We start from the raw sequence: 72,089 nt of genomic DNA, 5'->3' as shown, positions 1-72,089 counted from the left end.
GGTGTGTCTTGGCCTGTAGACTCCTGAGTGTTTTATGTTGTCTACAGTTATTTTAAATGGAATTTTTCTATTTCTTACTTAGTTTTTGTTGGTAATATATAGAAATTTAAAAGGTTTGTATGGCCTTATTTTCTTTCTATCTATCTATCTATCTATCTATCTATCTATCTATCTATCTATCTATCTATCTATCTATCTTAAAAACGCGGACAGATGGTGAATGTCAAAGCAGCAAAATTTATTGCAGGAGAATCTTAAGGAAGTTTTCCAGAAGCGGGCTGCACTCTCCTTCAGGGAGGAGTGAGCACTGAGTACAGAAACGAGAGAAGCTTTATGCTGTTAATTCAGCGCAAGCCCTTCCCATCAGAAAGCTGGTTAGCCAACTTTTTTCCAGATCATAATCTTCTTCATACATCCCTTGTATGTTGTTACTTGATGTGTCTAAATGTGTTATCCATCCCTGGTCATGTGTCTGATGATCTATAAATGAGGCTGTAATTTTATGCAGGGTGTGTCAGTTAATATTATATCAGTTAATTAAGCAGGCACAGTAGCAATTTTGAGCTGTCAGGTCACTGACCCCAACTGGTTTGAGCCGGATTGGCCCTAACCCTAAACTTGCAGTTTTCTTGAAACCACCACCTTACTTCTTAGTGGCTAAGCCCACCTGCAGTGCAACTGTTTCTTTTGCTTTGAAACATCTTGGTTGTTTTGTACTCCCAGGACTATTTTGTTTTTGTGGAAACTTAACCCTTGCCTAACTCTCACAATTCCCTCTTCTCCTCTTAATAAGGATTATGTTTCCACACTTTTCCTCCAGTATTTTCCTCAAATCTTTTTAACATTAGTTCACGTTCTTCATCACTAGGATGATTTTCACTAGATCTTTCTACCATAATTTTAACATTACCTTCCCCTGAGATGTGAACCTGTCCTAATTTGCTACAGCATCCTGTACCAGGCAAGTCACAAGTTGAATCATACAGGGTAAACAGACAGGGAGGAGGATAAGCCCTCCCAGGGCCAGAAGGAGGACCCCTAACAATTGTTTTCCACCAGGCCCCTCCAAACCAGAATAACCATGAAGTATTAAACGAGGAGCTCCAGGTTTGCACAGGGACATGCGTTAATTTCCTTATACCTTGAGTAATTTCTTTAACCGCTTTCCCATTATCGTCAATTTTCATACAATTTGATAAGTTTAACTTCCCACATACTCCTCCCTCTTCTGCTAACACGTCATCCAATACCAACCTATGCTGCATAACTGCTTCCCTTGTTTGTGTGGCCTGATCCAGTAACAGGTCTAAAGCCTGAGATATTTGGTTAGTTATAATTTCAACCACTGCTTGCAGTCTGATCAACCTGTTCAGTATATAAAGGGGAATCCTATAACCCCAGCTTCCATTCTGAACCCAAGTGTCTGGGCCATAAGTTTGGATTATTTTTTCTGGAGGCCATGTATTTTCCCATCCATTTTTGTCCCCTGTGCTTTGTTAAGGAAATATCTCTGTTTCTCTTTCCTCATCTTAAATCGTCATATAGCTGTACTCCTAAGTGTCTTCCCTCCTTCCCAGGGAGAAAAAAGAACTTTGTCCTCACTAATCCTATATAACAAATTCCAGTCCAATTTTTAGGTGTGTGTAGACCACGAGCCCACATCCAATAATATATCCCTTCAAGGCAGAATTACTTTCTTGAAACAACCTCATCCTTTAGGCCGATGGATAGTAGTCTAGATCCTCTGGCCCTAGCAGCCCTCTCACCATAAATGTAGAGTTATATCGCCACAACTGCTGCTTCCCTTTCCAAGTACAATTATATAGGTCTCCAGTTTTATTATTTACACTCCAAAACTCATTAAACAATTCTTGGGTTTCATTTCTTTCCCATTTCCATATAAGCTTCTTAACCTCTGTATCCCCAGTAGCCTCTATACAGTGTTTTAGGTCTGTCTTCATACATTCTGTGTCTCATCCATTAGCTCTAGTCTTAAGACTGCAACCATGAGCAGTATGTGATTCAGTGGACTCAGTGTGGGTACAATTGACCCGTGTTCTGTTTTTGCACTTTACTCCAGTCTGGTTCCAACTCCCCTGACCCTGGTACAATCCCTTTACCTTAATATAATGAGTCCAACCTCGCTCTGCAGTTCCTATGGCAGTCTCAGTGGTAAGCTGAGATGTGGTTTTCTCTCTTTTGCAGTCCTTGATTAATACCCAATCACTTGGTTTGAAAGAATATAGCAAGAACTCCAGAGGTGGAGTTGAGCAAGGATTCCCTTTGGCCAGAGTTCTGAAAGGGAAGCAGACACTGCCAGTATATAGCTCTAATTTGAGAATCAAATCACTCCCTGGAATCTGTCTGGTTATTCCTACATCAAATAGTTTTCTCCTTTTACTTCAGAGGTCTTAAGACTATCCCCACTCAGTTCTGACCCCTGGGGTTTAAGGCTGAGTGAGGACCTTTCTGCCCCCAAATCTACAAAGAATAGCATAGTCCTCATCTTCCTTAAATGTCCCACTCGGGACAGTTTCTCTTAAAATGACCTGGTTTCCCACATCCATAATGCATATTTTCTCCCTGCCACTTCCTTACTTGCCCTCTACTTTTGTTCTTCTTCTTCCCTTGACTGTATTTTGGTCCCGATTTCATTTCTCTTCTATCTCCTTCTGATTTCACAACTTCTTTCATTGTCTGTACTATAATCCTAGTCTGCCTGTGTTTCTCGTCCTCCCTTCTCACAGGACGAGCTTCCCTTAATAATTCCTCCAGGGGCTTAATACTCCACTGCTCCAATTTTTGGAGTTTCTTGTTTATATCTCGCCAGGAGTTGGTCACAAACTGCGCTTTAAACATCCCCTTGGCAAGGGGATCCTGTGGGTCTAGGCCAGAATATTTTCTAAAACTTTTCCTCATTCTTTCTAAAAACTCAGATTCATCCTTCTTCTGATGAACTTCAAATACTTATTCAAATTTTGAGACTTTGGGACGGCCTCCTTAATGCCTGTTAAGATCAGTTCTCAAAGGTCCTGCATGTTGGTTCTGTGAGCCTGATTATTATTATCCTACCCCGGGTGTGGATTAGGAAATTTTACTTTGGCTGTGATCACTCCTTGGGCAGGAGGATGTCTCCTTTCCCGTCCTAGCAGTGCTGCTCTTCTAATCATACCACTTTCCTCCCCAGTAAATAAAATGTTTAGGATTGACATTAACTCATTCCAGGTATAAATGTTTGGACCCAGAAACTGGTCTAGTTGTTCAGGTAATCCCACCGGGTCTTTGATCAAGGATTTCATTTCTTTCTTAAAGATCCTTACTTCAGCGGTGCTCAGGGGTGTATTTACAAATCTGATTCGCCCCCCCCCCCAAGTCTCACTCTTCCCTGATTTAAATGGTAAATTCTGAACATCCTGTTTGCATTGTTCTAACTCTTTTCTTAATCTAGAATATAATTTCTCTTCCACTTCTCTGATTGGCAGAGAGGTAGAAGGATCTGGTAGTGAAGCAGGGAGAGAGTGGCAAAGATCTCTGAGTTGGTTACATTAGGGAGGGGGTTTCTTTCAAAAACTGCCTTAAACAAAAGAGGTTCCTAACTTTAACCCCACAACTGAATAAATACACAATCTTGTTCCACCAACTTGTTTATCTTTCTCTAATTATATTCACTGTGGAAGAAAGAGACATCTCAGAAATTGAATCTTTTACATATGATAAATTCAAACACTGATTTTACTCTTACTTGGACCATGGGATGACTACAAATTCAGATCAAAACAGCAAAATCTCACATACTTACATTGTGCTCATATCTCTTACTGACCACTTGCTCTGATCATAGAAATCTACTATAAAAAGAAAAGGCAGAGACATGTGACATATCAAATATGACAAATAGAACATCCTTAGCTCTGTTTGAATTCAGGTAAGAGTCACAGTTCTCCAGTCATGTAGTATCAATTCCACATCATAGCCAGACTCAGGAATAGTCAGGTGGGAAACATTCTTTCTCAAAGGAACATAATGGGGAAACTGAGCCAGGAGGATCCCATCCTAGATTGAGGCTAAGATTGTCCTCACAGCTTTTTCCCAAATGAAGTTTATGTCTAGTCAGATGTATGTAAAAAGATAGTTTATCTTTTTTTGTTTTTTTAAGCAAAGATGAAATATTTCTCAGGAGCAACATGTGGAGAAAAAAAATCACTAATTCACAGAGGTTTTCATAACTAGCTGGTCAATTCAGCACAATTTATCTGTCATAGTTTGTTCAGCCCCAAGAGAGTTTAATAATCTTTGCAGTGTTGCTATAGAAAACTGATTTGAAAAAAAAATTAAACCTTAAAGTGAGAGTCAATAATATATTATAATGATGAAAAAACAAAACAAATGACCATTGAAAGACTGTTTTAAGGCTGTAGATATTAAGATTTAAAATGCTGTGAAGATGAATATTTTTGATATTTACACAGTTTGTTATTGAATATGATCTAGTCACAATTTTTCCTTGAATTACATTTGTATCTCAGTTAAAATAATGTTAAAGTTATATGAAAAAATTAGGTTTAAATTGAAATTTTGTGGATCAGCTTGTTTAATGTGAATTAGAGTAGCAGACTATTTAAAGGAAACCTGTAGTAAATTATTCTACAAATTGTAAAATCCTTATACATAACAAATATGTCACCCCAATATTTATCCATTATGTTTAAAAAAGATTATTCTTGTAAAGAATCAGCCATTAACTTTAATTACTATTCTGTTATAGTCTGATGAGGTTAGTTATTAATTCTGACCTTTTTTTAAAGGAATTGACAACAAACTACCTAATATAGAATTGAAATTGTAAAATGGAAAATAAAAGCCTGATTGCGAAAAGACAATCACAGGGAAGTCATGCTACTGACATAAAAATTTAATATTAGTCAATTTTAGTAATTATGGGGAACAGCAACAATTAAGAATATAACACATGAGATATAAGATCTCTGAACAGTAGGCCAAGTATGCCTTTTTCTGGAAATAAGAATTGCTTTGTTACAAGCATCAAATGTTCAAATTTAACATTGAGGTGTTAAAAAAATGTAACTACTATTTGTTCCTGGGGAAAAAAAATACATACCTACGGGTGTGTATGTGTATATGTATATATATGTATGTGTATATGTATGTGTGTGTGTGTACACACACACACACACACACACACACACACGAGATTTGGTTAGAGTAGACAGTTTCTTGGTAAGAACACTGGAAATGTCCTGAGAAAGACTTATGCTAGAGATAGAGAGATAGGAAGACAGGAAGATAGGGAGAGAGAGAGAGAGAATTTGTTAAATGCTTTATTACATGCCTGTCCCTATGCCAAACACTGGCAATACAAATGCAAGCATTTTTAAAGCAAAAGCCATGTTTTAAGCCCTGTTTGGCACTAAGGATAAAAAGAGAAAAACAAATTAGAAAAATGAAACAAAATGTACATATATAATGTATATTTCTGCTCCTTGACTTTGTTTATTTAGATTTTAAAGGACTAATAATTATAGAAAAGGTGGTCCAGGGCAAATAAAACAATACTTTTCCTTCACAGCAACACAGATTATATATCTTTCTCAAAGTCACAAAGGGAACTAGTGCTGGGTGTAGGAATGAACCATATTCCGTGTTCTTCAGACCTCCACATGGGCTTTATTTACTGAGCAAAGCTGTCCAACATATTGGACATGTTACAAAACAGAATACAATGTAAAGCAACAAAGGTGGAACCCTTGAGCCCCAATTTATATAATTAGTGATTCTATTATTTCAGTTAGTAATCTTTATAGAATTGCCTTGTGGTAAGTTTGCTACTGTGGATGATGCAGAAATAACCAGACTCCAGAGTATTAAACTTATGTTGGCGTTTACTGAATTCAACAGCAATGGAGCTGACCTACATGGGCACCCTGCACTTGTGAAGAAACAAAGGGACAAAGCTTATATGTGCTTAAACCACAAAGGATGGGGAAAGCTTTCAGGAAAAAGAAGATTGGGAGGGGAATGTTGCAACAACTGACTGATTAGAGAATATAATTGAAAGACCAAGCAGATTCCTAAAATCAGGGAACCTTTGACATCTCCCAAAATAGGTGTTTATCTTACAAGATGTTCTTGTGTAGGAATCATTGTTGTGGGGATCTTGGCAAGGAGGACTTTCAGTTCTGTTTAGTTCACCAAGATGGAGGGAGTTTTGTTCAGTTTATGATCCCTACTGCCCTCATTTTGAAATAGAATTCAAACCACAGCCTTTCCAACTAAGAGTGCCTAAGGACCTCCTGTTAGCAAAATGATGAGGTTTTTTTTTTTTACTGTTTCATTTGATTGAAAATTTTGCTTGTTAAAATTTCATTTGATTCTATTTACATTCCTGATCCTCTAAAATGTAATTAATGAACCAACCATAATTAAACATGTACAGTGAAATACAGAAAATTTTCAAATAAAATAGACATTGTGTTTTAAGTATACTGTTTATGAACTGGTGATCAGATGCTATGGTATATTTAATTCACCAGAGCAGTCCTTTTCCAGGAGTCTCATTTAGAACCTTTTCCCCTTTCTGCTTTTCTATTATTTTGAGTCTCTCTTTATCCACTGGCCCTTTTCCCATCATTTATGCACGTGTTTATGTACCATCTTGACCCACTGATGAAAGTAAATAAATAAATGATCCCATAATGGTGCCACCCCCTTTATTCTGTATTCTTTCCTCTGTCATTCACAACCATATTCCTAGAAAGAGTTGAACATAGCAGTGGCATAAAACTCAAATTAAAATAGGTAACATTAAACTTACATATTGACTGAGAAACCATATTAATATTATCTGTGGACACAACACTATCACTTGTTGCAGATGATATGATGATATACTTACAGAAGCCTAGAGAATCAACTAAAATGACTTTAAATTATTAACAACTTTAGCAAACTTGCAGGATATAAAATAAACCCACAGAAATCATCAGCATTTTTATATATTACCAACAAAGCCCAACAAGAGATAGAAGGAGAAACTCAATTTAAAATGATTTGTAGACAAAATAAAACACTTGAAATCTACCTGCCAAGACAAACCCAGAAACTATAGGAACACAAATACAAAACTCTTTTCACACAAATAAAGTCAGATATAAACAGTGGAAAAATACTATTTGCTCATGGGTAGGCTGAACCAATATAATAAAAATGACAGTTCTACCGAAATTAGATCTATTTATTCTCAAAATTTTATTTTGTAGAACTAGGAAAAAAATTCATCTAGAAGAGTAAAAGGACAAAGATATCAAGAGAATCAATGAAAAAAAAATGTGAGAGAAGATAGTCTGGTCATACCAGATCTCAAACTTTATTACAATTATCGAAACAATCTGATAATGACTAAGAAATAGAGTGGTGGATCAGAGGAATAGATTAGGTATAAATTACATTATAGTAAATAACCAGAGATATCTCATATATGATAAACCCAAAAATCATAGCTTTTGGAACAAAAACTCATTATTTCACAAAAACTGCTGGGAAAACAGTATGAGAGAAACTAGGCATAGACCAATATCTCACACCATATACTATGATAAGGTCAAAATGGGCACATGATTTACACATAAAGGGTAATATAAACAAATTAGGAGAGCATGAAATAGTTTATCTGTCAGATCTATGTATAAGGAAAGAATTTATGACCAAGCAAGAGATAAAGAATGTTACAAAATAGAAAATAAATATTTTTGATTATATAAAATAAAGTTTTTGCATAAACATGACTAATGAAAATAACATTAAAAAGGAAAGCAGTTAACTGGGGAAAATTTTTGTGCAACAAGTATCCTAATAGTGGTCTAATTTCTCAAATAATGGAAAACTGAGTCAAATTTATAAAAATACAAGTCATTACCCAATTGATAAATGGTCAATGGTATGAACAGGCAGTTTTCAGACCAAAAAAATCAGTTACCTGTAGTCATATAAAAATGCCGTAAATCATTATTGATTAGAGAAATGCAAATTAAAACGACTCTGAGGTACCATCCTACCCCTATCAGATTAGCTAATATGACAAAAATGGAAAATGATGGATGTTGGAGGGGATGTGGGAAGACTGGGACACTAATGCGCTGTTGGTGTAGTTGTGAACTGATCCACCATTGTGGAGAGCGATTTGGAACTATTCTCAAAATGTTGTAAGAGCGTGCATACCCTTTGACCCAGTAATACCATTGTTAGGTCCATATCCCAAAGATATTTTTTAAAAAGTTGGGGGGGTGGAGAATATATTTGTGCAGAATGTTTATAGCAGCTCTTTTTGTGGTGGTTAAGAATTGGAAATTTAAGTGATGCCCATTAACTGGGGAATGGCTAAACAAGCTGTGGTATATGAATGTAAGGAATATTATTGTGCTATAAGAAATGAGAAGCAGGACTTCAGAAAAAAAAAACTTGGAAAGACTTATATGAACTGATGCAAAGTAAAGTGAACTGAATCAGGAGAACATTGTATACAGTAACAATACTATTTTATGATGAAGAACTGTGAATGACTTAGCTATTATCAGCAATACAGTGATCTAAGACAATGCCAAAGACCTAATGATGAAGCATACTATCCACCTCCAGAGAAAGAACTGATATTATTTGCATACAGATTGAAGCATGCTATCTTTCACTTTCTTTCTTTCTTTTTGTTTTTTATTAAAGTTTTCTTGTACAAAATGAGTAAGAAGGAAATGTTTTATATGACAGCACATGTATAATCCGTATCTGATTGCTTACTGTCTCAGGGAGAGGGGAAGGGGAGAGAAGAAGAGACAGAATTTGGAACTCAAAACTTTTTAAAAATGTTAAAAGTTGTTTTCACGTATACATGGTGAAAAGTAAAATATAGAAAAACTGTTTTCTCATCTTTTTTATTTTCTTAAATATTTCACAGTTATATTTTAATGTAATTTGGGCTGTTCTCAGGAGTATTGTAAGCATCTACAACCTCTTATTCACACACATCTTTACTGCCAAAATAAGAAAAGTACTATCATTTTGGAATGAAACTGCCCTTTAATCCATCTATTATAAAGAGAAGAAGCAATGGTTCTTTAAACTAGTGATTCACCTTCTTTCATATTTCTTTACATTTTGTAATCTACATATATTTTTTTCTTGTTTGTGATACTAAGTCAGTATCAAATGTCTGGTCTGAGACTAGATTTGAACTCAGGTCCTCCTGATTCCAGGGGAAGTGCTTTATCCACTGTACCATCTAGGTGCCCCCAAAATCTGAAATAGTTTTAGGAAGAAATTTATTTGGTCATTTTGTAGAGGAGGAAAGTTTGTGAAGTTACATTACATAGAATTAAGACAAGGCAAAAAATATTCTCCAAAAGAAGGACAGTTTGAGATAGATATCACTAAGTAAGTCAATCTAATTTGGGGAGCACAAAACATAAGCTTTGGGTGGATCCACAAGAAGACCTGAGTGCACCCAGAACAAGCACTAGGTGGGATCTAAGAATTCTTTACAACTATTCCTCACAACTCCCTTGGAAGTAAGCCTGACTTCTACAGTTAGCTTTTGGGGTTAGACAATTTTCTAGCCACTTAAAGCTAGCTCCAACAATATTAGTAAAGCTTCCTAAACAATGTGATAAAATATTTCCCCATATTTGTAAGTGTTTAGGATTAAAAAAAAAATTTCACAAGTACAAGGTTGTTAGGCATAGGAACATGAATGGCTATATAGGACCCTATCTAAAAAAAAGATGGAAAGGGGCAGAATTAGTAGGTGTCTACTTCAATAAATATCAATAGTGTGATGTAACATCCAAGAAAGACTTGATATAAGAAAACCAATGCCCCCACCCCAAAAAAAAAAAACCTTTCTTACAGCAAGCACTATCCAAAGGAATCAGCTGTCTTGAGATGGAATGAGTTTTACCTCACTGGAGATCTTAAGAGGATAGATAATTGTTTGTCGTTGTTGTTTGTTCTTTATTTTCAAAGAGGGCCATTGACATCAGGAATGTGATGTCATGACTTGCAAGTCAATTGGATTTAAGTGAGGCAGGACTGTCTAAAGTCACCAGCCCCACTTTATCCTCCAGAGTTATCTGGCAAGAGATCATGATGACTGGAGATGGCCCCAGATGCAGTGAACCTTTCCCAGGTCTCAGTTTGTCTGAAGCAGGACCCATTCAGTGATTAAGACTAGGTAAGAAATGAGGCAAAGAATAGCCTCTTTTATCTAGTCAAAAACAGAAAAATCAGTCTGGGAGGGGGAGATGCTCAGGGTTTTTGGCCAAAAACAGAAACAATTGCTATTTACACTCATTCTGAGCCATCAGAACCCAAATAGTGACTAAGTGAGGCTTGGGCTGAGTCCTATTGTTGGCCAGTCAATGAGAGCCAGAGTGATTTGAGTTTAGGGCATGGTCCTTAAAAGAAATCTAGCCTGTGAACCCCAAGATATCCTGCAGTTTCAGTGATCAAAATTTATGTTCCTTTGGACAGTGCACCCACAGGCAAGGGTATGACATGTAGACAGAAGGAGAGGAGAGAGGAAGGGAAGTAAGGAAGGTGAAAAAAAAGAAGGAAGTAAGAGTACTGCCCAATTGGAACTGGCCTGTTGGGTTCCCACTGGTGCAGCTACTTCTACTGACAGATTGATGTTTGTTTTTCATTTTTGAAAAGGACCAATGGCATCAGGAAGGTGATGTCATGACTTGCAAGTGAATTAGATTTAAGTGAGGCAGGGCTGTGAAAAGTCACCAGCATTACTCTCTCCTCTGGAGCCATCTGGGTCCAATGGCAAGATATAGACCAGGATGGCTGGAGATGGCTCCTCAATTGTTAGTTATATATTGGATTTTCAAGTGTGAGCTGGTCTCTTCCAACTTTGAACTTCTCTGATTTAAAAAAAAGCACATGAGCTGAAATCTGCCTTGTTCAGTTGTTATTTCATTTATTATTATTATTTTTTAATATAAATTTATTTATTTTTAATTTTCAATATTCACTTCCACAAGTTTTTGAGTTCCAAATTTCTCACCCCTTCCTCCACCCCAAGATTGTATGCATTCTGAATACCCTTCCCCTGGTCTGCCTTCTCTTCTATCTCTCCCCTCCCTTCTCTTATCCCCTTCCCCTTCTATTTTCCTGTAAGCAGGATAGACTTCTGTACCCCATTTCCTGTATTTCTTATTTCCCAGTTGCATGTGAAAACATTTTTTTAAAAACATGTGTTTTTAAAACTTTGAGTTCCAAATTTTCTCCTTCCTCCCTCCCCACCCACCCTCATTGAAAAGGCAAGCAACTCAATATAGGTTATACATGTATAGTAATGCAAAACACTTCCATAGTAGTCATGTTGTGAAAAACTAACTCTATTTCCCTTAATCCTATCCTGCCCTCCCATTTATTCTATTCTTTCTTTTGACCCTGTCCCTCCTCAGAAGTATTTGCTTCTGATTACCCTCTTTCCCAATCTGCCCTCCTCTCTATCACCCCCCTGCTCTCTTGTCCCCTTCTCCCCCTATTTTCCTGTAGGGTAAGACAGATTTCCATACCCAATTGAATGTGTATGTTATTCTCTCCTTAAGCCAAATCCTATGAGAATAAGATTTCCCTCATTCCCTCTCACCTTCCCCTGTTTCCCCTCCACTGTGAGAGACTTTTCTGTTTTTTTTTTGTGAGATAATTTACCCCATTCTACCTCTCCCTTTCTTCTCCAGTATCATCCTCTCTCATCCCTTAATTTTATTCTCCAGATATGACCCCTTAATCTTCAACTCACCCTGTGCCCTCTATCTATCTATCTATATATACATACATACAATTTTTTTCCTTCAACTACCCTAATACTGACAAAGTTCTCATGAGTTACAAATATCATCTTTCCATGCAGGAATGTAAACAGTTCAATCTTAATAAGTCTCTTATGATTTCTCTTTCCTGTTTACCTCTTCATGTTCCACTGGAGTCCTGTATTTGAAAGTCAAATTTTCTGTTTAGCTCTGGTCTTTTCATCAGGAATGCTTGAAAGTCCTCTATTTCACTGAATGACCATTTTTTCCCCTGAAGGATTATACTCAGTTTTGCTGGGTAGGTGATTCTTGATTGTAATCCTATCTCCTTTGCCCTCCACAATATTATATTCCATGCCCTGCGGTCCTTTAATGTAGAAGCTGCTAAATCTTGTGTTATCCTGATTGTGTTTCCACAGTACTTGAATTGTTTCCTTCTGGCAGCTTGTAATATTTTCTCCTTGACCTGGGAACTCTGGAATTTGGCTACAATATTCCTAGGAGTTTTCCTTTGGGGATCTCTTTCAGGAGGAGATCTGTGGATTCTTTCAATTTCTATTTTGCCCTCTGGTTCTAATATATCAGGGCAGTTTTCCTTGATAATTTCTTGAAAGATGATGTCTAGGCTCTTTTTTTGATCATGGCTTTCAGATAGTCCAATAATTTTTAAATTCTCTCTCCTGGATCTATTTTCCAGGTCAGTTGTTTTTCCAATGAGATATTTCACATTGTTTTCTAATTTTTCATTCTTTTGGATTTGTTTTACAGTGTCTTGATTTCTCATAAAGTCACTGTCTTCCAATTGCTCTATTCTAATTTTTAAGGAAGTATTTTCTTCAGTAATCTTTTGGACTTCCTTTTCCATTTGGCCAATTTTTCTTTTTAGGGCATTTTTCTCCTCATTGGCTTTTTGGACCTCTTTTGCCATTTGGGTTAGGCTGTTTTTTAAGGTGTTATTTTCTTCAGTATTTTTTTGGGTCTCCTTTAGCAAGCTGTTGACTTGTTTTTCATGATTTTCTTGCATCACTCTCATTTCTCTTCCCAGTTTTTCCTCTACTTCCCTTACTTGCTTCTCAAAATCCCTTTTGAGCTCTTCCAAGGCCTGGGACTGATTCATATTTTTCTTGGAGGCTTTGGATGTAGGAGCTTTGATTTGTTGTCTTCTTCTGGTTGTATATTTTGATCTTCTTTTTCACCAAAGTAAGATAATATAGTCTGACTCTTTTTGTGCTGCTTGCTCATGATCCCGGCCAATTACTTGAGTTTTAAACTCTTTGTTAAGGTAAGAGTCTGCTTCCAATGTGGAGAGTGTACTGTCCCAAGCTTCAGGGGTTTGTAGCTGTTTTCAGAGATACTTGTAGGGACCTGTAAATTTTCAGTTCTTCCAAGGTGGTATGATAAGGGGCGAGGTGTTTACTCCTTTCCTGGCCTGTGACCACAAGTATTCCTTTCTGTCCTGTAACTGTGAGGAGGGGTTCCTCTCACAGCCACTACAAGCTCCACACCAGCGCTCCTCCCACCCAGCACGCACCCCAGAACTGTGACCCAGATCCACAACAGGGCAAAGCAAGAGATTCCTGCCTCAGCACTGGCAAAGAGATCCCTGCAGTCCCTCTCTGATCAGCCACTGGATTCCCCCTCAGTCTGTGGGCCGAAAGCTTGGGAAGCAGCTGCCCCCCCCCCCAGGCCAGGCTCTTGGGGAATGGAGCTGAAACCACACCTTCCTCTCTCACCACAGAAACAGACTTTTCCCACTGACCTTCTAAGTTGTCTTTGGCATTCGTGGGTTGAGGAGTCTTGAAACCTCCACAGCTGCCCGCGATTCAGTCCTCTGAGGCCTGATCCAGGTTTGCTGCGGCCTCCACGCCCGCTGCACTGCTCTGCGCTCCCAGCCTGGCGCGATACACCTTTCTGATCAATCATCCAGGTTGTCTTGGGCTGGAAATTTGTTTCACGCTGTCTTTTTGTGGGTTTTGCTGCTTCAGAGTTTGTTTAGAGCCATTTTTTATGAGTATTTGGAAGGATTTGGGGGAGAGCTCAAGCAAGTCACTGCTTTCACTCTGCCATCTTAGCTCTGCCCAGTTGTTATTTCAGTCTTAATCTTAAAGCAGTTCATTTGTTGATTTGTCATTAGGTGTTTTAGACTTCCTCAACAAGAACAAAATCCAAGATGTCCTGATGGAGTGTTTATCCCAAGGGGGGGTAAATCAATTATGAAGGCTGAAAAATGGTTGTGTGTGCATGCACATGTGTACTTTTCCCTACTTCTCCCAATCTTCTGCCCCACCTCTATCTCCGAAGCAATAAAAGAGATCTGCAGATGCAACTTCAGCAATAAGAAAACATACAGGATGACAGCTGAGAAATACTGTGCTCTCCATGTATATATAGCAACTGTGTTTCAGAACAATGATGCATATATGAGTTAAGTGAACTTACTGGTCATTACTGGCAAGGTTACAAATGTGTACCTAATGGATCTGCTGGAAAAGCTGTAATATATTATATCAGTCAAGCACCCTAGCACCTGCCTGTGGAGACATGAGCAATCTGAGTGCTCAGTGTGTGTTATGTAACTAATCTGTCTGTTATATGAGTGAGTGAATTGTAATGTGCACATGAAACCGGGAGTTTGTAGCAGGCTTATGTTACTGTGACAAATGACAAGAAAAAAAGACTTTTTTTTTCAGAGATGTCTCTTCTGAGAGAGTTATAGCTTCAGTACACATGATAAAAGCAGTACTTTTGACTTTGCTCATAAGTTAATTCCTTGACTAGTAGCCTGCAGCTACTAGTAAAATCACTATATCAACATCTACATATTTTGATATTTTATATATTTTTGTATTTTTGCATCTAGACATATACACACATGTATATCTATTTTTAAAAAAGAGAACTTTAAGACATATTCATCTTGAGAAAATTTATGCTTAAATGACTTAGCTGAATATGTGAAATGAAAGAAAAATGTATTCATGTTGATTTAAACTGATTATTAAATGTAGGCACCTAGGGGATCATCCAGTTTCCAATCCACTCATTCAGTTCCCTGTTCTTTAATTATTTTAAGGATTTTCATTAATGCTGCTTTTGATGGCACTACTTAGTAGAACCATATAATCTTGGAGTTCTCATAATCTCATCCAACCTATCCATGAATAACAGTTTTCTCTGCGATATGTCCTACAAGTGGTCATCTAACCACCATCTTGGAGACCTATAGGGAGAGGAGAATTCATTCCCCTCAGGAGCATCCCATTCTATTTTTGATAGTTTAATCATTGGGAAACTTTTCTTTATTCCAGTTTGTAACCTACCTCTGAAACTTCTATCTATTATTCCTGTTCCAATCCATATACCACTGTACTATGGGCTTTCAAATACTTGAAAACACATATGATAGCCATTCTGTCCTCCCCACAAGCAGGTCTTTTCAGACCAAGTATACTGTTCCTTCATCCTTCACCCATCTAGTGCTTCAATTTATCCATGTTTATTATGGTCTCTGGATATGTAATTATAAATTGTCAATGCTGTTCTTAAAATTCAGCATCCTGAACAAAATGTAGTCTAACCAGGGTAGAAAATAGTACACCCCTACTTCTGGTCACTATGCTTCTATTAAAACAACCTAAGATCACATTGACTTTTTTATCTGTTAAGTCACATTGTTGACTCATATTGAACTGGAAGTTGAGTACAACCCCTGGATCCTTGTCATATCAATTGATTTCTAGTTGTGTCTTGCCTAATTTGTATCTGTACAATTGATTTTCTCAACTGAAAAGTAGGTCTTTACATTTATCTATATTTGATTTTACCTTATTAGGTCCAGCACATTATTCCTGCCTTTTGAGACCCTTTGAGATGATCTGACCCAAACCTCCAAAGCTTTTTGTCACTTGTTAACTTGATGAGCATGCCCTCTGTGTCTTGTTATGAATGTTGTGAATGTTAAACAAAGATTCTTAGCTATTCTTCCAAGCTCAGTGCTCAGATCTGGTGCTATAATCACATGCCTGAGACAAGATGGTGAAGATCTGAGTCAACACATTTGGCTATGTTGGGCACCTGGTTACCAGGGCTGCATCCAACTCAGGCAGGGTAGATGGTGTTGCCATCAGTGACCCTTTCATTGTTTTCAACTATATGGTTTATATGTTCCAATATGATTTCACCCATGTTAAATTTTACTCGTGGCACTGTCATAACTGAGAATGGAAAGCTGGTGATCAGTGGAAGAACCATTACCATCTTCCAGGACAGGAGAAAGATCCCACCAATGTTAAATGGGGAGACATTGGAACCAAGTATGTTGTAGAGTCCACTGGTATCTTTACCACCATGGAAAAGGCTGGGGTTCACTTGAAGGGTAGTGACAAGTGGATTATTTATACATAAATATTTATATTGTCTCTGCCTCTTTTACTGATGACCCTATGTTTGTGATGGGAATGAACCATGAGAAGCAGGATAATTCCCTTAAGATTGTCAGTAATATTAATCCCCTCGATCATGATCATTCATGACACTTTTGGTATTATGTAAGGACTTAAGACTACAATCCATGCCATTACTGCTACCCAGAAGACAGTAGATGGCCCCTCTGGCATGCTATGGTATTATGGACATGCTACTACTCAAAACACCATCCATACTTCCACTAGTATTGCTCAGCCTATAGGCAAGGTTGTACCTATGCTGAATGGAAAGCTCATAGGCATGTCTTTCCATGTTTCCATGCTTTCCATGTTTCTGCTCTCAAAGTAACTGTTGTGGATCTGACCTGCCGCCTGCAAAAACCAGCCAAGTATGATGATATCAAGAAAGTGGTGAAGCAAGCATCAGAGGGATCCTTGAAGGGCTCTTGGACTACACAGAGGACTAGTATCCTGTGGCTAACAGTGACACCCACTCTTCTACTTTTGATGCTGGCATTGGTATTGTTCTTAATAACCATTTTGTCAAACTCATTTATTGGCATGGCAATGAATATGGTTATGGCAGCCATGTAGTAGACATCATGGTCTACATGCCCGTGAGAAATAAGGAAAACCATGAATCTTCATCCCCAACTAGAAAAGTAATTTCACCACTGGGGCACCCACATCCCTAAACCATCTCTCTATACTGAGGATCTCTTGCTCCAACGCACCTCTGTAGTAGAGGGAGAAGCATAAAGCCCTATGTTGTGTATCATTAACAAAGTCACCATATTCAGTGGGGAAAAAGAAAGAATGTTAAACAAAACTGGAACAAGCACAATTCTCTTGGGTACTCCACTACCAAAGTCCCATTGTTGAAATTGACAATATCTTTAGAATTCATTCAGTTAACTATCTCTGAGTCTAATTCTCCTTATTTCTCCACCTTATACACAAGGGTACTGAGCAATTTGTTAAATGCCTTGTTAAAATATTCTTGATGTCTACAACCTTGTCTAAAAGGAAATCAGGATTGTCTGGAATGACACATTCTTGATGAAGTGTAACCAGTGCCATGTGATCTTTAATGAAAATTTGTAGGATTTTGCTAGAAATTGAAGTAAAGCTCACTAATCTATAGTGTGGAGAACTTTGTCTCTTCCTTTTTTAATGCAGATAATTTTTCCCTTTAATTCTGAAACTCCTTTGCTTATTCTGTCAATTTTCAAAGATCAGAAATATGTCAGCAAATTTTTTTTCAATATCCTGGGATATAGAATTTTTATACCTCTGAAGTGGTTATTCTGATTACTCCAAGCAATGAACCTAACCATTGTTTAATCTTTTTCTTGTTCACAACATAGCAAACAATTGATTTTTATTTTTTTCCTGGCTTCTGGTAGTTCTTGCTGTAGTAGTTCTCTGTTCTTTCACATTATTATTTTAGTTTCTCCCTTTTTTCATGCTTTAGTTTATGGATTTCTTACATTATGTAGATAGAAAATGTTACCCCCCCTCCATCTAATCTATTCCTTTTTAGGAACCAAGTCTAAGTGATATGTAAATGGTCAAATTTACCTCCATGTTTCAATATCTCTAGTTCACTTCATTTATTACCTTTATCCTATATGTTTTCTGTATAGACCTCACAAATCATGCATTTCATTCATTCATTCATTCATTCATTCATTCATTCATTCATTCAGCAAGGCTAAGTATGTAGACAACTTACCTCAAAGCCAAGAAGACCTGGGTTCAAATTCCATCTTTGATACAAAATAACTGTGTGACTCTGAGTAGGTTAACCTCTCAGTACTCTAGACAACTCTCTTAGATTATAAATTGTAAAGAAGATGCTGACGTGCATTGGTAGAAGGAGTTTCTTCACTTGAAAGTTCCCTGAGAATGAAATCAAAGGTTTTTTTCCTATATCTATCCTGCTTTATTTATTTATTTTTATCAAAACGTGGCTCTGATCATGCCACTCCTTTAATCAACAACCTCCAGAGGCTTCCCATTGCCTAACAAATAAGTAATTTTCATGTATTGAGCATTTTAAAAAGTGTTTTCCTCACAAAAATCCAATGAAGAAGGTTGTCAAATCTTAGTATCATTTCCTAGTTGAGGAGACTGAGGCTTTGAGAGTTTAAATGTGTAGCCCATAGTCACATAGCTTGTATCTGAGATGAGATTCAGACCCAAATCTCTTAACTTGGTCTGCTCTTTTCACTGGGCCAGAATCTCAGGAAAAGCTGTCATCCTAGAATTTGGGGTCTTCCATAATCAAAGCATTCATTTCCAGTTGCACCTTGTACTACTACCCTCTATGCATGTTCTGTTCTATCCAGACATGAGCCACTCTCATGTCCTTGCTCCAGTCTTGCCACTCATATCTCTGTGACTTTGCTTAATAAATACTTATCCAATTGAATTAACTTGAATTTAGGAACATGGGAAATCAATATGTGAATTATCTTTTCCTCTCTCCAGTATTACTGATTCAAAACATTAAAAGATTTGCCAGTGTTTGGTCTCACCAATTTGGTCACACCCCTGGATGCAACCAGGATCAAAGCTAGTCAGGATCTATGGCTGAGTATCCTCTATAGACTGGGTTGAGAGTTTAGTGGCTTTGCATGTGAGGGACAGTCCTCAGCCATTCATTCTGAGAAGGAATGATCAAAGTGATGATTAAAAAAAGATCTGTTATCACAGTGTAATAAGGGGTAGAATCAGTGGCAAGAGATGGATCTGTAACCACGAGTCAGCAAGGTGTCAAAATAGTGTCAAAAGGGTAAAGCAGACAGTTTCAATACTAATAAGAGTTTCAGTCAGTCAATTAACAAACATTTGCTGTGTGCCAGGCTTTGTGGTAAGTGCTGAGGACACAAAGAAAGGCAAAACAGTTCGTTCGGTCAAGGAGCTCACACTTTAATAGGGGAGACAACATGTAAACAACTAAGTATATGGAATTGGAGGTAAGGGTAGGGATTAGCTTTGGGGGATGGAGAGGACAAGAAAGAATGGGGAATAGTCAAACAAAAGGCACAGATGGAGTATTGGGTGTAAGGAACATGTAAATAACTAGTGGTATATATATATTTATTTGTATGTAGATATACCTACATACAATGCATATTCTACATATAAAGCACACAAGATATCCAACAATATGTAATATTTAAATATTTGATATAACATATATTAAATGTGTCATAAATAATGCATTATTATAATATATGTATATTAATGTACATTACATATTATCCATATAACAGAAATATATTATATATGTTTATTGTCTTGTATTTATTGTCCAGTCATTTTCAGTTGTGCCCCACTCTCTATGACCCCATTTGGGGTTTTCTTAGCAAAGACACTGGAGTGGTTTGCCACTTTCTTCTCCAGGTCTTTTCCAGATGAGGAACTTAGGCAAACAGGGTTAAATGACATGTTCAGGGTCACATATCGAGTAAGTGTCTAAAGCCAGATTTGAAATCATGAAGATGAGTCTCTAACATTCCAAGCCCAGTGCTTTATCTACTGCACCAGCTACTTATATATGTCAATTATGTATGTATGAAATATATATATATATATATATATATATATGTATATAACATACATATATATACACATATATTCTAGTATGACATTTTATATTAAGTAGTATAAATTACTACTTAATATGTAGCAAAAGTTGTGTTGGAGTAAAACCATGAAACAGAGGAGATAGAAAGTAATCTTTCGGGGGAAGGCACTATCAGCTAGGTGGACGAGAAAGTACCCCTTGCCAAAGGTAAGATTTGAACTGACTCTTGAATGAAGCCAGAAACTGAGTGTCTGAATATATTTGAGCTTATACAAGATGCGCCTTTCCAATTTGATGTGCTCAAAGATAGTCATGCAAACATCCATTTGATATGTAGCATTTGTATTCACCTTGCATCCCTTAAATTTTGAGTGAGTGTCAGTCATAGAGAATGTTCCATCACTGCTAGCATTTCTGCATGTGGGGAACAGTTGTTGGTCTGGCAGAAGACAATCCTAAGCAACTCAATGAGAAAACAGTGTCCCCAGTACTACCCTAAGAATTTCAGAAATGAGGCCCAGAAATCCTGTAGCTAGAAGACCATGTTCAAATATATGTATGAGACTAGCAACTAACACTTGTAGGATTGGAACTGTTTCGTATGTACAACTGAAACAAACAAACAAACTTTTCTCACCTAGATTTTACAGCCGGATTTTACTGGAGGTTAGGGGACATTCTCCGTATGTTTTAGGATAAAAATGAACTTTTACTCTTCATTTTTCTTCAGCATCTGTAGAGTTATTGGAATTGCCATTTGACACTTTCTCCATTCCCCAACTTTTGCTTGATGGTCATCCATAGTTCTTTAATAAATGCCATATGGAATGTAGGAATAAAAGATGGATGAAATTGCACTGTGGCAAGAAAGATGTAGACTATGAAAATGACACATTGATTGGACCAGAGTTACAATAAATAATTCACCCAGACGCAAGCAGAAGAGGGATATATGTCTGCAGCCAACAAGCAATTTCATAACTGGGTAGAAGCCTGGAAAAATGGAGGTTGAGTGCTAAAATATACAATCCTTTCAGGTGTGTCCTATAGGTCCCTGAACGATATTCTGACCAAACAGAGCCTTCTTCAAGGTGTTGCAGACACAATGACTTATTCACTGCAAGGAATTGTAACTTTCAATTATCTACACTGTACTGTGTAATACTTCTCCCCAACACTGCTACTTCTTTGTTCTGTCAGCTCCCTTATGTGTGTACAAAGAATATACTGTCATACCTCTTAAGTAATTTATCCCACAGAAGAGTGTGATGAAGTAGACAAAAAGGAAGGGCTAAGAATAATGGCTTATATTTATAAAAGGCTCTGTGGTTAACAAAGTACTTTCCCAAAAGCAGGCCTGTCAGAGAAGAGGTTTATTATCCAGAGTTGGGTGAAGTCTCATCCAAGACCTAGGATTGAAGAGTATGTTCCCTGAGGGCTAAGGGCAGTCTCATCAATCAGTCATGTCCTTCAGAGAGTGATTTTTTTTTTTTTTTGGTGAGGCAGTTGAGGTTAAGTGACTTGCCCAGGGTCACATAGCTAGTAGGTGTCAAGCTTGACCTTTGGTAGGACTGACGTCTATGTCTTGTCCCTTTGTATGTCATTCCTCTCCTTTTAGGTTACATCATAAAATAAGAGGAGTTGGACTAGATTATTTCTAATGTCTGTTGTAGCTCAAATTTTCTTTATCATTCTGTATTCTGAAAAAGTAACATGGCAAAACACTGTCTAAAACATATATAAAGATGATATATATTTTTGTTTTAGCATAGATGGCCCCCAATTTTTTAACTGCTCATTCCAATTGCAAATCTGCTTCAAATTTGCTTTGAGAAATGAGAGACAAAAATCATCAACACATAGAGTAGAAAATAAAATTCAAATAATTGACAGGCACTGAAGTACAATTGACTGAGTGCTGGATTTAGGGGTCAGAGGACAGTTTCCAATCTCACTTCTGCTCATTATTTATGTAACTTCAACAAATTACTTCATCTTTATTGGCCTCTGCTTCCTTGCTTATTAAATGAGATGATGATCTCCAAAGTACCTTCCATCTTATTAATTTTAAAAAAAAGCTATTTTAATTGTATAGGATGCTGAGAATTCAACAAAGTATTTGAAGAAGTTGCTCATGGCATTGTTTGCTTCAGAAATTAAATTTTAATACATATTTTGTTGATGCATTTTAATATTTAAGAGTATTCCCTATTGAATCCTCACTTGTCATCAAGCATACCAATTGAGCAAAAACATTCAATACAGTGACTGATTTTGGAAATATATGCATTTTGAAAAATGTATACTACTCTACTTCTCTCCCATAAGGAAGAAGTACTACCATAAGAATTTCAGAGATGAGGCCCAGGCATCCTGTAGCTAGAAGACCATGTTCAAATATATTTATGAGACTAGCAACTTTGTACTACAGAATCTTCATTTGTTTTTCCATTACTTAGTCTGACTTCTTTTCAGTGAACTTTTTTGCAGTTACCACGTACATTGTTCTTTTGGTTATGCTAATGCTTCTCTACATCAGTTCATACCCCCTCCCCCATTCGTCTGAATACCTCATATTGATAATTTCATATAGCACAAAAATATCCCATTAAATTTATATCTTCTAGACATTTTTCCAATCAATTAACCCAGTTAATTTCTCACTTTCTTTCCACTTTTTTGCTACCACAAATTGTCCTTTGTTTGTTTTGGTACATCTTGGGCATTTATTTCTGCCTTTGACTTCTTTGTGATATAAACTCAGTTGTGACACCATTAATTCAAAGGATATAGATAGTTTAGTCACATTTCCTGCATAATTCCAAATACTTTTATTCATGACTTTTCTTCATATCTTTAACTTAGAGTTTTGTTTTGGTTTTGATAGAATTTCCATGTATTCTTCTGCCCCGACCTGCAGGGCCAGTATACGTGGGGGGTCGAGGAGGACCCTGGCTGAAGGGAATGGGTGAAAAGGAGGAGTGAGACCAAAAGGATGGTAGGCAAGGTCTAATTTTATTTTTGAGCATTACAAGCTTATATAGGGCAAAGCGGGGAGGGGCAAAAGAGGAAAATAGGCCTCCGGGACTTTCCAGGGGCGGTGTGGCAACATCTTGCGGTCAGCCCTGACAGGAACACGTTATGGTACGGTTTGTCCCGGAACAAGCTGCTTGGGGTGTGGTGTTCTCACGGGGTTAGGGGCCCACTACCAGGTGCTGGCCTCCAACATTCTTCCATTTTTTTTGGGGGGGGGACGACAGAGGTCCTTCTTATCAAGATTCGATGATTCTATAGAACCTTCATGTCTTTCTCAATACAAGACTGCTAAGCCACAGCTTGGCTCAAGTCAATTAAGGGTGGGGGCTACTGCTAGTAACATACTAGAGAAACATGGAGCACTGAGCTCCAAAAAGCAAAGGAACTTTTTTTTTACTCTAACTCTGATTCAGAAAGAAATTTCGTGTTTACTATTGACTAAAAATCCTTCCATGAAATGTGTTTATTCATCTGTAAAGTGGGAATAATAAAAAGTAATTACTTCACAAGGTAGTTGTAAGGATCAAATGAGATAGTATTTAATATTATAAAGTGCTTTGAAAACCTTAAAACACTATGTAAATGTTTATTATTATTAGACATTATTGTTAGAGTCTGAGGCTTTTAATTGCTCATCTGCAAATTAAAAGAGTAATAGTAAATATTCTCAAAGTTCCAAGGCATCTCTAAATCTAATGGTCAAAAGATAGACTCTATCCTTAACATAATTTCTAATTTTAAAATCAAGAGGCCTGGCTTTTAGAAAACGGATGTGTGCATTTGTAAGGTTCAGTCCCTATGTTTATTCACCTTCCTAGAAGATAATCTTGTAGGCTGGCCAAGTTGATCTCATTTAACAACAAAGAGTCCATTTCTGGAGCATCTAGTATTTAGAGCAAGAATGTATTTCTTTTCATCTTAATTCAGCTTCTTGGCAAAGTTAGCTTTGCTCAGGGCATACATACAAAAGGCATTTAATGTGTTCCTTCAGTTGAATCTAACTGGTGCATCATAATGCACATCTCCCTCTTGCTAATGTTCATGCAGCTGTATGAAATTGATATGACATTTTTCAGAACTATAAATGTTCTTTTTTGACAGGTAGAAATGCTCAAATAAATAGAAACCAAAGAAAGACTATACAAGCAAAATGATAAATGAAGAAAATAGTAGCTCAGCAACTGTCAAGGAAAAACAGTCATATAAAAAGCAAACCAACTAAAAAATAACCCCATAAGCAATTAATAAAAACAACATTAAAAAGTGCTTTCGATGACCGTACACACCACTATGTCGTTTCATTTTAAGTGTTATACCAACATTGTCTGTTTTGCTTACTTAGTGTTTTGTTGCTGTTTGATTTTGTTCTACCAACTCTTCTCGTTTTTGAACTTCCCTATTACTGTCAAGGGCACCACCATCTTTCTAGGCACCCAAGCTTGCACCCTCAGTGTTATCCTCGACTCCTCACTTTGACTTAGCCCACATATCCCACCCATTGCTAAATCTTACAATTTCTACCTTTACAGCATCGCACTTATATGATCCTTTCCTCTCTAGTCACACAGCCACAATCCTAGTTGACGCTCTCATCAGCCATCATGTAGAGTCTAAGTTGTAGACCACTGCAATAGCTTTCTAACTAGTCTAACCTATTATTTTTTCAGCTAGCAAAGTATTTTATTTCCTAAAGCTAGGTCTGACAATATTACCCACCCTCCTTATCTAGGATCTGCCATTTAAAGCTATTCCTATCCTGCCCCCTTCCTTCCTTTACAGTCGTCTTATACTTTAGTCTGCTCCATGCACCCCACAATTCAGCTGTGCCACCCCACTTGATGTTCCTCAGATTTGATACTCCTATTCTCTGTCCTCCATGCCCAGAATGCTCTGTCCCATCACTCTGTTTCTTGGCTTGCCTGACTTACTTCAAGACTCACCTCAAATCCAATCATTAATTTTGGGATCACTTTCAGGAGGTGATTAGCAGAAGTTTTGGCTGCTGGAGTATGCCTGCCTACCTGAAGTTGTGTTTCCTTGAGTTGTGCTGAAGCACTGGAGTGTTTGGCTGACGGAGGACAGCTGCCCACTTGGAGTTGTGCTTCTTGGAGTTGTTCTGAAGCATGATTTGGTGGCTGGAGTTTATGGTTCCCCTGCCTGTGCCAAGGCACTCGAGGGATCCAGGTATTGGTGCTTGCCGGTGGATGTCATAAATGCAAAAAACCCTCATGTTCTATACTGCTACAGTTTCACTAGAGCAAGAGGGACCTTTAATCCCCCAAGCTTTCTGGGTTAAAAGACTGCTGCAAGCCATCTTTCTGCTGGCTCAGCTATTCCAGGGTTTTTTCCATTGGCCATATTTTCTCAGTTTTTAAAGATCAATAAGGGAGAGTGAGAGAGACTTACTTACTCCACCATCTTGTCTCTCAAATAATTTAAAAAAATAAATGCAATTGAATTATTATTTGTTTTATACATGAGCAATCAAAGAACTAAACATTCTCTCTCTTGGCCTCAGAAAGATTGGTGCTAGGCTTAACAAAACAAAACAAAACATGGCAGATCCCTTGAGACTACAATAGAAGTCAGGTAGAATTATTAAAATCCAAACCTTTTGGAACCAGCCTTTTTTTTCTGTTATCCTTTCAAAAATTTAACACTAACCATCTAAATGGGAGGCTTGAGACTTAACCATCAGGGCAAATAATGAACATCAATTTTGGGTCATTCTGAAGGGGAAATGAAGAAGGGCTTTACTGTTCCAGGGAGACAATTAGTAGCATCTACCCTTAAAATTGCCTTTTCTCTTCATGGCAGCGAACCCTGGGGTCTCAATCAGGTGCTTATCCAAGTGATGCAGAAGATTTAGTCAGAGCTTTAAAAAAAGAAAAAGAAAAACTAAAATATAATGGCCTCATTTCTCAGTCTTACTGCCTGCAGCTCAGCTCTGTGCAGAAGTAGGTTGGTCCTATGAGTGAGCAGAATATGAGTCAGTCTTCTAAATTTCTCCAATAGCCTATAAATATTGCCATATACTTTCTATCAAAGATCAAAGATTCCCTTTTTAAGCAACACCACCAAATAATTGAATGGTACACTCCCATCAAAGAATTCTAAAATGAATTGCTTGTGTCTTAGCACATTCTTGAGATATTTTATTAGAGTACTGGCTAGGAATTTGTGCATGTGGAATAAGAATTGGGCAGATGTGAAAATGTGTGTAGACACTAAAGGATAGGAAGTATGCCACAGGGGATACTGAACCTTACTTCTGTAGAGGTAAGAAAGTGAGGGAAGAGGCACCAGGGATTATTGTGTGGATATAGAAGGATGGAAATGTACTTTTCACCATTAGTAAGTGTGGTCTTTGATGGGGAAGAGTTAAAATGAAGAGCAGGAGAAGCAGACCATGGGATGGTGCTGTCAACATCCTCTAAGTTTCCATTCCCTAAGTTTGAAAACTTTGTCACCTCACTCTGATTATGAACTTTTAACTGATATGTGAGACAAAGTCTGATGGAAAACTGAGCTATTCATTTCTTGTAGGTCCCTAAAACTGGCTTAACTTACATGATGTTCACAATATAAATGCAAAAAAACCCAAAACAAAACAATAAAAGAAAGCTGCTCTTCAGGTAATTCTTTTTTTATTAATTTATTTATTTTTAATTTTCAGCATTCACTTTCATATGCTTTTGAGTTTTAAATATCCTGCCCCTTTCTCTTCTCTTCCCTCCCCAGGATGGCAGGCAATCTGATATAGTAATCCATTTGCATGGTCTCAGATCTGCCAGTATTTATTCATGTGACAAAGAACAAGTCATTTCACCTCTATGCGTCTCAGTTTTCACCTCTAAAATGGATGGGTGAACTGGGCTAGGTAATATCCAAGGTCCCATCCAAATTTAAAATTATATTATCTATGGTATCTGCTGTTTTTATATTGTACCTTAAGATTAACAAAGTGCTTTTATGGGTTATCTCATTGATTCTTGCAATAAAGATAATTTATTACACCCATTTTGCTCACATTTATGTATTGTTTTAAGGTTTACAAATCACCTTTCTCACCACAACCTCTGTGAAGTAAGCAATGCAAGGATATATGTAAGAGAACACTTCCTTTCAGAATCATGGAATATTAGAATTGCAAAAGTCCTTAGAGTATAACCCTACTACCCAATTAAGGAATCCATTTTATGTATCCCAGATGGAGAGGGATTGACATCCTAGGAAAACACACACACATATGTACACATGCACACTGGATTTGGAACAGCAGCTAGGTTCAAATCCCAAGTCTGATATTGTTTATATGACTAGACAAGTCACTTAACCTTTCTAGGTGTCAATTTCTTCATCTGTAAAATGAATATATAAAATATTCATCTAACATTCTGTCAGCTAGATCTAAATAATGTCCTTTCTGATTCTAAATTGTATGGTCTTGAGATGAGCAAAGAACTGTGTCTACCATGCTTCCAATGATAATGAACTCATTATTTAGCTAAGCACTCTTTTCCCACAGTTAATCATTTGGGTTTTAGGGCATTGTCTCTTTCTCAGATTGAACTCAGGTCCACTTCTCTGTTACTGATATCAGTTCGATAGGATTGCAATATGGATTAAAGCTTTGTTGTAATGAAAGATGAATGTTTCTCTTTATCTTCTCTCAAAAATATTATGGCAGGCTCAGATTCTTAAAATCCAGCCAATAGCTCCCTAATGTTCAGACTCCTTAAGAGTCTGGCCAATATGACAGATGTTCTAACAAACCTTGTCTTTGGCTGGAAGAAGGCTTGGGTCAAATTCTTTCAGGCAAGACTTGTGTATTCTGATTTTGGGGTGCCAGCACCCCTAAGCCTTTAAACCTCAACATTTTGGAGGCATAGATGGAGTAACTGCTTAACCCCAAGTTCTTCTCCAGCCAAGACTGGAAGGTATGTAAGCCTCCCTGCTCCCTCCTTTCTTGCTCTGCAATTAGGGTAGCTCTCCAATCACCAAGTCTTGGAGGTGCTTTTTTGGGCAGACAGTTACTAGGTTACCTCACACTCAGCCTGACACTTTCAGGCTCTCAGTCCACTAAGTCAGTTCTAGGCCATGCTCCTGGATACACCTTCTGCAGCATAGAGGACAAAGACAGCCACCCTATCCAGAAGTGTATGCCCAGTTCTGTCAATTCTCTCAGCGCTAGGGAGTTGGGGTAAACTGTAGTTGCTTGTTGGTTCCCTGAGGCTTACCTACTCCCTTCCTTCAACGCCAATGAATCCTCCTTCATGGAGGTTACAGGGAAAAGTTATAACAGTTATAACATCTTAACAGGTTCTGGAGATTGATCAGTCATTAAGAAGTTTTGAAACTCCTCCTTACATCCCTGGTCACTCTTTTCTCCCACTCCCTTCCCTTGAGGCAAGAGGGTATTTGTTAACCTCTCTCACAGAAGAAGAGAGTTTCACTGTTTACTCCTTATATTTGATTTTGCCTCCCTCACCTGGGGAAAGGAAGGAGGGGAGAGGGGCAGCAGCTACAGCATGGGCCACACTGGCAATGGCCTTGGTCCCTAGGGCAACTTTTGCCTGGAAGTATCACCCAGGTTTAGCACATCCTGCTCAAGGTCAAGAATCTAGCCTCCAAACTTGGGTAAGCACTCTCTTCTTAAAGTTGTAGTTTTAACTGTTAACGATTAGATGTTGATTCTTTGTGTAATTTGGAAATGCATTTAACAAAACTGAAGTCACCTGATTGGTAATGGGTTTGTTTCAAGTTTCAAATTGGTGAACTTTTTGTATCACTTATCTCATAATTTGGTTACCTCTAAAATAATTTGGCTAATGTTGGTTACTGTTTTAATGTGTAAACTTGCCAAAAAGCTTATTTGGCTTTTAATTTGCTGAGAATTTGCAAGTATATAGAAATCTCTAATGATTGGCTTTTTATACCAGGACGAATTAAAATTTGAGATATAAATCCTGGAAAAGCCTTTCCTAAGCTATGATTAGTGAAACTTGCTGTTTGAGGTAAAGAAGCACATGGGATTATATTTTGAGTTGCCTGATGGATCATAATAATCCATTAATAATCAATAATCCACCATCTGAGAGAAATGGCATAAGCTACTCAGAGAAAGTGATACTGGTAGTGTTAGGGTCTGAGAGGTTGAGACCCCACAAAGACTGGAATACAGGAAGGGGTTGTCTGGAATGAATTCACAGACTCAAGCATTCTTTAAGTCACGTTGGCAAAAAGTTTATTATTACGCTTTTCAGGGGGCAATTCTTAGGGAACATGCAATGTTAGAAGGGTATGGTTAAAGTTTATATAGCATAAAATATAATAAAAGATGTGCCAAATATGCTAACTAGGTGATTCGGGGGGGATCAGGCAGTGGCTAAGGAGTGGTCAGTTCTTAAAAGAACATGCACTTTTTGTACCTACTGCGCAGGTTTTTTACCCTGAGTTCACTAGGAAAAGCCCACAAGCGGGGCCACATGAAGGTGCGGTTTTAGGCCTGCTACATCACTAAGTTAACTAGAGGTCAGGGGTAACTGAAAGTTGTCCAGTCTGCCACCATTCAATGTCTTGTTTGACAAGATAGATATAGGGAGCATACATATATCTTAGGTCTAAAATACAGATAATGAGGAGTCCAGGATGTAGATGATGAGGTAGGGCGGTAGTATAAATAGTCCAGTGGGTAAGAATTATCTTTATGACCAGTGCAAAGCCAGTTCAAAATAATAATTCCTTCAGGTGCTGTTTGTAAGTGCACCAGGGAAAGAGATAAAGGTCTTATTGAGGCTCACTCATGAGTAATTGCTAGGCACAGTGTCCTTGGGATGGGGAGAAAGTGCCAGAGACAGGGTTACTGAAGCTAGGGAGAAATTGGGGTCCAAGCACAAGTACCCAAACACAGGCATCCATGCACCCATGATTTGGAACTCAGCATTGGGAAGAGCTGAAAGGACAATTTTAGCCTCAGTGTAAGATGGGATCCTCCTGGCTCAGTTTACCCATTATGTTCCTTTGAAAAGGAATGTTATCCACCTGGCTATTCCTGAGTCTGGCTGTGGAGTGGATTTGATACTACATGGTTGGAAAACTGAATTATCTGAATCCAAACAGAGCTAAGGATGTTTTATCCTGCAGTCTTTTTCGGTCAGATTTTTGTCTTCCAGACTACAGGCCATTCACCTACAATTGCTAGCAAACGGTGTGTACCAGCCAATGTCACCCCATCATTCCCTGGATGCAGACTGTGCTCGGTTCCAGTCAACCTTCTCTTTGGGACCCGCCCTGAGGCAGGGATACCTCTATGCCCCTTGACAGCAGGAAGCAGTTTCACAAGCCAAGACTTCTGCCCCTTGCCCCAAAAGAATTTGTTTGAGCGGGAATGATGAGGTTAGTATCTGGACCCCAAAAAGGAAAAACCCTGGACTTTCCCACATGGCCAAATCTCTGACATTTGCCTGAGTCTATAATCCAGTCAACTGGCCTTTCATTGTGGCTACACCCAATCTCCCAATTGTGTTACCCTTAACCTAACCTAGCCCTATGGCCCCCCGGCCATTTCCCACCCTTAATCCTAGCTAGGCTCCATTTTCCTTTGGCCATGAGGTCCAGGTCCCAGGCATTCTGTTCACCCAAGCTTACTGGCCACTCCCATCCAGATCTTCCTTAGACCCCTCCTCCAATCACCCCAAACTACTTGGCCGCTCCTAGATCCCTCCCACAGTCTCTCTGTATATAAGGTCCATCTTATCTCCATTAAGGTGCTCAGATCCTTAAAAATCTAGCCAATAGCTCACTAATGTTCAGACTCCTTAAAAGTCTGGCCAATATGATGGATGTTCTAATAATTAACCTTGTCTTTGGCTGAAAAAAAATGTTACAGCAATTCTTCAGTGATAGAGAATTTTAGATTTGGTCTGCCATCATCTGTGTATCAGTTTCTGTTTCCGCACAGTGTGTTTTTAAATATGAAAGGAGAGCACAGTGGCAAAATAACATTTTAATTCATTAGAAACCCTGAATGTCAGTTACTTTTAGAGAGGCAAAGCAGTTGAACTAGGAGACAAGAAAGGCAGAAGCGGCTGCAAACCACCAGACAGAAGGCACCTATCTCTCTGTCTCTCTCATGCTAAGGCTGCCTCTATATGCAACTTATAAAAGCAGGGACAGTCCCAGCCTCTGGGCTAATATTGATTAAGGCTGCCCTTATTATGGGGCAAGAGTGATTATGATTATAGGAAAAATTAAGAGAGTTAGATGAGTAGTAGACTAAGTCAAATTATCTGGTTGACTTTCCACATGTACGTGTATTCATGTTCTCACTTGTGCTTGCCACTGGGAAAAGTTCTTTTCTTCACTAAACATATGTTACTAATCTATAAAATGGAAATAGAATATTTGCACTACTTGTCTCACTGACTGATAAAAGCACTTTTGCAAAGCATAAAGTATTAGGTCAGTTTAGAATGTTTTCATCTTTAGAATTATTTCATCTTTGTATTTACATCTGTATATTTCCTAGTCAACTACAGTTCATACCTTGACCACAAAGAGGCTCTAATGGGATTCTAGTTTCTAGGGAGGGGGCTGGCTTATAACATCTTTAGCAAAATGAATATAATATTTATTTTCTCCTCATGAAGACTTACTTGTTACCTTTGCTGGCTCTAGTTGCATATTGAGTTTCTTCATGCCTATTCACAGTAAGGAAATGGCCTTCTACTCTGCCCTTAACAAAGTTGTACTCTGTCAGATCAGTTCAAGCTAGAGGTCTCATGGAGGAAAAGCTCTCTAGAGAAATCATGCCCATTCTTATTTCCTTTTCTAAAAATAATAGCACTTTAATATCAAACATTCGTTTCCCTTTCAGAAAGAGAGAGAGGGGAAGAGAGGGAAAACTTCTGTGTTACTTAGGCATAATCAAGCAACATATTAACCATATTAAATAAACCTATTATGTTAACATACTTCCACAGCAGTCACATCCAAAAATGGATTTCTCATTCTGTATATTAGTTCATCATTTCTCTGTCATGAGGTAGATGATGTTATTCTTTGTCAGTCATTTGGAACCATGGTTGATCATTTAGCTGATCAAAGTTTTTAAGCCTTTCAAAATTATTACTTTACTAATAGTGATGTTATAGTATAAATTATTCATCAGGTTCTACTCACTTCACTTTTTATCAATTCACGGTAGTCTTGGTTTTCATGTCTCTTTGAAACCATCCTTTTCCTGATTTTTAATAGCATAGTAGTATTCCATTACTTTCATATGCCAATCTTGTTTAGCTATTTCTCAATTGATAGGCATCTCCTTATTATCCAGTTTTGCAAGCACAGAAAGAGCTACTATGAACATTTTTGCATATATGGATCCTTTTCCTCTTTGTTTTATCTCTGATGTATAGAACTAGCTGGGTCAAGGAGGAGCATGCACTATTTAGTAAGTTTTTGTACCTAATTCCATATTGTTTTCCAGAATGGTTAAACCCATTTATTATTCTACCAACAGTGCATTAACATGCCATTTTCCTGCAGTTCTTCTAACATTTGTCATTTTCTTTTTGTTATTATTATTGACAGTTTGAGGGGTGTGAGGTGATACCTCAGTGTTCCTTTAATTTGCATTTCTCCAGTAATTAATTTTTGGAGCATTTTTTCCATATCTCAGTAACCTGGATTTCTTTCCTTGAGAAAGGCATACTAGCTTCTTTACATGAGAATGCCTAAAAATAAAGAAAGGAACCCTGAGGTGCACAACGTAGTGAGTGATTCAGATTTAGTTCAAGTCCTTCGAACTGTTCTTGGACATGACTCAGTAGCCTGTGCAGCTAGAGAATGAGAATCACAGGAGTGAATCATTCCTACCAGCACAAATGGGGCTAAATACACAGGAAAGCAGCTTCAGATTTTCCTAGCTCTCAGAGAGAAATGGTTCAACAGTTATTCAGTCAGAATTCCCACTGGTTCTCACTGAAAAGCCTCTGCATGCCTAGTGAAGCTCACCCACATTTCAATTACCATAGCACATTACAAGATGGCTAATTAGGTTGGTGCCTACTGTGGGCTTTAATAGATACACCACATGTAAACATCCCTTAATTGGCATAACTGAACAACGTTATCTTGTTTAATATTTGATTATTATTATGCATGTAAGTTATTTACCCTTATGACATTAATGATTTTCTTGTGCAATATTTCTAGGTTCTTGAGCTAGAATAAATCCATATTCTGTCATAGTCCTACTCCCTAGGAGTATAAAATTGCTTTTTTCAGAGAGAGAGAGACACAGGGGTGTATGTGTGTGTGTGTGTGTGTGTGTGTGTGTGTGTGTGTGTGTGTGTGTGTGTACATGAACAAGGAACTCAGATACAGTCATTGAGAAGACTGACCCTAAAGAGAAGGGACTAGACTTTTCTCATAATCTTTGGCTCATTATCACCTCACCAGCAGTTATGGGGATTAATAGGTTGCCTTAATCCGTATATAAAGTATTAGTTATCAGTTATAGAATGGCTATCTAGTTCCTCCTTCAAAAAGGACATTTTTAAAACAAAAAAACACTGAAAAATCAAGCATTAGTAAATACTTAAAATAAGACACAGTAACCCATGACTCCTGTAATACAGTCCCAGAAGGTTAATGCCTAAAATATGAAATATTTTGTGCGATTACTGAACAAATATTTCAGTTGACTTTTGGAATTGTGCTGTCTGAGCAATTCACTACAGGTAATTTTCTTCTCATTTTTCCTAGAAGTGGACATCTTTTCCTCTGAGAAGGACAACTGGCATCTGGATTTCTCTTTTGTAACTTAAATTTTATTTTAATTTCATGCTTTCTTTCTCTTCTCACTGTGAAAGCAACCTATTACAAATGTATAGACAAGCAAAATAAATTCCTACAATCATCACATACAAATAACATGTCTTGATTTGTACTCTGAATCCATCACCTCACTGTCAGGAGATAGACATCATTCTTTGGGAATCATGATGAACATTATGTTGACTGCAGTCCCTAATTCTTTCAAAGTTGTTTGTCTTTACAACATTGTTGTTATCGTATAAATTGTTCACCTGGTTCTGCTCACTTCACTTTGAACTATTTCATACAAGTCTTCCCAGGTTTTTCTGAAATCATTCTCTTCATCATATCTTATAGTATGCTGATATTCCAACACTATAACTTGTTCAGCCATTCCTCAATTGATAGGCATCCTCTCAGTTTTGAATTACTTGCCACCACAAAAAAGAGCTGCTATGAATATTTTTGTACAGTTCCTCATTTTCTTTTATCTCTTTAGGGTATGCACCTAGTAGTGTTATTGCTCAGCCAAGGTTATTCACAGTTTAGTAACTTTTGAGGCATAGTTTCACAGCTGAACTCAGTGTCTCTGGCTCATGAGAGAGCTGCCAAAGATAGTACTCTTATGGTAAATGAAGCCAAGATGGGGGAGTAAAGACTGTGACTTGCTTGAGCTCTCCCCTAAACCCCTCCAAATACCTATAAAAATGGCTCTGAACAAATTCTAGAGCAGCAGAACCCACAAAAAAGAGTGAAAGAAATTTCCAGCCCAAGACAACCTGGATGGTTGATTGGAAAGGTCTATCACACCAGTCTGAGAGAGAACCACAGTTCAGCATGGGCCCCACGGGCAAAGACCAGGCCTCAGCAAACCTGGAGCAGGCCTGTGAATCATCAACAGCTGTGGCAGTTTTCACACTTCTCAAACCACAAACACCAAAGACAGCTTAGAAGATCAGTAGGAATGGTCTGTCAGACCTCAGTGAGGGAAGATGTTGGTTAGGCCCCAGTCCTGGCTCAACCCCAAGTCGGTGGCTGCTTCCTGAGCTCTCTGCCCAAAGACAGAGGGAGGATCAAGTTGCTGCTCAGAGGGGGATTGCAGGGATCTCTTTGGTGGTGCTAAGGCAGGATTATCTTTCTTTGCCCATGCTTGGATCATGGGTGCTATTTTGGGGCGAGGAGGAGCATTGGCGTTGCAGAGGTTGTGGTGGCAGTGGAGAGAGAATCCTCCTCACAGTTCTAAGGCAAAAAAGAGTGTGATCACTCATAGACCAGAGCACAGGCCAGGAAAGGAGTAAACATCTTACTCTTGATCATACCACCTTGGAAGAACTGAAAATTTACAGGTCCCTAGAAGTATCTCTGAAAATAGCTGCACAAAATACCTGAAGCTTGTGACAGTACATTCTCCACACTGGAAGCAGACCCCTACCTTAACAAAGAGTTTAAAACTCAAGTAATTGGCTAGGATCATGAGCAAACAGTACAAAAAAAAAAGTCAGACCATAGAATCTTTCTTTGGTGACAAAGAAGATCAAAATATGCAAACAGAAGAATACAATGAAGTCAAAGCTCCTACATCCAAAGACTCAAAGAAAAATATGAATTGGTCCCAGGCCATGGAAGAACTCAAAAAGGACTTTGAGAACCAAGTAAGAGAAGTAAAGGAAAAACTGGGAAGAGAACTGAGAGTGATGCAAAAATATCATGAAAAACAAGTCAACAGCTTGCTAAAGGAGACCCCAAAAATACTGAAGAAAACACCTTAAAATATACTAACCCAAACGGCAAAAAAGTCCAAAAAGCCAAAGAGGAGAAGAATGCCTTCAAAAGCAGAATTGGCTGAACAGAAAAGAAGTCCAAAAGCTCACTTAAGAAAATACTTCCTTAAAAATTAGAATGGAGCAATGAAAGCTAATGACTTTATAAAAAATCAAGACATTATAAAACAAAACCAAAAGAATGAAAAAAAAATAGAAGACAATATGAAATATCTCATTGGAAAAACAACTGACCTGGAAAATAGATCCAGGAGAAAGAATTTAAAAATTATTGGACTACCTGAAAGCCATGATCAAATAAAGAGCCTAGACATCATCTTTCAAGAAAGTATCAAGGAAAATTGCCCCAATAATCTAGAACCAGAGGGTAAAATAGAAATTGAAAGAATCCACTGATCACCTGCTGAAAGAGATCCCCAAAGGAAAACTCCCAGGAATATTGTAGCCAAATTCCAGAGTTCCCAAGGAGAAAATATTGCAAGCAGCCAGAAAGAAACAGTTCAAGTATTTTGGAAACACAATCAGGATAACCAAAAATTTAGCAGCTTCTACATTAAGGGATTGGAGGGCTTTGAATATGATGTTCCAGAGGTCAGAGAAGATAGGATTACAGTCAAAAATCAAATACCCAGCAAAACAGTGTAATCCTTCAGGGGAAAAATTGGGCTTCATTGAACTAGAAGATTTTCAAGCATTCTTGATGAAAAGACCAGACCTGAATTGAAAATTTGACTTTCAAATACAAGACTCAAGAGAAGAATAAAGAGATAAATAGGAAAAAAGATATCAGAAGGGACTTATTAAGGTTGAACTGTTTACATTCCTACATGGAAACATATTTGTAACTCATGAGACCTTTGTCAGAATTAGAGTAGTTGGTGGGGAAAAAATTATATGTATGTATGTATGGGGAGAGAGAGAGATTGAGAGAGAGGTCGATAGATGGCACAGGGTGAGTTGAAGATAAAGGGGTGATATCTGGAAAATAAAATTAAGGGGTGAGTGAGGATTACGCTGGGAGAAGGAGAAAGGGAGAGGTAGAATGGGGTAAATTATCTCACATAGAACAGACAAGAGAAGTCTTTTACAGAGGAGGGGAAAGGGGGGAAGGTGAGAAAGAATGAGTGAATCTTATTCTCATCAGATTTAGCATAAGGAGGGAATAACATAAACACTCCATTGAGTATGAATTTCTTTCTTATCCTACAGGAAAATAAGGGGAAAGGGAATAAGAGAGCAGGGGGGATGATAGAAGGGAGGGCAGATTGGTAAAGGAGGCAATCAGAGGCAAACACTTCTGAGGAGGGACAGGGTCAAAGGAGAGAATAGAATAAATGAGGGGCAGGATAGGATGAAGGGAAATATAGTTAGTTTTTCACGACATGACTACTGTGGAAATGTCTTACACGACTACACATGTATAACCTGTATCAAGTTGTTTGCCTTCTCAATGAAGGTGGGTGGGGAGGGAGGGAGGGAGAAAATTTGGAACACAAAGTTTTAAAAACAAATGTCAAAAATTCTTTTCATATGCAAGTGGGAAGTAAGATGTACAGGAAATGGGGTATAGAAATCTATCTTGCCCTGCAGGAAAATAGAAGGGGAAGGAGATAAGAGAAGCGAGGGTGATAGAAGGGAGGGCAGTTTAGGGGAAGGAGTATTCAGAATGCAAGCCATCTTGTGGTTGAGTGAGAGATGAGATGGGGAGAAAATTTGGTACTCAAAATCTTGTGGAAGTGTTTGTTGAAAACTAAAAATTAATTTATAAATTTTAAAAAAGAAAAAAAACAGTTTCAAGAAGATATCAAGGCTCAGAGAGAACAATAAATCATAGAGAGTTGAGAGAGAATGCCCTTTGTGAGCAAAAGTGTGCTGGAGCCGTCCTTTATTCTCTATCCTTCTCACACCCAATTAGCCAACTATTTCCAAATCTTATAATTTCTGCCTTCTCCATATCTCTCATTATTTCCTTGTCTCCAGTTGTGCAGTCTTCTTTTTCAGTCATGTCCAACGATTTGTGACTCCATTTGGGGTTCTCTTGTCAAAGATACTGGAGTAATTTGACATTTCCTTCTCTAGCTCACTTTACAGATGAGGAAAGTGAAGCAGATAAGGTTAAGTGACTTGCACAGGGCCACAGAGCTAGTAAGTATTGTCAGGAAGATGAGTTCCTGACTCCCAGCCAATACCTCTCTATCCATTGTGCCACTTAGCTACCCCACATAGACATCACCCACATCCAAGCCTTTATCTCCTCTCACCTGCAACATTGCAATATCATTCTCATTCTTCCCCTTCCTTCAAGTCTTTCTCCGTTCAAATACATTCTCCACTCACCTGCCAAAGTGATTTTTCTAAAGCATAGGTCTACCATGTCATACTTCTCCTACTCAGTAAACCCCAGTGACTCCTCATTATCTCTAGGATCAAATGCAAAATCCTCTGTTTGGTTTTTAAAGCCCTTCATAATATGCCCCAATACTACCTTCTTACAATTTACTCCCCTCTTACCACTTTACAATGCAGCTTCACACATGTACTTGCTATTCGTCATGCATGTCACGCTATCTCTGGATTCTTCCTTTGAACTGGCTATACCTTACTGTCTGGAATGTTCTTTCTCCTCACCTCTGCCTCATATGTCATTTTTGGCTTTCTTCAATACTCAGCTCAAATCTTATCTTCTGAGAAAAACATTTCATCCTGCTGAAATCATCTTTCCTTTTTTTATTACCTGTTAACTACAGTGCTCTGCATATATCTTGTTTGTACATGGGGCCATCACCAGTCATCTTGCCATAGGACTCTGATGGCTCTGGAGGAGAGAGTGATGCATAGCTCTGCCTCACTTATATCCAATTCACTCGTAGATCAAGACATCACCCTTTGATGTCATTGATTCTCTTTGAGAATGAAGGACAAACGGTAACAATGTTTGTACATAGCGGTTTGTATGTTGCCTCCTCCATTAGCTGATGAGCTCCTTAAGATCAGGGAACTATTTTTAACTTTCTTTGTATCCCCAGAATTTTGCCCAGTGAGTGGCACATAGTAAGCTCTTAACAAATGTTGACTCACTGACTATTAGATCTCTGCTGTGTTCAAGGTGTGGCCTGTAAGAGAGTAGGAATTTGTACAAGACTATATGGAAAGGTAGGATAAACAAAGGATCTTAGCTACAGCTATAGTAATGACCAATATCAGTGCCCCACTAGCAGAATCATTTCCAACACCTCTTCAGCCAGGTGGTGGTGTAAACCAGTACAGGTGAACGTCCTTTTGTGTAACTGCTCAAAGATCTACTTGACTTTTTAAGTAGCTTATTTCCTTCATCATCTGTTTCTTATGTTTCCTGGCTGAACTCAAATCTCATCTTCTGAAGGAGACTTTTCCAGGTACCTCCTTGGTCACCTTTTAGATTACCTTCCACCTACTACCTCTCCATACATCGTGTATGTACCTAACAATTTACATGTTGTCTCTCTTTTTAAAATGTGAGGTCCTTAAGGACAGAAACCCTGTCTTTGCCTTTCTTTATATCTCCCCCACTCCATGTTCAGCCAAGCATCTGATACATAATGCTTAATAAATGTTTGTTGACTGACTGCGTACATAAGGGTGCTCTGTGATCTGAATAAAGGGGACTGCAGTAGATAGAGCACTGGGCTTGGAATCAGGAAGACTCATCTTCTTGAGTTCAAATCCTTGTTTAGACACATTCAGTGTGACCCTGGGCAAGTCACTTAGCCCTGTTTGCTTCAGTTTTCTCATATGTAAAATGAGAAGGAAATGGCAAACTACTTGAATATCTTTGCCAAGACAACCCCAAATGGGTTCATGGAGAGTTAGACATGACTGAAATAACTCAATAACAACCTTGATTAGTATCTTTGAAGCCTATATCCTTATCTGTGCAGTGATGCTGTAAGATTCTCCTACAGGTGCCCATTTTACAGTCATTTTGGGGCTTCCCCATGCTCTTGAATGAATGAGCATAAATGTCTCTTCAATAAAAGTTCTTTTTTTTAACTTAAAAGTTCCTTTTTATTATATTGTATTCAGTAATACTTTTCCAGGCATTTGTAGTTTTTCCAGGGACTGTTGGGTTATGGTCATGTCATCTGTTTACAAACATAATGCAATTTATAGAATAAGATTCTGTACTTTGTACAATGCAGAAACTCCCAGGCAACTTTTCTAATTATAGTCTTCTCTATATGCTTACTATCAAACTGCTAAAATTTAATTTAATTCAGATTATTCTTGAAAGCTAAAATATTCAAATAACTCTAATACCTTTACAAAAGTATGAAATTATTTTAGCAAGAGGAAATGCAGTTATCATTCTTGTTACTCTTGTTGAGGAAAGAAAACATCCTCAAGATTCCAGATACATTACAAAGATAAAAAATTATGCAAAGGTGTACTGTTTACATAATTAACTTGTAGTCTCAACAACCATTTCATTTCATTTATAGGTAGAATGTTATATTTATGCTCTAAGTTTTCTGTTTTGTGAATATTACTACCAGGCTTGATACTTGATGCTCTCAGATAAATACTTAGTACAAAATTTGACAAACAAAAAAATCTTTTCTTTTCTTCAGCACTATGAATATTGCCTATATTCATAAATAAAAGATCCATGTGTATTCTGTAAATTTAATTTCTATTGTGAGCCAATTTTTATATTTCAGTTTAAGATCTGTTAATCAAATCAACAATGTGACATTTGCCTAATTTATATTTTAATTAAAATTATATTAGACTAGTCAAAGTAGAATCTACTAAACAATTTTTAATGCCAAAATAATTGTCAGGGCACTTCATCTAAATATGGTATTTTTCAAAAGTGTAAGTTATGTTGGTTGGATCATCTGCAAAATTGACAACAAAAGGTGGAAGTTTAGAAACCCAAGACTAGATGGTAGACTTGATTGGCTCTTACTTACCATGCATACTCTGATATCACATATTTAAGAATTTTTCTATGTTCAGCTTAGAAGGTTTTTCTTCCCGTTTCTGTCAAATGCACTTGATTGAATGGGTGAATTTGGTTCATAAAATGGATTCATTGCAAATTTTATATATAAATCATAGCCATCACTAAAGAAGTTCTTTATTCTATCTTGTTGTCTTACATCATGAAGCCTAATAAATCTTATATGGTCTGCAGTAACAAAAGCAGAAATGAACTACTCATTGAATTTGTCCACAACTTTCAGGTACATATTGTTAGACAGCCACATATTTTCATCTATTAGGTCAAGGGGTGCATGAGCTATGAACTGATTCTGATGACGATGATCATCCTTAGATTCCACTTTTCCAGCTGATAAAAATCCATTTCAAAAACTGGATCACCATGATGGCCTACAATTACAAGGTAGAGGCTTCCAGACATTGTCTCTAATGTACAGGTCCTGTGGGCAGGACGAGGCACCTGTACCAACTGCAGCAGCCACCACTCTCCTTAGCCAGACAGGCTCAATAAAAGTTCTTTTTTGCTGAAACATTGTGAATCTCATTGACCTAGAGCTCCCATAATTTGAACCCAAGTTTTCTACAGGTTGCCCCTGCTTCACAGGGTAGTTGTGAGTATCAACTGAGACAATGTAGGTAAACCTTATGAAAATCTTAAAGATTATTATCAGCAACAGTAAAAATATCACAGAGTGGCATAATGGTTGATGACCAAATCTATGGCAGAGAACATAATCCTATGGATTAGCATAAAATGACATACTGTTGGATGGTGGTCTCAGTCCTACCACTAAAAGAATGCTTACTAATCAGATGAACTGGAATGCTTTGCTTTTCCTTGTATTGTTATTAAGTGCAGCATTTTAAACTATTGCACTGTATAGCAAACAAAGCTACACAGCATTTATTTTTCAGTTAGCCAGAAATTGAAACAGAGAACTTTACATTTTCTATTTCAGAAATTAGGTGAGAAAAGAAATGCTTAGTGCTAGAGCTGGATATTCATTTCCTAGACTACTGAAGCAAGGGTGGCACATGAAATGTTTCAAATTGCCTACCCTTCAGTTTTGTCTACAATTCTTCCCCTTGCTTGGTGGTAACCAGAGTATATAGCTAACAGTAGGTGGTATTGTGGTTCCTTCATTTCCCTTCACTTTCATTCTTACTCCTCTATGTAATCGACATGTTCTACATATATTTAAGAACAAGTGCCCCGTGGAAAAAATAAAAGAGAAAAAAAAATCTTTCTTTGTGGAAACTTTTAAGAAAATTCAAGGCTTACCAACTTGTTTAGTGAAAAACTTGAATAAATATGTGCTTAGCACCAAACTCTACAGTTTGTTTTCAATCAGTACATTCCTGTTGGGATGCAACATATAGAAGTAGTGTAATAGGGTGAAAAGAAATTTTTGCTGTCAGAAGATGTGAAATTCAAAACACTGCAGGTGCAAAGTCATTCTTGTTCCAATAACATATCATAGAGATAGCAACTTTTTTTTTGTTTTTTTTTTTTTTTGCTTTCGGATACTTTAAATTGATTCCCAAATCAGAAATTCAGTTTTTAAAACTGAATACCTATCACTTGCCTGTGGTGACCAAGTTTGAAAAAAGGGCAGTCAAAATGATGTCATAGCCAAATTCCTAGAGTCAGTATCGTATATTGTGAGAATCTAAAGTGTGTGAGTAATTTAATATTAAATGAGTGGTATAATCTTTGTCTCCACAGAGCTTATATCCAAAAACAAGATGTGTATAGAAATCAAAGGGAGTCAAGCTTACAGGGATGTTGTTAATGTAGGCATGATAGTGACTAAGGAAAGTTTGAAAATTTTATTTTCTGTAGTGCTTCTAGTATAGGAGGGAGAGAATAAGGGGATGTCTGTGGGATAGAAAGTGAGAACAATTGTTGGAACAGGGAACAGATTGCATTGATATAGGATTTTTCTGTCTCTACACATATATACACATAATCATTAAAGATGCAGTTTTTCTTTTAGCTAAAAACAAACAGATTTTCACAGAATCTCAGCATTGAAAGGGCCTTCCTAGGTCATCAGAACTAAACTATATCAGAACAAGAATCTCCTTTAAAGTAATAGCCCATCTCCAAAAAACATAATACGTTGAGATGACTGGGGCTGTGTTCTAGGGCTTGAAAATCTAGAGGGTACTAACAACACTTCTATGTCTTTAGTAGCATAGAGAGTTGAAGGTCTGCAACTTAAGGTAGTATAGATCCTTTTAAAATAACTAATTAGAAATCCATAAAATTCTCAGAACTGCAAAGGACTGTAATTTCCTACCTCCCCCCGTTATAAATTATACCCAAAAAAAAAATCATAGCTTTGGAGCTGGATGTTACCTTAGAAGTCCTATAATAGAACCCCATCATTTTATGACTGGGAAGGCTGAGTCCCAGAGAAATTAAATAATTTTCCTAAGGAACAAAAGGGTAGTAGGTGACAGCCCCACGATATGAATCTAGCTCTGCCAATTCCAGATTCGGGGCTTTTTACACTTCACTAGATAGTAAACCTCATTTTACAGATGACAAAAACAATCACGGAAAGGTGAGGTGATTTGCCTGAAATCACAGTGCACATTGTTGGCAGATTTGGGACTAGAATACAGATTTTATGACTCCTTGAAGCCAATAGAATATATTGTACAACATAAGACCACTGAAAGAGCAGTAAGATGGGGGGTGGGGGAAGAAGGACGGAGGGATCTTTGTCATTCCTCTTACACAAATAATAAAATGGGAAATCAGCTCCTTAATAGGAAGGAAGGGGAAAACACACTATGCAGCAGAATTTGGAAGAGAAAGAACAAAACACACTGGGAAATTTCATATTATCAGTCTTGTTCTTTCTCTTCCAAATTTTGCTGCATAGAAGAGAAAAGAATACTGATAGAAGAGATCTGCAACCTTTGGGGAATTCTTGATCTACACACTATTAAAAAAAACATACAGTTACATAATGATGCCTGAGCTAAAATAACTTCAGTTGGCTACTGAGGAGCAGGTAGGTAGAAGTGCTCTAATATCAAACCAGCTGCAAGTTTGAGGACAGAACATCTACAATCTTCTATTCCAATCTAAAACAAAATAAAACAAAACAACCCAACAACAACAAAAACCAAGAATATTCTCACCAGAGTCTATGTTTAGTAATTTTCTTCCAATTACACTGCTAGTAAATAGCAGAGCTGGGATGTGAACCCAGGTTTATTAATTCTAAATTCAGTGATTTCTTATGTATTTTAATGGATAAAAATGCAAACAAAAATTAATATATGAGAGAGAATTTTCACTGTCTCATGCCTTTTTATGTCTCTCAGTGCCCAGAATAGCGCAATGCAGATTATAGGAAATCCATAAATATTTAAGTGAAAGGATGAATGAAGTCATAATTCTGAGAAAGCAGAGCATAAGGCCTGTGCTTTTAATGGCCCCAAACTACATTTCAGAAATGCTGAAAATGTTCATTCAAAAATATGCAAGGAATAGGCTACATGATCCTTTAAAATCACAACACACACAGTTTAAGAAGTGCTGTATAGGTTGCTAGTGAAAAAAGTTTGTGAAGCATGCAAATAATACTGAAGAAAGAAGATATCATTTTCTTATTTCCACAAAATTCAAAATACAGGGCATCTAGGTGGCATAGTATACAACATCTGGATTTACTATCAAGAAGACCAGAGTTCAAATCCTCATCCAGATACTATGTCTGTGACACTGGGCAAATCACGTAAGCTATATGAGCCTCAGTTCCTCTGTCTATAAAATGGGATTAATTAAGCACCTGTATCATGAGGCTCTTGTGATGATCAAACATGAAAACATATGTAAAGTTCTTTATAAATTCTAGCTAATATTGTGTGGACTAAAAATTTTTAAGTGTCTCCTCATCAGCCTCATCACTTATCTTTTGGAAATTGCTTATAATGGCATTTAAAAGGCAAAGTGAGAAAAGGTCTGGTTTGACATTCACATCAGCAGCTTTAAACGATCAGTGATTTAAAAATATTTTCTGATTATGTTTTCATTGCATAATTTTTATTTATTGTAAGTGAAAGCCTGATATACAAAAGAGTACAGTTAGCAATATAGTTACAATATTTGGTAAAGACAGGGAGGGAGGGAATAAACATTTATAATATAGTACCTACTATTATGTGTCAGGTATTGTGCTGAGTGCTTTTACAAATATTATGCCATTTAATCTTTACAACAATGCCATGAGGTAGATTCTATTATTATCCCTATTTTATAGATGGAAAACCTGAGGCAAGTATAAGTTGAATGATTTGCCCGGGTGATATAGCTAATAAGTGTCTAAGGCCACATTTGAACTTAGGACTTCCCTCCTCTATGCCTAGCACTTGATCTCTTGCTGCCAGCTGCTTCCAAAAAATATGATAGTAGCTAACATTTAGCTTACAGATGCAGTGAAGGGTCTGTTAAGACTGTTTGGCTGCTAACCACAGTCATGATATTTATTTTCCGTTTTTATCAATGATGGTTGTGTTGGTGTTGGTTGTGACATTAATGCTGAATCATGCTGATGTCTTATGAATTAACTATAAGGAATACTTAAAACAGACCTTTCAACAGTGAGTTTATATTCCAGAATGAATAACGATCTGGGGAAGATTATGAAGGGATATTCTGATTGCTTAAAAATTCTATATACAACTTTTAAGTAGCACCTTAGAATTTGTTTTTGAAACATTAATGATTATTCTTATGATGACCCCTCCCCATATATAAAGTGTCAAATAATATAGTATAAATATATTTACATACATGTATGTATATATATATATATATATGTATATATATTCATATAAAACAAGTGACTATCAATATAAAAAATAGTATGGGTGTTTTAAGTCATTGGCAATTTTGTCTCAGAAATGGATTTGGAATTAGAAACAGAAACCAAAATAAAGCCCTCATAATATTTGTATAAAAATGATACAAAGGAAATTTTCTAGTTAATAAGAGCATACTTTGAACTCTGAAGTGCATTAGGCAAGAAGGATCAATTGTACGTAATTACTTTATGTGACTGAAAAAGCAACTGACCATAAAGAGAACTTGCTCAATCCCCATTGAGAGTTTATCCAGACTCAATCAGCCATTAGATTTAAGTTACATAAGTTTTTTAAGGAAAAGGAGAGCTCCCTCTCTTAAGAGCAAAGCATGCTTAAGAAATCATCCCAATTGAATGTGCAAACTCATTCATTGTAACCATGGCAACTGTTATAGACAATGACCCAAATAAAATGAATATTTTTGTCTCAAAAAGCAAGAGGTAGGAGAATGGTAATTAACGTTAATTATAATTAATTGGGTCATGGAACCTTCATTCCTCAAGATCTCTTAAAGGTATTACAGGTATTAGGTCGTGTTAGCAGTGTATCATTAGGAAGCAAGGAGTTGGACTAGTTCATCTGCTTCTCCTACTAATTAAGGTTAGAGGATTCCCATTTTTTGCCATAATCCATTTCCTGAAATCCTTGCATAACTCCCCTCCCCTTCCCACTGTGATGCACAGTAGTCTCCTGAGGCACACTCTCAGATGCAATTAGTGAATCATAGTTTTTGCTTATTTGTTTTTGCTTGTTATAAGGGAAACCTTTCTGTGGGTTGGGATGGGCAGGGAATTAAAATGGCTGATGTAAAGAAAAAAGGCACCAACTAAACATTACAAAACTTAAAAAAAATTAATGTTATAAAAAGAGTTGTGACAAACGAGGTCAAATTGGTCCCTCTGAGTAATGCAATCATTAGTGACTGTTTTACTGAGGAAGGATTTAGCATTAATAAATTATCAATGTGTTGATATCTCAAAAAAGCCAAAACAGAACAGTATTAACACATATGACAATGTAAAATGGCATATCAATTCATACAGTTTTAGGTCTAGAAATTAACATAGTATTCATAGTCATAGTAATCATAGTCACAGATGATTTAGCTATTTCTCTTCTTTCTACTGAATTCTGAAACTACAGTATTGGTCATTAATAATAATAATGATAATAATAGCTATCATTTAAATAGTACTTTGAGGTTTGCAAAATATTCTACAGATATTATTTAATTTTATCCTTACAATAACCCTGGAACTTAGTTGCTATTAGTGTCCTCATTTTACAGATGAGGCAACTGAGGCAAATCACAGTCATATATATATATATATATAGTCATGGTCATATATATAGCTGCTATGTGTCAGAGACAGGATATGGACTAAGGTTTTCCTCATTCCAGTCCCTGCATTCTATCCACTACATCACCAAATTCCTTAAACTTTAAATATAATTTTGATTTTAAATAGACATTATTGATGCTTTTTGTTAACATATCACAGTCATTTCTAAATACAATTGCTCCTCCCACAAGCCTATATTTGTGACAAATTAAAACAGTTAAGCCATCAGTGACTACATCTGATAGCCTATGCAGCATTTTGAATCCATACACCCCTGTCTGTCTAGTGAAAGAAAGGATGCACTTCCTTATATCCTCACCAGTGCCCAAATTGGTCGTTACTAGTTCAGCATTGTTTTTAGTGTTCTTTTCATTTATCTTTGTCATTGTCTGTATAATTGTCCTAATTGACTTCACTCAGCTTTAACTTTTATTTTTTTTTATTAATGTATTTTGATTTATCAACAATCTCTTCCATACACTTTTGAGTTTAAAATTTTTCTCCCCCTTCCTTCCCACCACCCTCCCCAAGACAGTGCACAATCTGATTTAGACTATACATATACATTCCTATTAAACATATTTTCACATTAGTAATATTGTAAGTAAGAATTAGAACCAATAGGACGAACCACCAGAAAGAGGAAACAAAACTCGACAGAAGAGAAAAAAAATAGCAAAAGTATGTTTTCATCTGTGTTCAAATTCCATAGTTCTTTCCAGCTTTAGCTTTTACATTTCTTCTCATGTTTCTCTGAATTCCTCAACTATGGCCTCTATCTTATGGAAAATTGGTATTTCACAAGATTTATATATCATAATTTATTCCACCATTCTCCAGCTAAGCTAAACAAAGAGACCTTCTTTGTTTCCAAAGTTTTGCTGCCACAAGTTTCAAATGGCTTTCCTGATGATACAGAACTAATTAGTGGCACAGCCTAGAACTCAAGTCTGTAGTCTTCTAGTACCATTGACACTACCCTACCTGACATAGAAAATGTCATAAATTAGGCAAAACAATGACAACACAAGCCAATGTAACAAAGATATTCAAAAAACACTTTACATCACCATCAGAGAATCATGGCAGTTTACAGTTGGAAGGGCCAATAGCTTTCATCTAGTTCAATTCCTTCAGTTCTTGGGTGAAAGAATTGATGCTCAGAGTAGTTAAATGACTGCTAGAAGACAAATCATTTTTTGCTAATCTAAAACCAACAAATGACCTGTAGCAGGCCTGCACAGCATCTGGCCCACAGGCAGCTTGCAGCTAGTCAAAGGATAGGGCAGCCCATGAAAAATGCAGAGGATGTGAAAGAAAGTAAAGATTTAATCTACCTTCCACTAGTCATTATTGTGTCCATCATGTAACTTTGCAAGTGGGTTGCCACTCTGCATTCACTCTTGTTTGTCACGTGACCTGTGGCAACCAATCATCATCAGTCCATCTGAGAGGAGTGAGAGCCACATCTTTTTTCCCTATGTTTTTGGTCTTTTGGTTGGTACTGGTATTGAACAAGTGCAAAGTGGGTGCAGCGACATGCCAATGAAGCTGATGCTCACTATGCAAAGAGCAGCAACGACATGAGGACTTCTTCCCCTTCCTTGTTGTGCTCCTGCCCTCCAAGTTACATGAGTGTCTGGCACTCTCTCCAGGGTTCAGTATTTGTATGTGAGCAGTTGCTATGGAGATTTTTTGGTTCTACCATTAATGTTTTTGGGGTGATTTTGTGAAATATTATAAAAAGAAGCAGAAGATCGAATCATAACATGGAGTGTTTAATCCGGAGTGGACAAATAGATAATTGTTTACTTACACGAGACAAAATATTGTGCCTTGTTTCCCGAGAATAGCCATTCTGCAGGAATATGATCTTCGTCACCATTTCGAATCAAAACATCATGACTCAAGCAAATTGGGCACCAATGAAGAACAAATTAAAGCTTCCAAACTGTTGAAACATCTCAGTGGGGAACAATGGCTTTTCAAGAAAATAAACTCAGAAAATGATGCAGTTACTAATGTTAGTTTTCAAATTTCTAAAGAAATTGATGCCTATGGGAAGTCTTTTACTGAAAGTAAAATATGATAACCTGATTGCTGACAAGAAGTGTAATATGTCCCATTAACTAAATGCAAACAGTAAGAAAACCTGAAAAATGTATTAAAACTTGTACTGCTTAGCAAAGTGATTTTTAACATTAACGTGATTTCATGCTAAATAAAAATCTTAATAAGTGTAATTAATTCATATTAATTGTAATTTCCCTTTTTTATATGGTTTATTTGCAAAATAGTTCAATCATTAATTATACCTTTACTTGGAAGTAAGCCACTAAAAACCTATCTGCAACCCAAAGAAGTTTAGCCTCTTTTAATTTTGGTCCCTACCCACTGTCAAATTGTGCAAGTCTGACTTATAAATATTAATTTTAGCTTTAATTGACAGCAATCTAACTTTGATTTGAGAAAGTCTTTGGGACAGGGGAATGGTTTTGATGACTTTTTAAAAAAGCTGATCAGGGAAGTTTGAACTGGTATCTTATTTTTCTCCCAAAAAATGTTTCTGTTGCACACAGAGGAGTTTTAAATTATTCCATTGATCTTTCCCCCTCTCCAGCTTTTTAGTGTGTGTGTGTGTGTGTGTGTGTGTGTGTGTGTGTGTGTGTGTGTGTGTGTAGCCAGTTGGGCTGGGTTAGCAGAGTGAGGGATCAATGCCATATCCACCCACTGTTCACTTTCATGCCAGTCAGCTTGAAATCTCACTTCCTCTACCAAGATATCTCTAGAGGATTCTTATAGGGCCTCCATTCCCTAGTTCCCCAATTACACACCCTAATATCTTGCTTGTTTTCAAGACAATTTTCAGAAGAACAAGAAATTACAGCGTATAGTACGCTAAAGTTTAAAAGTGTATTTTCGCAGCAACTCTGTGAGGTAACTGGATACTATCCCCATTTTAAAGATGAAGAAAATCAGTCAGAATAACCAGTATTTCAATCATTCTGTGACCTCACTGATATGAGTACTCCCTTGAACGGTGCAAATCTCACTTCATTTTTACGTTCTCAGCATATGTTATCCTGGTCCATGTTCTCCCATGAATCTGGAATTTTGAAATAATAATCCACATGTTGAAAGCAGTAATTTGCCCTTTCTAATATCCTTCTCTTTAACTGTGATCCTCCTTATCTCCAGTGCACAGATCTCTCCTCCTAAAAACACCTTAACCTGACCACACCATATTTTCAAAATATCATCCTAAACCACCTCCTTTTCCTTAGCAATCTCTGAGAAAAATTCTCTAACACTCATCATTTCCATTTCTTCCCTTCATCTTCTACCCATTTTGCAGCCCCTTGCCCTCTAGCTTCTGACCCCACCACTTGAATGAAACTGTTCCCTCCATTATTACCAACTGACAAGTTAATAGTTGTTGTTTTTTTCTCCAGCATTTAACATCCCTGACACTGTTGACCATCTTTTTCTCCTGGAAATTCTTTTCTATCAGCTTTTGGGACATTGCTCTCTCCTTCTCTTCCTATCCGTCTGTCCACTTTTTCAGAATCTTCTTTGAAGAATCATCCTTCATTTCCCACTTGGTTGACTGCCCGGATCTCATGATCTTCAGAAACATATTATTATGCAGGATGAATCAACTCTAAAACTCCTCTGCACCCTCTACCCCGGGATCCCTCCCTACTTCTGGTTGGAGAGGGTGGGAATTAGATATCTGGGAGCTCCCTCCAGACCCTCTGTTTGAGGAAGGCAATTGGGGAATTGACTTCATTATTTCCCACTCTGCTAATTTCCTCAATTTCATCAGCTTCAGAAACTCATCATTCTGTAAGATGAAATTAACTCTGAAATCTGCCCCTGGGTTCCCTCCCTCCTTCTGGTTAGAGAGAACAAAGAGTAAACATCTGGGAAGCCCCCAAAGACTCTCTGAGAAGGACAACCAGGGAATTCACTTTATCATTTCCTACTGGGTAACCTCCTGGATTGTATGATCTCCAGAAATTCACACCTCCTCGTATCATTTTCCAGCCCAGTTGCAGTATTTCATCATTTCCCTATACCCAAGTACCCTTTCTTCTCATCACTTTTCTGAGTTACTTTTATGTGTTGTCTTCCTCCATCAGATTGTGAGCTCCTTGAGGGCAGAGACTGTCTTACACATTTCTTTTTATCTCCAGTGTTTAGCATAGTGCTTGACACATAGTCGATGCTTAAATAATGTTTATTGAATATTGATTGTTGACCTTTGTTCATGGGTATGCCCTAGTGTACTGTCCTAGGCTTGCTCATCTTCTCCATACTTGATAATCTCATGAACCCCTATGGATTCATTTATATGTCTATACAGATGACTCTCAGATTTATATATCAAGCCATAGTCTCTCTTGATGTCTCTTAGATATTTCCTACTGAATAATCTGTAAGCATCTCAAACTTAATATTTCCAAAACAGTTCTTTATCTTTTGTTCCAAAATATGCTCCTCTTTCAAAATTGCCTCCTTCCACAATTTCTGTTGAGAGTATCAGTCAATCAGTTTATCATCTACTTTGTACCAGGCACTGTATTAGGCATTGATGATAATATAAAATGAATGAAACAATCCCCAATTGCAAGCAGCTTTTATTATTTCTGGGGAGATATGTAGGACACATACAGAAATATGTACAGAATAAATACAAATATAATAAATGGAAACATATGCAAAGTGATTAAGGCAGTTTGAGAGGGCACCAGAATTTGACAAGATCGGGAAGGGTTTCATGAAGAAGAGAAGTATGAAAGAAGTACTATTCCTGGGGCTTTAATATTACTGAGTACTCACAACATGATGATTGGGATTATTTGTAAAAGGGAAAACTTCAATGAAGACTTGACAAAACAAGGCAAGTGGGACAGTAAGACTTTTTTTTAAAGTTACATGTTGATGTATTCACAATTTATATATAAGGCTTCTCTGAAGTGAGGACCCTCCCCCCCAAAATAACTTGTATTGGATAGTGAAAATACAAAAAGGTGTCATTTAAGTAATCATGATGCCCTAAAGATAGAAGAAAGCTTACTATTTATTTAGTGCAAATAACTTAAGCTTAGAAATAAGGAGGTAGTGTGGTACAATGGAAAGTATACAGACTTGGAAAACAGAGTACCAGGGTTCAAATCCAGACTACACAGCCTTGGCCAAGATACTTAACCGTTTTAGACATCAGGTATCTTATCTACAAAATGAAATTGCTAGGTTAGCTCACTTGTAGATCTAAGTCTATCATTTATAAAACTGAGGATAAAAAGTATAGTCTGGGAAACTAGGTGGCACAGTGGATTGAGTCCTAGGCCTGGAGGCAAGAAGCACTGAGTTCAAATGTGGCCTCAGACAGTTACTAGATGTATGACCCTGGGCAAGTCACTTACCCGTGTTTGCCTCAGTTTCCTCTTCTGTAAAATGAGCTGGAGGAGGAAATGGCAAACCACTCCAGTATCTTTGCCAAGAAAACCCCAAATGAGGTCACAAAGAATTTGACACAACTAAACTACTGAATCACAGCGACAAGGAGTATAGTCTATTAAGGGATTAGAGTTCAAGTTTTCAATCCATTTAGTTAGCCAACAAGCATTCAGTAAGCATTTGCTGTGTGCTAGGCATTTGGCTAAGTGCTGAGAACACAAAGAAAAGCATTTAAAAAAAAACAGACAAAAACAGTCTCTACTCTGAAAGAGCTCCTCCTATTGGAGGAGATAGCATGCAAACAGTCATGCAGAAACAGGATATATAGAGTTTAAGTTGGAGATAATATCAGAGGGAAGACACTAAGATTAAGGGGAGCTGAGGAAGGGTTTCTTGTAGAATGTGAGGCTGTAGCTCAGGCTTGTAGAAAGACAGGGAAGCTAAGAGGCAGAGATGAGGAGGGAGAAAGTTCTGGGCATGCGGGATAGAAAGTCAATGAAAATATCCACAGTAAGGAGATGAAGAAGCATGTTGTTTCACAGGTAAACAGAGAAGTAACACCATTCTGTTGGGCATGAGAACACAGGAGAGCTCCTAATAGTAACAGGTTCACTTTTGATCCAGTCAGACAGCTTCAGAGAGGTTAAATAAGCTTACTTTATTCTAGTCTAGTCTTCTCAAAAGAGGGTTGCTAATAATGGGAGCACCAACTCCTATAGTATTCCCTAATCACACTTCTCTCAGGAGTGGGCTAGAATGATAAGAATTATGACTCCTACCAGTCCCCTAAACCTCAATAGGGGCTGGTTGAGGCAAACACAGATCCCCCCCAAGCCTTGATGGGGTCTGATCACGAACTGATCAGGGGTCTGATGCAATCCTCTGTGCATTACCCAAACCCCAAAATGGGTTCCCAGCTTAACTGACCAGTGCCCACTTGCTTTATAGGGCAGCACACAAAGAAGGCAAATTGTTAACATTAAGCTCACAGGTTAACTTTGGCAATATTGTCATGACCTAGCACAGTGCACAAGTACATTATGTTACCCTTCTATCTCTATCACGACTGGGTGATAGAGGTTGTTTTCAACCACAATTCGTGGGAAATATTATTTAGGATCCTAGAACTATTATCTGAAGAGGAATAACAAAATCCTCCTTACACACACTGAAATTCAGCTTACGTACACATGTGTAAGGAACAATAAAGAGGCCTGTGCCCCTAGATTGTTGTTTACTCTAACATGGGGATAATAGTAGCACCTACTTCCTGGGATTAATGTGCAAATCAAATGAGATCATGTTTGTAAAAGGACTTAGCACAGTGCCTGATATATAATAGTGCTATATAAATGCTGTCCCTTGGGGGACTGGAGGAGGGTGAAGGTGTAAAAAGACTAGAAAGGTAGGAACAATATATATATATATGTATGTGTGTGTGTGTGTGTGTGTGTGTGTGTGTGTGTGTGTGTGTGTGTGTGTATATATGTGTGTGTGTGTATATATACACACACATATATATACATATATATATAAAATATCATAATACTATATTGCATATATTATCTATATATACATAAAGGTTTTATTTGTCTATATATATATATAATTATGGAATTATAATGAAACTCTTTGGGTTGAAAATGAAATAAACATATTTTAAACCAATTTTCAATATAAAAGTACCTGGTATTGTTACAGTCTGAGAGATTCAGAGATGCCTCAAGGACTGAAGTACAGAACAGGGTTATCTGGAATGAATTCAGGAACTCAAGCATTCTTTAAATCAAGTTGACAAAGATTTATTGTTATGTTTTTCAGCAGGCAAAAGTTCTTAAGGAACCTATGACCTTAGAGGGGTTCAGTTAAAGTTTATATAGGATAAACTATAGTAAAACATGTGCCAAATATGCTAACTAGGTGATTCAGGGTGGGATTAAGGAGTGGTCAATTCTTAAAGGAACATGTACTTTTTGTATCTACTGCACAAGCGTTTTACCTAGAGTTCACCGGGAAAAGCCCACGGAACATCTACAGGGAGGTATGGTTTTTAGGTCTGCTATGTCACTAAGTTAACTAGCAGTCAGGGCCAACTGAGCGATGCCCAATCTACCACCAATCAGTGTCTTGTTTGACAAGATAGATGTAGGGAGCATACATATGTCTTAATGAGGAATCCAGGATGCAGATAATGAGGTAGGAAGCTTGTATAGATAGTCCAATGGGCATGAATATCTTTATGACCCAGTACAAAACGAGTTCAAATTAATAGTTCCTACAGGTGTAGTTTATAACTGCATGAGGAAGAGAGAGAAGTGTGCTGCTGGCGCCCACTCATGAGTGACTGCCAGGCATAGTGTCCTTGGACTGGGAAGAAACTGCCAAGGATAGTATTTCTGAGGCTAGGGAGAAATATGGTCTTGGAATTGGGGTCCTAGTATAAGCATCCAAGCACCCTATCAGTATTATGCATAACTTCCTGCTAAGAGTAGTTTTGGGGCATTTTTCTGTGTTTTATTGTTTATAATATTATTGCTTATAAAAGACAGATTCAATGTAAAATTGAACTGAATCGGCATTTAGAAAATGCCAGGAAGAAAACTGACCAAACTGCAAACTGCCATACATGAACAGATCATCTTGCATAGGAACAAAATGTCACAGAACAGAGTCAGCAATATAGAGAAGTACATTCATGCTTCTTACATTTAGGGATGCAGATAGACTTGAACCTGCTATTTCATTGGTACTAGGAACTTCCTACAAGGCAAGGACACTCCCTCTTTGAATGGAGTTCAGCTCCTTCTTGGATAATAGCTCTGAGGATCACATAACCCATATATGTTTTAAACTATAATTGAACCCAGGTCTTTTTTGGCTTCAGGGCTGAATTTTTATAATACATCACACTAATTCTTTAATTTAAACTCTGTTGAGGGGCGAAGGGATGCATTTGGGTGGCTCAAAAGACAAAGCACTGAGATTGGAAGCAAGAAGACAAGTCTGGCCTCAGACACTAGCTGCAGGACCTTGGGAAAATCATTTAACTTCTGTTTGCCTCAGTTTCCAGTCTGGGAATAATAGCAGCAGGTTCCACAAAGGGTTGTTGTAAGGATTGTAAAGCACCTATCATGTGGTAGGAGCCATATAAATGCTAGCTATTATCCTGGGATATTGTCTATTGTAAAATTTATGTAACATACACATCCTGGGGTTTCCACTTGAATTTTCAGTTTGAAAAGGCAATTACATTGTGAACAAATTTGTCTTTTGATGAGTGAGAAATATACTTAATGAGTTTTGCCAAAATATGATCTACTTTCTTCTACCCTTTAATCTATTGTAAACATTATTATTTTATATTAAAGTTGTATGTACCTCCCATATAACTTAGCCTTGCGATATGTTGACACAGGAAGTTTTCGTTATTGATATAACTTCAATAATTATAAAACTGCAATATATTTGAAATATTTTTAAAAGCATAGGTCCCAACTGGGGAGGCAACAGAACATTTCTTTTAAGAACATAGTTTAATCTGTTTAAACAGCATTCAATTACAAAGTCACCCCGTTATCTTTGTTCAGCTTAAAGATCAAGAGTCAGAAAACTGGTGCAAAGATGTTAAGTCCACATTATTCAAATGTTTTGAATGTTCAGGTTACGAAGGGTTAGTTTCCCTTGAAGCATGTCTGACTTACTTGATCATTATCCTTTTTATTCATTCATTTGCAGGGACCAATATTGTTTTTCTTGGTATATTTTTTAGTAATGGGAACTCCCTGAATGTGATGTACCCACTTGTATCAGTATCTTAGTCACTCCTGGTAAAATTTTTATTTGCTTAGAGGTTTTACTTCTCCATTTATATTAACCCATCATAGTATTGCTTATTACATAGAGTTGTGAATACCACTGCTGAAATCGAGTATTACGTGTCAGTGTACAAATATAAATATGCATGCATGTGCATGTACTTGACCATATATTATAAACTTACATACAAATATGCATAATTCACATAAACATACACATATATATGCATATATGTATATACACATATAAGGAATATGGACCAGGACAGCAATAAATCGTGAATAAAGAGCCAGCCTTGAAACCAAGAATGTGAAAAAAAGGTGTTTATTACATATATAAACTATATATATATATACATATATATGCGTGTATATATGTGGTTTACATGTATGTTTTATGTATATACATATATGGATGAGTGTATATATACATACAAACATGTTACATCTTCATAGTTATACTATACATGTGTAATAATACAATACATTGTGTATATATATGTATATGACATTTTTGTTGGGGCATATACATATATACACACAAACATATATACATACATACAACATATACATAAACACATACAAACACACATATATAAAATTTATATTGGGACAACTATGTAATACAGTGGATAGAGTACTGGACCTGGAGTCAGTAAGACTCTTCTTCCTGAGTTCAAATCTGCTTTCACACACTGGGAGACCCTTGGCAAGTCCCTTAACTCTGTTTACCTCAGTTTCTTCATCTGTAAAATTATCTGGAGAGGGAATTTCCAAACCACTCCAGTGTCTCTGCCAAGAAAACCCCTAATGGGGTCATGAAGTCAGACATGACTGAAAAACGAATGAACAACAACTAACATTTATGTAATATATAATATATAATACACATGTATTACATTTCATATGTGTGTATTCATGTTTACATACATATACAAGCAGAATATATATGCACATAAATATACACACACAATACATATGCATGTAGAACACATTTTTGGTTTATTTATTTATACTCAGCGTCCCTCTATTCACTATACGTTTTACATCAGACTGTTTTTGCACTCAGAATACACACATATGTATACATGACACACATATAAAATTTGTATATATAAATTTTGTATCAGATAGTGAACAGTAAACAGAGGGATGCCAAATATAAAAAAGTGAAGAACATTCCTTATCTATTGTTGTTTATAATCAGTCTGTCCTCTTGCCACCACTCCCTGCCATTTCCTATCAGAGTTTTTGACTGTGGAAAAATATATCTTTTCAGAAAATTATCTCTTAAATTGAGGATGAAAATGATACGTGATAGATTTTTTTCCAGAGCATTTTATCTCATACATCTTAGCACAATGCCTCAGAAAGTGCTCAATAAATCTTGAATGAATGAATGAATGAATACTTGAATGAAAAAGTTACTTTTGCATTTTTTTTAATTTTATGAGCAACTTTCTTGTGACATATCTTCAATAACATATCTAACAAGCTTCTGGCTCAGGCTGAGTTCATAAATGCAAGGTTGCTTTATGAAAGAAAAATGGCTAAACTTTTCTTCTTTGTACCTCAGATTTAGGAACCACATTGAATCCAAGTGTTACATGATTTTAGAGTTAAAAAGGATCTGATAGTGTAATATTCCCGTTTTACATATGAAGAAGCTGAAGCCCGCAAAAATTAATCAACTTGTTTAAGACCATGTTTGTAAAATTTGTCAAATGTTTATAAATCACTTAGTGCAATTCCTGGCACAAACTAGGCACTATATAAATGCTTATTTCTTTCCTTTCCCTTTACCCCGGTTAGTTACAGAACCTTGAATATAAATGGAGTCTCTTGACTGGCCAGTGCTGGTTCCACTGTATTCTATGCTTCCCTTAGTTAAACTTCTGGGGAAGCTTGAAAATAAATAAGGTGTTTAAATAATCATTTTCTACCACAAATATACAGACATCTTTCCTCAGTGCACTACTTCTTTCTAGGCTAAATGTCTTTATCATGGCATCATCAATAGCATGAATCAGATTTACTGCATTCATCAATTTCTTCATCACTCTGCTATCTACTTTAGCTAAGGGGAAACAAATCATAGTCATGAGCATATGATTTCACCTGACTTCACAGAGAAATTTTATAAATGCTTTGTAAGTGAAATCTGCCCCCAGTATTATTTAGTCTAAATGAAATACCATTTCCCCTGCATTTTAGTATAAGCTATGAATTGTAACCTCAGATTTGTAATATGCACATTTTCTTCTAATATATTCTTTTGTTTCATTAAACTCTCTATACTTTTTTAATGAGTACTTCAGTGCTTCATATATTATTTCTGTGTGCAGTATCTTGCCTTTCCAATCAGAGAAAATATGTATCCCAAAATTTTCATTTCCCAATCTAGCCTGGTCTTCCTGTTATCCCAATATATCCTCCAATATGTCATCCGCTACTGGATATCTCTTTATAGTATGTAAAATTAGATGCCATGCAATAATTTCCATTTTCTAAGTAATTTATATGTTAAACAGGACATGACTTTACATGACATATTTCTAACAGCTTTTAATAAAGATTCCCAGCCAGTTGCCTGAATCTTCTATAATAGTCTTGCCTTCCAAAAAAAGAAAACAATCCTCCATTCAAAACATTTAATTTAAAAAGAAAATATTTTTATTTAATTCAGAATTTAGTTTTAAATTATCCCATATTTGAACTCAAAGTGATTATTTAAAAATAACTTCTTAAGTTTTATTTATTTACTCTTGTGCAGGTCAGATAACTAATTAAATATGGTGATCCAGTTTCTGCATGTGGACTTTGTTGTTGTTTAGCCCGTTGTGTCCAACTCTTAGTGACCCCATTTGGGTTTTTTTTTGTTTTACTTTTTTCAAAGATACTGGAGTGGGTCACCATTTCCTTCTCCAGCTCATTTTACAAATGAGTGAAACTGAGGCAAATAGGGTTAAATGACTGGCCAAGGGTCACACAGCTACTCAATGTCTGAAGCTGAATTTGACCTCAGGTTCTTCTAACTCCAGGACCAGCACTTTATCTACTGTGACACCCAGCTGTGGACTTTAACATATGGAAATGGACAAAGTAGTATAACTTGCTTTTTTTTTTAGTCCTGATTTAAAACCTTTTTCTGCAAGTGGACACACCCTATCTGCTAATAAATTCATTTGCTTGCCAAAAAAAGATGAATTTTTCAATAATTTTTACAAATTAGTTGCAGTTTCCCATCTCAATCATAGCCTTCTTGTGATGTATCTTAATGACATATCCAGTCTACTTCCAGTTTTGGCAAGTGAAGAGTCACCTCCTTGTAGCCTTAACTCAAAGTACTAATTCTTCCACAGAGTCATCTCTGATTCCTGAGTTGTTTGCATGTATCTCATTTTGTCCCCATCACCTAGAGATACATGGGACATTCTAAACATTTAATAAATATTTATGTAAGTGAAGGAAATTTAGGCAAAAAACATCCAACCCATCTTCTCATATTGGACACAGTCACTGGCTTTGTGAATTAATCAATTAATTAAAAATTCACGAATATGGCTGAAATAACCAGTTTTATTTATACTTTTAATCATACAGCCCAATAATATAGACTGTTTGTTTTTGGAGTCCAATTTACAGACACAGGTAGAAACTAGCTTCTCTTCTCAGGGTATTCTTTACCCTGCTCTTTCCCAGATTCTTCTTCCTAAATGTCTAAATGCATCATTATTGCCATCTAAAACAACAAAAACTATAAGAAATATTTATGAGTGCCTACTATGTTCCAGATGGTGAAGGGAATGTAGTGTGCAAGATACAAATTAACTGTCTTTCCTAGTTTAAATCTCTATGGGTTCCATTTCAATAATGAGGGTAAAATTAGAAGACTGATGTACTGTTAAATCTACCCACAGCAAGGTTTAAATTTTTTAAATTAAATTAAATCACAACAATTACATTTTTCTAAATTATGCGTTAAAGAAAACTGGGTTATTTCTTTTTTCCCTTCCTTTCTTTTCTTTTTCTCTCTCTCTTTCTTTCTCTCTCCCTTTCCCCATCCAAAGACATGCTATTACTTTAAGGATTTTACAATCTCATTAGGGTCATAAGGCATCGACTTAATTTAATTCACTTATCAAATATTTACTGATTGCCTACTCTGTTCAAGGCAGTATGCCAGACCCTAAGGAACTGAAAAGATAACAATGACAACTAATTAAAAATACAAGTTTCTGTTTTAATAATTGCCAGATCATGTCAATGTCTTATTGAAAATTCTCCAATAACTTACCATTGCCTATAAGATAAATTTCAAACTCCTTTGTCTAGGATTGATAAAGGCCTACTATCTGGCCCCAACCTACCTTTCCAATCATCACTCATAATCCCCCAACATAACTCCTTTCCCACTACATGCCAGTTCTGCAGTGAACACACATAGAAAATAGCAAATAAACCCATTTATCTAATTCAATAGGAAAATAGAAATCAGAGAAATTGTAAATAAAAGAATACATACCAGGCAATACAGAGTGAAAGAGTTTTTCCTTTTGGAGCAAGATAACTCAGCTTAACCAAGAAAGATTCTGAGACCTCACCCAAGGAAAATTCCCTAAAGTCGCTACTGTTAGGGATAGGGACATAATAGAGATCGCCAGCTTCTCTACTTGTCAGGTTCTTCCCAGAGCCTTTCTCCCATCATAGACCTAAAGAGAGGTTGGAATCACAAAGCATCTCTCTGGACACTGGAAGCTAGAGAAAACCCAAATCTCTTTTCTCCCAATCTCACCAACTCTGCCTTCACATAGGCATGGGGTATTGAATAATCAATCTGCAGCAATGAGGAGAGAATCCTGTATATGAGGCCCTCTGAGGCAAAGATTTTTGTTGTTCGGTCATTTCAGCTGTGTCCTCCTCTTTTTGACTCTATTTAGAGTTTTCGTGCAAAGATGCTGCAGTGGTTTGTCATTTCTTTCCCCAGCTCATTTTACAGATGAGACTGAGGCAACTAGGGTTTTGTGACTTGCCCAGCTTCACACAGCTAGTAAGTGTCTGAGGCCAGATTTAAACTCAGGAAGATGAATCTTCCTGACTTAAGGACTAGCACTGTATCCACTGTACCACCTGGCTGCCTCTGAGGCAATGATTACACTTGATACACAGAAACAGAGGCACAGAAAAGTGGCATAATGGCTCTAAACTATCTTACCTAATGTTTGGCATGTGCTATATTTTCCCTTTCTTGACATGAATAATGAGACTTTAGAATAAACTTTCATTTCAGGTGTAAATGGGCAGTTACATCTAACCCCTATGTTTTGCATTCCTTTAAGATGGTTCTTATGCAAGGCCAACCAAAAGTCAAAACCCAACTCATCTTAAACCCTTAAGGTTAACTACAGACTGGCAGATTAGAAAGTTTCTGTCTCCCCCTCCCATGAAACATAATAAACTGATTCTGTTTTAGGCCAAGTTTGACTTAGGCCAACCTGGTACTTCAGGTTTGGTATTAGAATAAAATGACATGAGACACTAATAGACCATTTAATAGTTAACAAAAGGAAATTTACTTAGCCAATGCATAGTAAGAATATTCACCCAGTCTACAGACTTGATTCAGTTGGACACAGCTTCTTTACCTCTTCATTAACTATTCAGGCAAACCAATCAAAGCATGAGTCATTGACTCCACTTGCACTGACTTTTGTACCCAGGTGAGTAGAAAGCTATGTAAATAGCTTCATTTTTAATACTCTTAAACTAAGAAGATAGTTTCACCACCTTTTTAGAGAAAGACTAGACTAGCTTATGTCATGGGAACCTTAGTAGAATTATTCCTATTATAGTTTCCAAGGCCAATGATTGGTAGGATTCAAATAAGGTAACTATTTGTTATCTATATATTGTAAATATTTGTGAGAAATGGCTCATACTCAGAAGCCCCTTTATCTCATTGGGACATACTTCTCTATGAGTCAACTGGTGCTTCTCCCTGCCTAGACTGGTATAGCTCATGGAATAAAGCCTTTTACTGATTTGTTTTCTAAATTGTAAACAATGGGCTTTCGTGACATAACAGTTCAAAAGTCAAAATGCTGCCATAAAATAGAGGGAAAATGATGTATGTATCTCAGTTCTCATGAATAGAATTTATTCTTCTTTTCAATTACCCAGTTGACTTTTGGACAAATTGGTGTGTTCTTTAAATTATGCTGAGTATTACTAATTTATACATATTTTTCTGTAGTGAGTAAATGTAATAATATTGTCCCTGTTTTTCAGGTAGCAAAATAATAGTTGAAATATTGGTTGAAAGCTACATCAGTTTTGGAAGGAGAAATGTGGATCTCCTCAGTTCCCATCTATTACTGTATAAACTAGGCCATATTGAAGCTCTGTTTAATTATGAAAACTGAAATAAAATTACAGATGATTTATTTAAATTATATGTATGTGAAAAATTCCATATAAAGCAGTAGCTTTTATGAGTAAAATACTTTGTATGGGCATACAACTTCATCAGCTTTTTTTTTTTGGCATATTCAAGGAGTCTAACTTTCCATTACAATAAGTAAAAGAACCTTTGTTTGGGTCAGAACATGAAATTCAAACCGAAAGTAAACAATCATTGCAAAATGATATATTATAAAATAATCATTTTGTATATAAAATACTATGATAAAATATATTTTATGTATAACATGTAATTAATGTTTATCATATATAAACAACATGTTTGTCATGGAAACCCTAGACTCCAACATCATTCATGGGTTTGGAATAAAAAAGAATGATCTCTCAGGAGTGAGCAGAGTTGTTTGTAAAAACTTCCTCATTGAAGGATTCAGCCATAATTGCTACATGATCCATGTGAGCCAAGCAAACGAGGAAGAATTTTTACCCTAATTACTGGTAGCATTGACTGATTAAAATGGAAAGACTGGTAATATGCTTCTAACAAAAATATAATTTGCAATAACATTTAGCTTCATCCACCTCCATTATCTCTTTCTACTCATATCATCAAAGGCAAGTTACACAGCCACACCCCAAAAATTATTTTTCTTGGCTTATTTTTCTGTTTCTTTATCAAGAAAACAAATATAAATGTTAGAGTTCTATGCACATTTTAGCACACTGTGAAGCCCAAAATATTGCACATGTATGAAGAATATCAGTGAAATGTGTTAAAATTCCAATATCTTTATCCTTTTCCTCTTCTTCCTCAGTATTTTGTGTTCTCCCAGTGTCTTTTCTCAAATTCATGAATATATTAGTGCAAACTTTTCCTCAAAGTTGCATAAATGATACATGGCTTCTTACAGAGCTTTAACCACCACAGAGTACTGGGGATTTGCTCTGGCTTGTTTACATCTAGAGGACAGATGCATCCTCCCTGTGGAGTGCTAACATGGAAGAGCTATGATACTTATATTTTTAAAATAGTGCTAGCGATGTGGATGAAGTGTATTACATCTCTAATGTCAATTATGTCCTCTAAATTATTTCCTCTTCCAAATAGGGAAGAGGAAATGTAATTTTACCCTCCCAGACAACCTTGGATTGTGACATCTAACCTACTGAGTATTCAGTCATCATGTCATTATAATGTCAATATATTATCAATTATTATTAACTCTATTTTAGAGTTAAGAAAACTATGGTTTAGAGAAGTAATGTGACTCAACCAAGGTCACAGAAATATAATAAATTAGTGTTGAATTTGCAAGTAGATCTCCTGACTTCAAGTCCAGTATCCTTTCTGTGACAACATATAATGTGCGATGTTCTAGAAATAAGTTTGCCTTGAGCACAGAATTTGTTTGGGGGGCATACCTGCACTAAGAATTTCAATTTGACTTTATGAGTAGTGGAAAGACACTAAAGTTTTTTGAGTGAGAATGAAAGCAGTATTGAAATTGTTCCTACCTGTCTTTGTAAAGATTACAAAGCCTCACCCTTTAAAGAGTCTGTTGATTCCTAGTACTGATCATTTCAAATGTTTGGGAAAGGTAACTGCAGGCAATTCTGTTATAACAACATATAATACAATTCACACCACAAGCATTGTGGTGTGAAAAAATTGCACAATAAAAACCACAGGGATTAAGAGGAAATGGGGTTAGGGCACAACACTTAAAAACTTCATCAGTGCTAACATTTTTAAAAAGATACTAAACTCATAGAAATGATAGAGTTTGATATAAATTAAATGGTTAATAAATATATAAACACTACAGTAAATAATGACCCTGGCCCTGGCTTCTCAGCTTCATGAGCAAGCTAGGCAGGTTGTACCTCCTGGCCACCTAAAGCAGTGGTAGAAGGGAGTGAGGTAGTTCAGACCAGCCCCTATCTGTTCATAGCTCCAATTGTACCAGAAGATGAACAGTAACAATAAAACTTTACTTTGACAAAGTACTGAAGTTTGCTTGTGGAAGTGGTAATGGAAAGGGTCACAGCTTGTTAATTATTATGAAGTGGTTCAGTTTTCTGAGTTTTCTGTTTCTCTTAGGAGAATTCTCAAAAAAAGCAAACTTGAATTTAGAGTTTTTGAAACACATACTGTAGCAGAACTAATTATATTTCTTTATACCTGGGGTGGTATCCTAGAATTTGTGTCCTTTGTTGTATCAAGACAATAAATTGTATTTTTATGCTTTCATTTCCGATGCCAAAGGGTAGTGTAGAAAACAGCTGTTGATCTCTTAAGGCTAACAGGGTAGGTGGATGGCCTTTCCCAGAGAGGTGCTTAATCTATTTGTCACAGTGATGGTCTGATGATAATGGAACTTCAGTACATATTTTTATAATGAAATTGTCACATTATTAATTGTAACTGAAAAGAAAGTATTTGTTATCCATTGGTAAACAGCACTTTAAAATGTTTTTTGGGGTTTTTTTTGGTCTAAAGTACCAGTGAATTCTTCTGAATATAAATCATTTATATTCCACATTGATAAAGTTACATGAAGATTAGATGATTTCAGGAAGCCAAGACTAAAAATATCAATATGTGAAAAATCTCATTTTTTGTATTATTAGTATACAACTTAAAAAAATAACATCTGAAACTTGCCAAAAGGGTCTGTTCTTTTGGCTGTTAAAAATAATTTTTCAAGGGACATTACTGAAGTTTCAGCTATTTTAATGGTAGGCTTTCTCCAAGCAAAACAAAAGAGGTACATTAAGTGAAAAAACTAACTCATAGAACTTGGAAATGCTAAACTAATTATGAAATTATTAAAATTTCCATCATAAATACACACACACTCAAATACCACACAGGTACATACACACACACACACACACACACCCCAACAACCACAACCACAACAACATCAACAACTCCATTTACTCTTGGTAAGAGACAAGGAAATTTTGCTCTTGTTGTTTCTTGGAGTTTAGAAAGTAAGTTTGATAAAAGTTAAATGCTAAAGGACAAAGTTATGTAATAATTTGAACAGCTAATGTTCAGTGTGTTTCAAAACTGACCAAAGGGACTAGGGATGATTGAATCATTTAGTCACCCCACCCAATTAAATTCCATTGAATTAGTTAATCAACCAAAGACCTTAAACTAGGTGTGAAAAGACCTTAATCAGCTCTGGAAGAGTGAAAGCCATTGTATGAAATAGAACTATACAGGACTTAGTTTTTAGATTTGCTGATGAGAGTCAGGCTTTGTTGGGCACGGATAAAAGAGCAAGATATGGAACTTAGTGCAGGCATGACTCATTTTATAGCACTTCATAGATATTGCATTTTGTACAAATTAAAGATTTGTGGGAACCCTGGCTCAAGCAAGTCTACTGACACCGTTGTTCCAATAACATGTGCTCACTCCTCTGTATGACAACTTGTTACTTTTTGCAACATGTCAAACTCTTTCTTTATTGTTACATGATTTGTGATCAGTGATCTTTGATGTTACTATTGCAGTTGGTTTGGGATTCCACAAACCTTACCTATATAAGATGACAGCCTCTGTTGATAAATGTTATGTGTTCTGACTGTTTCACCAACTACTGTTCCGCTATCTCTCTTCGTCTCTTAAGGTTTACTTATTGCCTAAGACATAACAATATCGAAATTAGGCCAGTTAATAAACCTACAGTGGCCTCTAAGTGTTCAAGTGGAAGGAAGAGTCAATTGATGTGTCAAACTTCATTGTTGTCTTATGTTAAGAAAATGCCACAACTGCCCCAACCTTCAGCAACCACCACCCTGATCAGTCAGCAGCCATCAACACTGAGGCAAGACCCTCCACCATCAAAAGATTACAACTCACTGAAGGCTCCGATAATGGTTAGCATTTTAAAATTAAGGCATGTACATTATTTATTAGATATAATACAATTATACACTTAATAGACTACAGTACAGTATAAACATAACTTTTATATGCACTGGGTAAACAAAACATTTGAGTGACTTGCTTTATGGCAATGTTTGCTTCATTGTGGTGGTCTAAAACCAAACCTGAAGCATCTCCAAAGTATGCCTGTATTCAAATAGTAAGCCTGCCTAAAACTTTGATGGGTTGGAAGATTTGGACATGTCATTTGCCTCCTAGCAATGCCCTTTGAATGTCAGTGGATAATGGTAGTGCCTGCAGTGAGAGTGAAGGAAAAACTATGGAAATTAAGGAAAAGTAGATTGATGGTTTCTACAAAAAGACACAACATTGTTAAAGAGAGCATCATAAGAACTTGACAAAATAAGAAAAAGGACTAAAAGTAAAGACTTTTTTTGCAACATGAGCCTTAAGCTCAGAGAATGAAGACCTCAACAAACGGCAGGCCTGGTAACTGATAACAACAACAACAACAACAACAATTTTTATAGTATTTTAAGGTTTACAAAGTACCTTACATCCATTTTCTCATTTGAGCCTCACAATACCCTCTGTTTTGGACTGTTCTATAAAGAACAGTATCTCATTCAATTAGTCCATCACAGAAAAATGCATGTAGGACTCCAGCACATAGTATTAAAACAGAAATTTGCTACAAGAGTGAACAATTGCTTAACCACTAGTTTTAGAAGAGAGGCCTTGGGAGACCCAAATAAATATAGACTCATGTTCCATACCCATAAAAAATAATGAAGAACTTAATTAAAATTATGGTATTATAATACACAGAAGGATAAAATTCAGTAGGGTCAGACCAACACTATGTTTTCCAGAGTTATATCAAATTACTTGAAGAGGTAAGAACTTTTGAAAAAAAACATTAATGAAAAGGCAGGTGAAGATAATGCAGTAAAAACTATTTACTTGGTTTCCAAGATTAATTTATAAAATATAACAGCTTAAATTCAAATAAATTACAAATTACGTGGTAAAATAATTTTATTTCAGACCGCTATACATGACAAATGAAGTTAATTGAATTCAACAAACTTTCGTTCAGCAACTTCTATGTGTTGGGAACTATGCTAGATGCCTGAGATACAAGGTAAAAAACAAAATAGTCTGTATACACAAGGCACCCATATTTTGCTAGAGTTAGCAAGAAAAAATAATCTGATAAAAACAAATATTTCTATTAGTGACATAACGTTACAACTTAGTTTCATAAGTAATAATAGAGGCAGCATGGCTTAGAAAAGTGACTTTGAAAGCAAAAAGATCTGGGTTCAAATCCTACTTGTGACACATCCTGGCTGTATGACCCTGGGAAAGTAACTTAAACCTCTCACTAGTCTAGGCAATTCTCTAAGACAAGGTTTCTTAACTGGGGCCTCATGAAGATTAAAACAATAAAACTATTTCAAAATATTTGACATATACTCATTAACTAGACTGTCTCCCCTTTGCCCCTTCTTTTCTTCTCCTTCCTTTCTCTCATTTCCCATTCCCTTTTTCTTTGCATATATTCTCCATACATTAAAACTTCATTCTCAATAACTATCACTAGTGGGGGCGGAATTACAAAGAGGGATATTCTACTAAATACCATTGTCTGCAGAATGGAATTGACTTGAGGGAAGTAGGGGAATCAATAACTCTGAGCAATTGCTCTCAACTCTTCAACACATGTTCTCCGTGATTAAACAGTATAATCATCAGAAATATATAATTTGCAAAGTGCAGTAGAAGATATACATGAATGAATGAATTAATCTATGGATGGATGGCTCTAATTACTGAAATTTTGGGGTGTATGAGCAGTCTTATCCGCAAATGACAGAATTAATCAGTGTTACAAACAGTATACTGTTGAAAGGTTTATATGAAAATAAAAAAAGGTAAGCTTAGGATAATTATGCATACAATAACCATGGTTGACATATTTGCCTAAGCATTTATTTGCTGGTTATATGAATACTATTTTAGTTTATATTCAGTTTAATTTTTAAAGGAAAACCTATAGTTGATATATTAAACATATAGAAAAAATCCCAACACTTTGGCCATCTTCCTGATTGTCTGTTATGCCACCTGGACTAAAGTCCATGATATGGTGGTCTTTAACTTTTTCATATCCAGGACTTGGATATGACCAAAGGCTTGTTATGTTTCTGAAGGGATTTGGACTGTTTTCATTGGTTTCCTGATGCTGGGGTCAGAGCAATAGCACTAAAGTCCTGTTTTGCCCCCGGGATCTGGCTCCGAGATACTCTTCTTCTGAGATGCAACAATAGCATGGTGGATTCTGCCTCTTGGAAATGAATCTTAGATTCTCCCACCAGAAACAGAACAACAAAATCGTAGCCATCTTTTGCTCCCAGATTTCTCTCCTGGTCACTTGCCTTTGCCTCAAATTTATGATCTGGTCTTGGAAAGATGACCTTGTGTTTTCACCCTAGGTTTCTGATCGCTTCTCAACTTACCGCTTATCTGAGATCTTTGTGTAGTTGTCAAGGAAGCTGGGCTTATCCTTATCTTTCTACCATCTTAGCTGGTCCTGATTTTTTTTTAAATTAAATATTCTGGAAAACAATTAGTAAGAATACAAAGAACGTGATCAAAATGTCTATACCCTTTGTCTCAAACACTCCACAACTAAACATATAACATTACATAAGACAGTGACAATAAGACATGCCCCATACACACCAAAATATTTATAGCATCACTCTTTGTGGTAGCAAAATAGAAGTAAAATAGATGACCATAGACTGGGGAATAGTTAAACAAGTTTCTGTAGATAAAAAGTGAAGCAAGTATCACCAGGAACAATTATACTAAATATCTACGTCATTGTAAAGATCAACGAAAGCTAGAAGCTGTGAAATTACAGTGACCAAGCTTGGCCCCAAAGAAGACACCACCCTGCCCCCCCCCACACCCACACACATGCATACACTCACACATGCACAAACACATAAACACTTCTTTGCACAGATATAAGAACATAGATATAAGACATACAATTTCAGACTTCTTATACATTTTGTTAAGTTTTGCTAAACTTTTATTTTCTTTTTCATTCTTTATTCCAATTCCAAAAGACACAAAGAACTGTACTTAAAAGTTGTCCATTGTACACAGTTAGGGTTTGAGTAGGGGGGCAGAGGAGAAGGGTAAGCCTGGAAGTGAATCTGAAAGACTTTATTTGGCCCTAAAATTTTATTTGGAGAAGTGTAGGTGATACAGAAAGAAAAGATGACAATAGAATTTATTTTTAAAAAGATACCAGTCAATTGTAACTAAAAGCTATACGAAAAATTCTCATTTAATTGAATCTAAATGTGCAACAACTTAATAAAAAGTTTAGAAAGTTAAAGTTAAAAAAAAAGATCAGTATTTCTTCTTTCTTCTTTATGAGCTATATTAATATAAGTAAGGTCTTTCAGACTCACTTCTAAGGTTGCCCTTTCCTTTTTCCCCTGCTAAATTTTTTGAAAGTGTCCATTGAGCAGCTTTTAAGCAAATCTCTCAGTGATCATGGTTGTATAGCTATTGTTATCCCCCTTTTACAAAAGAGGAAACTGATGATTAAAACAGTTTTGTGATTTGGTTGCACATAGTAAAAGCCAGCACCCAATATTAATGTGATCATTATTAACATAATAATAACAAATAATAAGTTATAGCTAGCTTGCGTATCATGCTTTAAATTCTGCAAAACACCTTACAAATATTGAAAAGAATTAAGGCAAATCATTGTAAATATGAAAATCTTAAGAAGACTGACAAAGCATTTATCTTTCAGTCAGACAAATTGGAGAGAGGATTCTGGGAAGATGGTAGAGTAGGTCAGAAAATTCTGGGCTCTCCAGATTTCCCCCACAAAAAAGACAAAATAGCACCTCTGGCAAATGTAGAGTGGTAAAAATAAACAAAAGCTGAGGCAGAACAGTAAACCCCCCCCCCAACAACTGGAGAACTGAAGAAAAGTCCCAGGACTGTGGTTTGGTCCCTGTGAAGTCTAAACACCTCCAGGCCACATGCACTGAAACAGCAAGTGGTAAGCCCTGGGGCTAGCTGGCTCGGGAGTAACCCCAGCCCCAGCCACAGGAATTTTCACCTCTCAGACGGTGTGGGGAGTTAGGTATCTCATCAGGGAGTAGATTGAGGGAAACTTTGCTGGTAAGGGATGCCAGGCCCAACTGTGCTGCCAAGATGTGGTCCTGGGTTAGAAAGAACCATCATACCTGAGGTGAGTAGAGAAGCAGTGGAGTGGGGAAGCCAATAGTGGAGTCTTGGTTTCAGTTCCAGGCCATAGGGAAGAGCTGAAATCAGACCAGAGGCCAGAGGCACCATCAGGTGCTAGAGGTGATTACAACAAATCACTATTTTTTTAAAAAAAAAAAGAGCAGGCAAAGGAGAAAGAACCCAATCATAGGAAGTTACTATGGGGATAGTGAAGACCAGAGTTCATCTTCAGAGGAGAAAAAAGAAGTCTCTTCTACCCCAAAGAATAATGCCAAATAGTTACCTGCCCAAAAATAATTCATAGAAGAATTTTTAAAATACTTTAAAAATTGTATGAGAGAGATTGAGGAATTTTTTTTCAATAAGAACAATCCAAGAAAACCAAGATTTTGAAAAGAAAGTTAACCAGTTGAAAAAGGAGATCCAGAATCACAAAGAAGAAAAGGACTCTCTGAGAATTAGAATTGGACAAGTGGAAGCCAGCAAAGTTATGAGACCAAGGCATAATAAAACAAAATATAAAGAATGATAAAATAGCAGGAAATGTGAAACATCTCACAAGAAAATCAACTGATCTGGAGAACAGATCAAGAAGAGAAAATATGAGAATAATCAGACTACCTGAAAGCTACAATCCCAAAACGAATCTTGGTGCAATACTACAAGAAATTATTAAAAAATTGTCCTCAACCATTAGAACAAAGGGGGAAAGTAGAAATGGAAAAAAAATCCACTATGTACCACTTGAAAAAGATCCTATAAGGAAAACCTACAGGAATATCATAGTCAAATTCTGAAACCCTCAGTTCTAGGAGAAAATATTACAAGAAACAAGAAAGAAAGGCAATTCAAGTATGACAGAACCACAATTAGAATCACATGAAAACCTAGCAGCAGCTACACTAAAAGATCATAGGTCTTGGAAGACTATATATCGAAGAGCAAAAGAACTGGAGTTGCAGTCAAAAAAATATCATACCCAGCAAAGTTAAGCATAATTCTGAATGAAAAAAAAAAGTAGACATTCAATGAATTGAAAGACTTTAAGGATTTTATAACAAAAAGACCTTAATAGAAAATTTGACATACAAAATCCAAGAGAAATATAAGGTCTAATTACACAGCAAAGACTAATTACAAGGGACTCAATAAGTACAGATTGTTTACTTTTTATACGAGGAAATTTCAACTGTTTGCCTAAGATTATAATTAGTAATTGCGTAGTTCAAAAGAAAGACTGGAGAAGAGCAGAGTATGATATTATTCTAAAAAGTAATGCTGTCAAGAAAAGGTAAAATGATTAATTATTTTATACAAATGAGGCACAAGAAGATAAAGCAGCACAGATGAATTCAAGGGGGGAGGAGGGCTGGTAGTTCTGGAACCCTACTTTCATCGGGAATGGGTTAAAGAGAAACAATATGTGTATATCTAAAAGGGTATAAAGGTCTTCTAAATTTGTAAAGGTGAGGGAATAGGATAAAGGAAAGTTATAGAAGGGT

At 36.8% G+C, this 72,089-nt stretch overlaps 1 pseudogene; it reads right to left on the bottom strand.

Annotated features, from left to right (window-relative positions):
* Positions 1-40,479: 40,479 nt before the first annotated feature.
* On the bottom strand, positions 40,480-40,889 carry LOC110200853 (trafficking protein particle complex subunit 2-like; annotated as a pseudogene).
* Positions 40,890-72,089: the final 31,200 nt, after the last annotated feature.

The sequence above is a fragment of the Phascolarctos cinereus genome, unplaced genomic scaffold, assembly GCF_003287225.1.
Source record: "Phascolarctos cinereus isolate Bilbo 61053 unplaced genomic scaffold, phaCin_HiC Scaffold_4;HRSCAF=312, whole genome shotgun sequence".
Lineage (NCBI taxonomy): Eukaryota > Metazoa > Chordata > Mammalia > Diprotodontia > Phascolarctidae > Phascolarctos > Phascolarctos cinereus.
The sequence above is the reverse complement of the archived record's forward strand: the minus strand, read 5'-3'. Positions and strand labels throughout refer to the sequence as shown.